This window comes from Haliotis asinina, chromosome 16 (assembly GCF_037392515.1).
Source record: "Haliotis asinina isolate JCU_RB_2024 chromosome 16, JCU_Hal_asi_v2, whole genome shotgun sequence".
In the NCBI taxonomy this organism is placed as follows: domain Eukaryota; kingdom Metazoa; phylum Mollusca; class Gastropoda; order Lepetellida; family Haliotidae; genus Haliotis; species Haliotis asinina.
The window spans coordinates 4,818,224-4,884,207 of NC_090295.1; the positions used below are offsets into that span (position 1 = coordinate 4,818,224).

The window sequence follows — 65,984 nt, forward strand, 5'->3', positions numbered from 1 at the left end:
GAGGTACGTTACATGTGTATGGCGATAACTGTGTCCCTGGACAATGTCCAACACCGCCTCGTTGTTGCTGTAACCAGACCCTCCATCACATCACACAACCCACTTCATGTATTTTGGTGTTTGTGTGCTTTCCAGTCTACATCGTCATAATCTGACAACCATTCACAACCCCACACATCACAACTGCTACAGTAAAACACTACCCGCAACATACCTGGAATATTGCACCGTGCGGCGTAAAAGTACGCTCACTCACTATAGCAAATCACGGTGGAAAAATACATTAGGTTTGTCTTGTCTCAGAATCTTCTTTTCTTTATATTTTGATTTCTTGAGGTTATTATTTATTACTGACGAAACAGTGACACAATATGATTTCGGCGTCGAGGACCATGGTGCACGGCAGTCCAAGGGACACCCTCGGTTGTTAATGGAGTGAGATAAGAGGACTCTGACTTAGAGAGGTTGTCGAGTGGGTAAAACTGTAACTTCTGCACGCCGAAGTCCTGGGTTCGATACTCCATGTGGGAAGTTTATGTAAACCCAGATGCCAGTCACATGCGAAGCAACATCCACGGGTTCCACCGAGAATCAATTGAAACAAAATGCCATACTTGTATCAGATGGTCACTCATTATGTCCACGAAAACCCGCTGTACATATAAAAATGGTTCAGCATATTTTCACAATTCGAATTAATGTTTCACATGGAAATTTGATAAAGGGAGTGCTTCGCTGTACGGGTGCAAGGGCGTTCCTATCGACTGCATCAGTGCATATGTACTCCGACTGTTTAGAGATACAGTTAGATGTAACGTCAGTAACGTTTTGCTCCAGAGAAAATCTGGTCCTAGTAGAGTGAGTATTGTTTTGTGCCGCTTTATGAAGATAAAACCATGGCAGGAAAGCTCACTCGCTGGCAATGTTTTTCGAATTTAGTAAAGGCAACGTTTTCCTTTCCCTGTAAATTATTTCCAGTGATGTCAAATATTGTAAACGTCTTTAGGCGTATGAATACGTTGATGAAAGAAAGCGACTTTTTTTTCAAACTGTGTTTATAAATGATAGGCAGTTACTGTGTTTCAGGAATTAGTCCCAGAAGGATATTACAGATATTATGTTACTAATCACGCCTTAAGAGATTGTCCGTCACGGTTGAGTGCTGTATCGCGGAAGACATGCTTGGTAGATACAGAGGCAGCTCTGTGAGGATAAAGAGAATGTTCCTATGTCCCAGAATACATTGTGGGTTATGTAGTGGCGGCTGATGATGTCATGCCTCATCTTATTATTATGACAGTGAATCCTTTTTCATAATTGACTTTCCACCGACGTACACTCTGACAAATGTGAATAAATAACTTTAAAATCACAAATATTGCTTTCTTCAAGAATTCGTTACTTACAAATCGAAAGTACGTACACTGCCGTGAAAAGGAAACTCGCATCCATGTTAATGGTAATAAAAACGAAACGAAACAAATTATGTGTATTTTGGATGGCAATGTATATGAGAATTATAGTAGTGTTTGGGACCTTCAGTCGGCGCGCGGACTTCGGGGACTGTTTTCGACTAGTAAAAGTCTGGAGAACGTTTGACGTATCGGGGTCATATTAAGACATAGAAGTCTGTTGGTAGTTATTCATGCTCTTATAAATTCTAGGACTTCTGTTCTCACACGACTAATATGTACGTGATCTCACTTTAAGCAAGTGGGTTTGTTTAAAATCGCCGCTGTTAATTCTGAAGAAAATGGGTACCCGGTGGGATAAGTCATGTGACCATTAACCGTCCAGCGTCCCACAGGCTATTGGGGGTATTATTGGGGTAATAATGTTTATTATGTTGTGTACACTTAGAGCAGTGGAGTACGTCGTGGAGTACAACGCTATAAAAATGGTCAATTATTATTACTGTCACTGTAAACATCAGTCACTTAGTATTGTTAAACCTAGTATTGTTGTGTTAAGTAAAGTACCTGGCTTGAGTCTAACGACACTGTGAGCTGCATTTTCAATGATTCAGTTAATGGATGTAGTAGACATTTATGTTTTGGCGAGACAGGCGAGCAGTCATTGTGCTGACACATTATGAAACAAAAGGGATTCGCACTACAGTCGTGGGTAGTTTCGACAAAGTTAGGCAATTCTTTTCGTGCGTAGCTTTTCGATTTGTCGTATCCAAAACATAACTAGTTTGAATGAGTGAATTAGTGAGTGACTGAGTAAGTGATTTTAGTTTAACGCCGCACTCAGCAATATTTTGAAAATCATGAAATTTAAAAGATTGTCCAATCCACCTAACAGTAAAGGTTTGCCTCGTCTTTGATGTACTAGTTCAGTCAGTTCTGCTGTTTTGTCGTTAGACTTAGCCATCAGGTAGGATTTCTTCATAAATCTGACAGCACTTTCCCCAAGGTTTTTTTCCCAACATCCAAAAGTTTGCTAAAGTGTTTAGCAGCTCTCGTATTGCCGTGTTCAGATGCATATTTTGCAACTTTTGCCCGAGTCTCAGGAGAATAGTGGTTATTACTTCTTTTTCGCTTGACTTCGCGTCGAGTTTTCGTGTTGTCAGGTGTAGAAGAATTGTCTTGTTCACTTTAATATGTGATTGGATTTACTTCAGTTAGAACTTTCAGATGCAAGTAAGCTTTGAAACTGTCAAACTAAACTATGTTTTGAGAATTAGGCAAAAATATCGTGACGCAAAAACGTCTGTTGGTCGCCACTCGCAAAATATCGTGACGCACAAAAATCGTGATTTACAGTATATGAAATTCATTAGTGCCGACGTACACTTGCTAGACAGATCCGGGAAACAAGCACAATGTTTTGAATAATGAATAAAGGATAGCATATGAAACGAATCTCGTGGCATACTTGCCGTTTGAAGAATCATGTCCCCCTATCTAGCGGAAAAAGTCCAGGTTTAAGCGGTGTTGTATAGTCTGGCAGAAAATGTTTCAGGGCGGTGTTTGGTAACTTTACTTGAAAACTATAAGTGCTATCCGTTTCCAGTTTGGTATGAGGCTTTATAATTCTTCAACCATGGAGGGTTTTAATTGTCATAATTTATCACTCGATAATAAGAAAGTTGTCTATGAGAGCTGTCATCATTTCAAGTCACAACACCACCTCACGTGTCAAGGGTGTTGAGCTACTTACCGGAACAGCGACCCGGTCATGCAAATAGGCAGGTCACAGGTCAAATCCTTACGTTATGCTCGGCAGACCATGTCACGTGACTTAAAGCACGTGCATTTTGCATTCGTTAACGGTGTCAATACCGGTGTAGAGCAGAAGGGGTCATCTCAAAGTCAAATATGTCACATAATTTATATGATGTTTTCAAATTGCCATTGCGATGTCTTTTCACGCACATGTAAATAACGGAGAATTTTGTCTAGTTTCCATGAAAATTGAGCTGATTGAGCTTGGAAGTAGTTAGGGGACAGGTTTATTTTCTAGACATTATTCACAGTCCATTAATCACATTTCTGTGAAACTATGCATGTACACATTACTGAAGTGGGTCTTTGGTTTGTATTTTGGGGGTTGATCACTTACTTGTTTTCCTCGAATTTTTCTAGATTTTTCAATCACAAAGCATATCTTTTTCGGACAGGTCAGAATCTGATTCAATTAAGATTGATGGGATGGTCTCTTCTCTAATAGCATCTAGTTTCCTGTACTCATTTTCAACTACCAATACATGTTTGACACAGGCTTCCCACCGACTGATATCAATTTCCCCTATTGCCGTGTGAACAATTTTTTCAACGTCAGATAACTTGAATGTCGTGTTGTAGCGTGATACCTTCCCCTTGATATCCCGCATATCAGTTCAATTGGATTCAAATCGCAATGATATGGCGGTAGTCGTAGAATCTCGTGACCGGCGTTCTTCAACATATTGTCGATGTCATAGGAAGGTGGTGGTTTGTGCTGTAACACAAGCTCATACAACACTGGTTTCGTTACTTTGTCAGGTCTTACGATGTTGTTTCTGACAAGCCATTCAATAATCTCTGCTGTACGACAATTGGATGTTGGACACCGATTGTCGGACTCACGTCAGTTGTGGTATGGAGCATTGTCCATTACAACCAAGGACATTTCTGGAAGGGCTGTGATCAGTTGTTCTTCTACATACTCTGTAAAGCCCCGTTCATTTCCGTATGGTAGTCTCTCCCGTCGGTGGACTTAGATTTAAATACCTAATCACACCCAGGCAGAAATCCTTTGTGTGAGCCAGCATGCAGAATTATAAGTGTCCGTCCTCTATCAGCTGGTCAGGATGCTGCTATTGGTAAGATCCTGTATGGGAGGCATTTGCCCATGTCTCGTCTAAATACACCGGTTCGTAACCATCATCGCATTTTTTTCTAATTGTTCTCAAGTAATTTATTCTTGATTTTACGATGTCATGCCGTTCACGCATGGCGAGTTTTTATCCCCTGAACACCTTTATATTTGTAACCAAATTCCAGCAACAATTTGCAAATAGCATAACGAGAGACATCAAGCTGGCGGTCTTGAGCAAGGATTTGTTTCAATCGCCGTACCGACACATGCTCATTTTGACGTGTTAGTTTTCTAATTGTGTCTCTGGCAAGCCTTTGATCAAAACTATCCAGTTTTAATTTCCTACCAACTCTTGAGATGGTCCCTGGAATGTCCGTAGACGAGGCATGGATAATTCCTCTCAACACGCCCTTTGAGAGATCCAAGGCATATTGGGTCCGTTTGAAATACTTTTCAGGAGCTACAAATGGACGACCCCTTTCACTTTCTCATTTGAAATAAATATAGATTTTTCTAATAATATCTTTTGCGCCAGCCGACAAACTGGATGTGGACATTTCCCTATGTGTAGATGTGTGTGCAGTTCGTGCAATGCACGTGCTCGAATTCACGTGACATGATCTGCCGAGCATAACGTAAGGATTTGACCTGTGACCTGCCTATTTGCATGACCGGGTCGCTGTAAGTAGCTCAACACCCTTGACACGTGAGGTGGTGTTGTGACTTGAAATAATGACAGGTACTATAGACAACTTACTTATTATCGAGTGATAAATTATGACAATTTAAAATCCTCAATTGTAGAAGAATTATAAAGTCTCATACCAATTACAGTTTTCAAGTAAAGTTACCAAACACCGTTCTGAAACATTTTTTGCCAGACTATAGTTGGTGCTGTGGTTGGTGCAGTGGACCATTTTACACACGATTTACATTGGACTCCTTACATTTGATCAGTTGCCGTGCCTTCCTTAAGTCTAACGTTTCGACGCGGTAGAAAGGTTGAATGTGTTTAGCAAATATTCCAGCAATATTCCAGCAACATCACGGCGGGGGCCACCAAAATGGGCTTAACACATTGTACCCATATGGAGAATCGAACCATGAGCATCGGCGTGACGAGCACATTAACCGCTGGGCTACACAACCGCCATTCTCGCCCCAGAAGTTACTAGTCATATCTTCCTACGTAGGAAGATATGACAAGTAACCTCTATGGGAAGAGAATGCCCCACTGCCCCGTCTTTAAGGGCACGGAGATAACTTTCTGCTTTATACAAGCTACATACGTAAACATATGCTGGACAAAATAAGTTAGAGATATTGGTATTTTAATGATTGATATTTCATCAGTGTGTCAATGAATAAATAGATCATTATTCATAATGTCAAAAATTTACATATATCCTTAACTATCTTTGTCCAGGATATATTTCCTGTTATGTACTGTTATATCGGCTTCATGGAAATGTATGTTTCCAACGAAGGATACAATGGTGTTTTTGAAGACGCTATATAACGTCTTGGCCTTATTTACTGGATACAAAAGGTTTATAAAAAGTGTGTAAGTTCCAACAATTTAAACTGCCTCGTTGTTCCTTAAGAGATTAGACTCTCCCTATGTTTCTCCGTGTTACACACCCCGCCATTTCTCAATTTCTTCCAAAGAAATTGAAAATGCTTGAACATCCATGTTTTCCCCGCCACTGAGAAATTCATGTCCTTATGTAAGAGAAATTCATGTCCTTATGTAAGAGAAATTAATGTTTATGTAAGAGAATTTCATGCCCTTGAGTAAATATCCCAGTGCAGATTCATCTTTCAACATCTTGTTATATTTAAAATATTTGATATAAATTTACAAATAAATACGGATAGCCCGATATGTTATTTGATGTTTCAGGCGTGTGAGGACGAGGGGGAGGAGAGGTCCTCTCCTGCTCCACACCCGGGACAGGCCATCGAGATACCCTCCGACATATTCAAGGACTTTGAGCAGCTGAAACACGTGACGAACCTGGACACCACCACCCTCATGAGGAACCTCCTCAACGACTATCACAGGTCAGTGGACACGAGATGGGCAGAGTGGCTTCCCTTAGGTACTCCAGGATGCTGTATATGATCATAGATCGAAACCGGCTTGCACGTTATGTTTATAGGTCTTTCATCTGTGTTCGTAGGTTTCACCAAAGACGTAAAGTCACTGGGAAATAACTGAAATACTGCTTAAAATGACTTCAAACACCATGAATACGTGCAAACACCTAGTTGCAGGTACAGGACGTGTAATGAACTTGGACAAAGTACTGTGTGTGCCTGTCCACCCAGCTGTGGAACTCGTCAGAATGAGAAAGCCACAATGAACTCGGTGCGCCTAGAGGCATCAAGAGTTGTATACTGAGACTGAAAATACGATGTGCCGTTGAGATTGATATCCCGTGAACAAAGGGAGAAACTAACAGCGCCTTGTGCATGTACTAGTTGCGTTGATGTGTTCGCTGTTCGCTATATACATATCATATGATGATATTTATAATCAAATGACTTCTTGACTTTACTTATATATAAAATGACAGCAGCCATATAGGTGGAATACTGCAGCTTAAAACTTAATTCACGCACTCACTAGCTGAAAGCTTGTACCAATGACTTGTACTCTAGTGACGTCATCTTACTATGACAACCCCAGTGACGTCATTGTACTGTGAAGTCAGTGAAGTCATCTTAGTGACAAACCCAAAACCCTTATCAGCTGACGTCATCTTATTATGACAAACCCCCAGTGATACCATCTTATTACAGCAAATCCAAGTGACGTCATATTACAATGACAAACCCTTGTGACGTCATCTTACTATGACAAAACCCACCCCCAGTGACGTTAACCTACATATATCTCCTCTTCTTCAGATTGCCAGCACGGTCGTCATGGCATAGACCTCACGTGGAGGAGAGGCAAAAAGAGAGTCCCGCGTCACCAGTTGTGGACGACAAGCAGGTTATGAAGGACTCCTCCGAGAGAAGTATGTTTGACTTGGAGGTGAATCACAGCTCTCCGCTCGTGGATAGTGGCTTTGTAGATCATGGCTGTGACAGCCCTCTTGGATCTGGCACAGATCAGCCCTTGGACCTGTCAGTTGTTGTGAAGTCGGAACGGTCAACCCCAGATGATGGCATAGGTCAAGACAAGAAGACCTTTGCTGGGCAGCTAGAGAGAAAGCTGATTGGAGGAGAGAGGGGTACAGCTTCTCCTACAGTGTCGTCTGCGTCTGCTTGTGTGATGATGACGTCACCGGTAATGACATCTGACGTCATCATGTCTCACGTTTCCGGTCAAGGGGGGCTAGTTATGACGTCTGCCATGCCGAACCAATGCCGGGTCGTGATGTCATCGGCCGTCCCTGGCACAGGAACATTTTCCCTGAGCGGTGACAAGAATGAGTGTAACATTATGATGCCGATGCAGATGTCAATGCAGTTGCCGACAGTCACCAACGTTGAGGGTGGCCAAGGGGTTATGACGAGCAACATCAATGTTGAAACAAGCAGTAGTCAGCAGATAGTAGCAATCCCCATTCTCCAGACAGTACCGGTCCAGGTCCATGCAGCTCCAAAGTCTCAGCCTCAGCAACCTGCGCCTCCGCAGCCTCAGCAACAGCTCCAGCAGTTTCAGCTGCAGCAACAGCCCCAGCAACCTCAACCACAACCACACGTCCCTGCCAGGAGAGGTAGAAAACCAGGATCAGTCAATAAAGGAAATAAGACATCCAAACCAGCGAGATCAAATGAAATGAAAGTTGTCGCTGAGAACACCATGTTTCCTGGAGTGTATACAAGTATTCTGAAGCTTCCTTGGAGCCGTCGATCTCGAACCAAGGCTCATCTTCCATCGCCTCCAGTTCCCCCTCCAACACAACCCTCTATGACTCTTCTGCCAGTTACTTCAGCACTGGAATTAGCAACGTCATCAGCACCAGCAACCTCAGCAACCCATTCACCATCTACAACACAGTCTGTGATGATGGTGTACCCTAATGCTACGATATCTGCTTTAGGTAAGCCAGTCCGGAAAAGGGGCCGACCTCCCAAGCTTCCTGTCCTTTCCCACCTTCTTGCCGAGAAGAAGCCCAAGAAGGACCACCTCTATACACCAGTAGCAACAACCCTCCCTAGCCAATCTGCCTCCATATCCGCCGATGGGTCAATGCTGTCAATACTCAGCACTCACAGCATTGGAGCGGACACTTCAAATGAAGATGATAAAGTAAAAAAAAATCAAACTTTATCTGAAACCCAGGATTCAAAGTCCTTTCAGCTCGATACGCCAGACCAGTATTCCACCCCAGCATCTCAACACACTGAAACCCCAGACCAAGGAACTTCGACAACCAAAGGGTCAAACGGTGCAATGTTTCAGGAGATGCTCCTGTCTTCTAAGTCACTGATCAACATCAAACCAAGAAAGCGACAATCCAGCAACCTTATAAAATCAGGTGAGAACTTCATATGTACATCTTTCAGAATAAGACCCCGAGGATCAAGATACAAAGCCCATACGACTTCACTAAAGACTGCTCCTGAACAAGCTAACCCTGAACCTGACCCATCTCCACCGATCAGCACTTCGGACATGAACCGCACATCGCCAGAACCTCTGGAAAGGGTGACTGTGTCTCCCACCTCGACAGTGGATGACTCCCCTCTGTCAAAGAATATGTTTCACGAACTGTACCACTGTAAAGTGTGCAATGAGATAGTCCCAGCAGATGAGAAACAGACTCACAAACAACAGCATGTTCCGGTGAAGTTCTTCTGTTTGACCTGTGGCTTGGAATACTACAGTTTCCTTCAGGGCAAGGCTGGGGAGGACCCGGATGCTCCTCAGAGCTTTCAGTGTGAGCGATGCAGTGAAAACTACAACAGCAGTTGTCACCTTAAAAAGGAGTCATTACAATGTGATCTGTGTAACGAACATTTGAAATCTTTCTCCGATCTCAGCGAACATAGGAGAGAAGTACACGGCGATGGGAAGAGAGTGATAGATCAGTATCGCTGTGACGAATGCAGTAAGGTGTTTTTTACTGAAAAGAGTCTTGATGCTCATAAAGAAACCCATGAAGAGAAAGAGAGAGGGTATTATGAGGACGAAATGAATCCGGAAGAACTGGAACTAGCGAAAGAGTTTTCTAGTAAGAAGGAATACACGTGTGTGTATGATGGATGCAAGAAGAAGTTCATGAAGAAATTTCACCTCCAAGAACACATTCGTGTGAAACATTTCAACATCCGGGCATACCGGTGCTCGTGGCCCGGATGTTACAAGGAGTTTGCAGCTGAGCGGCATCTTAAAGTACATTTGCTGATTCACAAGGATGAAAAACCGCTGAAGTGTGACTTCTGTGACTATAGGTGTCGTCAGCGAAACGCCATGAACTGGCACATGCGCAAACACCCGGAAGCTCCTTACAGATACCGGAAGTTTGGAATGCTTTCCGGGTGTGATGACTGAGGGCTATGGACTTGTGTGACTTTGACTCCAAGGTGTTCATATAAAACAGTGTGGATTCTACAGGAACATTTTTCATAACATACCTGTGATCAAATTATATGACCAAAACTATGTTGTGCTTCAAAACATACGTAAAGTGTGAAGTGTCATTAGATTTGAAATAACTTCGGGTGTTACCTTTTTCTCTGGATGACCCTGACAATTCTCACTTCGGTGAGTGAGTGAGTTTAGGTTTTCACCGCACTCAGCAATACTCCAGCCATATGGCGGCGGTCTGTAAATAATCGAGTCTGGACCAGGCAAACCAGTCATCAACATCATGAACATCGATTTGTTCCGTATGTGAAATGGCACACGTCTAACATTAATTACCAGATTCCATTTTTGTTTCATTTCAAAGAATTGCCTGGAATTGATTTCATTACATTTGATTTTAGAAAAGGGATTTTTTTCAAGAAGACAGTATTAACGCAGTCAGAGTTACACTCCACGTCTTTTTTTGGATCATATTCCTCGGGGAATCAAGAACAAGCATGTAAATTAGTGATCTCGTCAGCTCAAACAGGCCGCTGGAAATAGTTTCCTACTTTCTCATACTCCCTTAATATAGTCATTGGTTATACATATAGATCTCATATGCATATCGGCGCGTGCTTGTTTGTATGTGTGTGTGCGTGCGTACGTGTGTTGTGTGTGTGTGTGTGTGTGTGTGTGTGTGTGTGTGTGTGTGTGTGTGTGTGTGTGTGTGTGTGTGTGTATTAAACATTGGCAACAGTTTTCCCCAAAATAGATCCAATGAACTTAAACTAATCCCTTGTTTCAATTAAAGTTACATGCAATCCTAAAGCATCCGTCCATGACATCCCTCGACAAATGATTACCCAAGCTGCCGTCCATGACATCCCTCGACTAATGATTACCCAAGCTGCCGTCCATGACATCCCTCGACTAATGATTACCCAAGCTGCCGTCCATGATATGTCCCGACAAATGATTACCCAAGCTGCTGTCCATGACATCCCTCGACCAAAATGATTGCCCAAACTGCCATCCATAATATGTCCAGACAAATGGTAAGCCTATCTTCCGTCCATGACATCCCCGACAAATGTTTAGCCAATCTACCGTCCATGACATCCCCCTCTCTCTCCCCACCCAGCTACATTGTAAGCCCAACTTCCGTCCATGACGCACCTTAAAAAATGACGTGATAACCCTAGTTTCCGTCCATGACACCCCTACAAATGGCATGATACGCCTATCTTCCGCTCTTGACGTCATCCAGTAATTAACATGGTACGCCTATCTTCTATCTTCCGTGTTTATGACGTCCCCCAACAAATGGCATGGTAAGCCGATCTTCCGCTCTTGACGTTCTCCAGTAATTAATATGGTACGCCTATCTTCTGTCTTCCGTGTTTATGACGTCCCCCAACAAATGGCATGGTAAGCCTATCTTCTATCTTCGGTGTTTATGACGTCCCCCAACAAATGGCATGGTAAGCCGATCTTCTATCTTCGGTGTTTATGACGTCCCCCAACAACTGGCATGATACGCCTATCTTCTATCTTCGGTGTTTATGACGTCCCCCAACAAATGGCATGATACGCCGATCTTCTATCTTCGGTGTTTATGACGTCCCCCAACAAATGGCATGATACGCCTATCTTCTATCTTCGGTGTTTATGACGTCCCCCAACAAATGGCATGATACGCCTATCTTCTATCTTCGGTGTTTATGACGTCCCCCAACAAATGGCATGGTAAGCCGATCTTCTACCTTCGGTGTTTATGACGTCCCCCAACAAATGGCATGATACGCCTATCTTCTATCTTCGGTGTTTATGACGTCCCCCAACAAATGGCATGGTAAGCCGATCTTCTATCTCCGGTGTTTATGACGTCCCCCAACAAATGGCATGATACGCCTATCTTCCGCTCATGACGTCATCCAGTAATTAACATGGTAAGCCGATCTTCCGTCCATAACATCCCCACTCACACCATGTGACATGGTAAGCTATGTTCTATCTTCCGTGTATGACGTTTCCCCACCCCCACCCCCACCCCACTACCCCGACACATGGTAATCATCTGTCCGTATCAAAATTCCAGATTACATTAAGATTGACACATACATATGCAGTTAAATCACAATGTCACAATGTAGCAATACTACGGCAATGTTGATTCATTACATCGATTGTGTACTTCAACATATATTTTGAGGGCATCTTTGCAATCCGCTTTTTGGGGTAATATTCTGAAGAAAATAGACAAATTATGAACAATTTATCTATCATTTTGTATATTTCAAAGTTATTCTTTACATTTCATTGCCGTTGGCTGTTTCAAGTGCCCCGGTATTGAGAACGATGTGTATATTTTTACGTTTGTATATGGCGAATATTGGGGTTTCACTGTTTTCAAACTATATTCTTACACGGTCGGCGAAAAGTGCAATGTATGTTATTATATCGACGGTTGTGTTGTGGTGCTTATTTTTACCTGTTGTCTCGAATATATCGACTGTTTGGTATTTATGAAGAAATCCTTCAGGACATATTCAATATCTTTATTCTCACATCCCTTCGATTCGTTTAGATTTTAAGAGTTAGCCTTAGCGTTTGTTCTGACTGCATGTGTCCACCACCGCGTGTGCATCCCAATTACTTGTTTAGTTGTGCAGAGTTACGCCCCTTGCCCGCAACAGGATCATGAGTTCCTGTTTGAAGTCTTGGTTGACAACACTGTGCTGAAAATCATAGTTTCATCGGATAGGTTAATGGTCTGTGATACACCGGTTTTCATGACTCAGTAATCTGACAATCGTGCGGAACTGAAATATTTCACAAAAAGCATCAAACTGAGTCTGTGTCAGCCAAACCAAAGGTCGATATCATGACCGTTAGACAGGACATTGTGTCTCAATTTCATGTCCTTGAATACCCAAGAACCATTTGCTACAATTTTTGTTTTGGGTTTGTTTGGGGTTGTTTTTTCCGAAGCCGATATTAATAACGCCCCTCCAAATTCGGCCTCAGTCAAATAACGCCCCAGGAAGAGAAAATATGTTAGGTATGGCCTAGTAGATTGATATAGTAACGTCACTTCCGGAATGAAGTTGTAATAGCGGATGGGTCCAGAGTATGGACTGAAAATTTTAAACCCGGGATGATATGGTGGCCTTCGAGGATCAGTATTATGATTTAAGCCAGGGTCATACTGTGTGTGAGAAAATCAGTCTGAATGAAAATTCGTCCCAACAAACACATGTAGACCTGTGAGGTTCAGTGTTTGTGATTAAACAGCTCTGATCATTGTTTGGTTGCTATCTCAAAATGGACTTAATATCGTGAAATTTAGGCTTGTAACAAACACCTACCTGCGATGGTTCTTGTGTTCTGAAAAGCATTTGGGCGTCTTAAAACCTGGGAATCCTGGAATCCACTGTATGTTTATTCGTAACAACTCGCCTCTTTCTGTGGCCTACATGTCACAATGATATGAGTAGTTACGAATGTATGACATAGTGCAGTATTTAGTCACGTGCACGACTGCTCCTGTAAAACTTGGAAATCTGTCTGTTAATTGGTGAGCGGACTTTCAGTTATGTTTTGAAAGCATAAATATGTAGCCATTTGCAACACCATTGTGTAGGTGTGTCGTGTGTCATTACGTACACAAAGAGCTCATCCCATCCGTCCAATATGTCTCGTCTCTCTCTCTCTCTCTCTCTCTCTCTCTCTCTCTCTCTCTCTATATATATATATATATATATATATATATATATATATATATATATATATATATATATATGCATGAAATTTGTCGGAAAGAATACAGTGTGGTAAAATACCGTATAACTAGTAACTAGTAATCGAAATTTAGAGGTGTTTATTTGTGTTATCTTTAAACATTGTTTAACGATAAGAAAGATTTCCACTTTACATGTCTCACGATATCAAAGTGTCCTTTTTCAAATCAGGAAACACATTCTCTTTCCGTACCATTGTGTTAATATTTGTCTTTCAGTTACGATTAATTTAGTTTTAAATCCTCATTTTTATATTCATCCATGACTTGCTACTCGTGCTTTTGACTTGATTGCGGTCTTCAGTCAAACAGTTGTTGCCATGGTGATGCAACCCGGCTGTTAGGGGTGTAATAAACTGTATTAACATCAGACAAAGAAATAAAGAAATTTATATTTTGTCACAGTTCAGTTGTTTGCATTCATTCCTGTGACTGTGAAATCAACGATATTGTGGACACAAGCGTGTATAATGTCTCCGACTTGAGCAGGATGCCACTGGATGTGTCAGTGTGGTTTTACGCCACTTTTAGCAATATTGCAGCAATATCGCAGCGGGGGGACACCAAATTGGCATTCACACACTGTATCCATGTGGGGAATCGAACCCAGTTCTTCGACGATCGAACGCTTTAACCGCAAGCCCAACCCATCGCCCCGCGACAGGATGAATAATTCACGATTAATACCGCAGTGAATAATGTTTCTGTTTAGACAAACAACTAGTCTCTGAAATGAATACATTTTACAGAAAAGGGTTACAGTTGAAGAAATACATGTATTTCTTCATGAAGCCGTGAAAATTTAGACTTACCACATTTTCTAGACTTGCGTGGGCTTTTCATTGATATATTTGTTTCATGGTCAGTATAAAAGACTATAATTAAATTTTTATTGTGTTCATTAAAATTCTGGCCATCTGATTGGTTAACTGGGAACATTTCTTTTGAGTTCATTTCCCAATGAATCTGAAAAAAATAAGCCACGCCCACCGAACCGGACTACTTTCGGACCTGAGGAATGTCGGGGAATACCTTTACACAGCGAGGGAATTCCCTTGCACTCAGGTACCTCAATGAACTTTGGGTAAACATTGAAGTGATACATTGTGATTAACATAAACAAACAACTCAAAATTATCCGTGAACGTCAATAACGTTGCAACGCCTCGACAAGAGCATGCGCACGTTGGAACATCAGTTCATGGCATCGCAATCCCAGTCACATCACAGCCTCTTTCTACTTGCGCAAATACTACAATCTCAGTTCCACTAACTTCATATCATCGGGCTTCATTTCCAATTCTCACTTTTCAAACTGTCTCTCTCAGTTCGCAGGTAGTAATTCAAACGTTTGAACTTGAAACTTTGCCGATACCGGGACGCGTCACGTTGAGTTGTTCCACCCTGATTCGCCGACCGATGTTAGCTTGGTTGACTGACGGCTGTTTGGGGGTGCTGTATGCTGATTGGTTAATGGTTTGGAAGGCGTTTTATTTTATGTAAATGAGTCACCTGAGTCATGTCACGCCATTACCGAATTCTTACACCGAAAATGCTAATCGGTGGTAACAAAGATATCTGTTTCGATGAATGTGATTATGTTTAAAGAAAATATTGTTGAAATGATATAGTATTTGTTGCTACGCGGATTCATACAGTTTGCACATTGGTTTTTAGTTTCATACTTCAGTGCAACGAAAGAAATACACAGTCAATCCTTAAATGTTCCGGTTATTTTCAGTTGGTGCGTTGCCTATTGCGACCAGCACGGGTTGCTGAAGACCGGTTCCAACCTGACCTTCATGGGTCTGTTATATTCAAGCAGGTCAAGCAGATCTGAGAGAAGGTCCGATGTTGTGTAAATCTTGTACTCCGTTCCCTACAGTTTAAGTGGCATTTCAGAAGTTGGTATGAAGACTTTTATGGACATGCAGCTTCTAACACCGTTATCAGCCAAAAATAGTTAGAATCTACACCGAAACGTCGCACCCACGGCAGAGAAAGAAGCTGCATGTCCATAAAAGTCTTCATCCTCTCTTCAGTTACTTACGTTAATTTTACTAATGTGAAACTAATCAAACACGTGCATGTGTAAATGTACTTTGCGTTCACACGACAAACGTTTATTTTAACAACCTAGGCTCATTTTGGATTTAGCGTTTTGTTACTTCAAATTACAAAGAGCTCCCTTGTTAGTAGTCTAACGAGTGCGTGCGTGCGTGCGTGCGTGCGTGCGTGCGTGCGAGCGATGGCGAACTGCAACTGTTACTCATCCTTGGATCCGCCTATAGAAATGCGAAAACGTAAACATCAGAACAAACATGACTTCATATTACGGACCAGAACCTCTAGTATACACTTCCATTTCTGAATCTGTAAAAGTTGTTGCAGAGACTTTCTAAATTACATCATACACTCCCGAGATAAAGACGAATCTACTGCTGCCTGTTGGATGGGGCCATACCTGATACTGGGGCCCAAGCCATAGAGTGTTACCTCCCCTCTACAATATTGCGTCCATTCCATTCACCGACAGTCCCATTCCTCAAACTGCAACTTGCACTCGGAGACTAACAACAAAAGTCTCTGGAATGAGCATATTTTACATCTTTTTTTGCCTAAAACTGTGATTGTTTTATTTACAGACCCGTGCAAGCTACACTGTGCCACTTGACGTCACTTCCATCGACTAACATGTTGTTTCAGTGTAGCATAAACAATGTGAGTGGGTGTCATATCTGACAGGTATATCTGAAATCATCTCTGCACAGCGGACATAATTTCGGTTCACTTTTCCGACCACTATTTAACTAATGACATCATATTTATCAGTTTCCGAATGGTTCCACAATGCACAACCCCACAGGCGCCCATGTTACAGGCGTTCTCAGCACTGTACATAATATGTTGCTTAACCCTTGTTTCCTTTGTTGAAACCAAGGCTGTAGATAAATTAGACATGTCATCAACAGACCCGTGCCAGTCATACTGCTGGTGTTTAGGAAAATCTTGCTTTTATTCCATACACATTTGATTCATACAGAGAAAAAGATGTTTACAATTTACAAATATCAGCGAGTTACAGCACATGGTCAACTGAACACTACATGTACAATACATTTCCCAAAGCATCACATTAGCAAATGTACAGCCCCTTTTACAATACAGGCTTACAGTTTCACATACATCCAGCATCTTAGCAACTCATATTGCCACACATCTTGACTTTTGTAACTCACACCTTAGCTCTTGGTCAATGAGATAATAAATAAAAATGATTTTGTCAAAGTTACCAACCAAACTATCACTGTCACCTTCAGCTACTAGCACCTCAGTCTCAAAGTCAATATCGTTCATTATTTAATTACAATTATTTCTTTTGGTATCTTATTAAACAGAGTTTGAAGACAATCATCTTATCCATACTAACATGCATTCAGGTTTTGGAATTTCACATTGCACACCACAAGAAAAGGAAATATATTATCTTTAATACAACAAAAGCATTTACTGTTTCGATTTTCAATAACTTTGTAATAACAAGTTTATCTCACAACTTAGAACCAAAATAATAAGAACGAAAAGAATATTTACCATGACCTTTCACCTTGCTTAACATATGTAATAACAGAAGAAATTCTTTTTCGACTCCATAATGAGAATGTTCTTAATCTTCATATTTCATAAACTACAAAAATGATTATCACACAATCCTCACTTCAGGTTATACCAAAAAGCACCTGTCATTCCCTTTACAACATTTGATAATACTGTGCCCACAGTATCAGCCAGAGCAACATCAGCCAGGCCAGCTCCTTGGGTGATGGTGCAGAGAGCGACTTTATCCATGTAGGGATTTCAACAACAGTTTTGTAAACATCAGATGTGTGTGTGTGTGTGATAGATGTGTGCCTGATGAGTTATCTCTTACCACCCCTGTACCAAAAGGTACAAGGTAGTCACTTTCTGCAAAACCTATCTTGGCTGTTTAACATTATATATCCAATAGTGGGATTGATCAGGAACAGTGTATGGAATGTAACTAACCTATTTATCAACCTATTCAATTATGAACATGCCTACAAGGTAAGCCAGATCTTTCAACTGGTTGAAATTTTATAAACATCTGTGTAACTTGCCCACTAGGCATATTCCTTATAGATACCATCCAGTCTACGTAAGCTTCAAAACACAAACCCATTCTCCACACTGTATCCTCAGTTTAGATACCCTTATGTGACAACTCTGTGTGAAATTCTTGACAGTGTGCCAGGCAAGTTTTCTAATAAGCCAATGAATGTTGATAGTTTAGAATTCTTGGGTAACTAATGAAATGCATGTGATGTTTGTTTATATTGTGTGCAAGCACAAACAAATAAAATCTGTGATTTCCAAATTTAAGAAGCTGGTATTAGTTTGAGGCAGTGTAGACTCAAAGTGTAACTGACTAAAAAAGCTGACATTTTTTGGCTCAAGAACCAACACAAGATACAACCTTCTTGAGGCATCTTCAGGCAGAGTGGAATCATATACAATGAAATGTCTGATTGCCATGTTTCTCAGCACCTCTGCCATGTGCTGAATCACGTCCCTTTAATGCAGTCACTAAATCCTCCTCCTGTTTGTCTTCCTCTCGATGATGTCTATGGAAGACTCCAAGCACACAGGGTATTCCTCAAAATGCATTACTTCAAACGAACATAGCTGTACGACAAAGCACTATTCCATTCACACCAACTCCCAGTACACTGTCATCAGTCACTTCGCCATACCTACTGGCCATACCTAGGAAGTTCTATCCCTAGAACTTGGCCATTGTATATACAAGAGTTCTGTCATCTTTATGTCCTGTTTTCACCCTGCTAGTCCTTCAGTCAAAGATCAGTTCCTTGTACAAAAACATCATTATGAACCTGACAAGTGAAATAATGTGTTACCCTCTTACCCATAAATGGGCAGATCAGGATAATCTGGGGAAGGGTCATGTGATTTGGGGATGAGGGAATTATTAGCCTCAGCCTTTTTAACAAAAAACATCTAGTGATTATGTCTTAAATGATAACGAACAATATGTCCAAAAGTTTCTCAAAAATATCCATCCCTACCAGAGATCAACCCCTGAGAGTTGCCCCTTGTCAATCAATCACGTTATTCATTATCAGGTACACTCTGCCAACTGAATTCACACTTCAGCTTATACAGCAAACTAGAAAACCAGACCTCTGCCATGAACCTAGGAGAAGTCTCTGCTATCATACAAGTCATAAAATCATACAAGCTTGAAACAATAGTTTGACTGATTTTGAACTCAATGACCACAAGCCAAAATGGAATCTCTTTGACACATTCTTTAAAAAGTTGTTGAATCTTCTGTCCCGAGTGAATAACACTGTGGAGTAAAATTCAAGTCAATATTGGTCTCACTGACAGCGCTCAGTTTAATCTTGACACCTTCTTCCGTGTTTTACGTTTGAAAGTTGCAGTTACAGCTGCAGTTGATGTCGACCCAGATGTTGAAGCTTCCCTATCCTGCATTGCTCTTGTCACTCTGCGTTGTGGGGCAGGGCTCACAAAGTTTATCGGGCTGTCACTGGGTGAGCTGTGGGGAGGCTCTGCTATCTTCTTTTTCTTGCTTCTGAAATACATTATATTCTTGTTATATACCAGATACCTGTTGACCACCTGGAGGGCATTTCTGGGTTCGAATCTGCTGCCTGAACCTATGATGGTTGAAAGAGGTAACCATACTGGTTGTTTCTTGGTGTGTGTCATTGTGCACTGATCACTGTCCGCAGCATCTGACACTAGATAGTTTGATCAAATGATGTACAGTTCTTTAATACGTAGCAGGGACACTATGACTGTGGAGTTAAACAATAAGCCAAAACCTGTCAGCCATGTGTGTGAGATGCTACATGACAACTGCCAGTGAGAGACTGTTTGTACAAAAGGAACATAACCCTTGAACTGACTTACAGATTTAAATGTGATTTAACCTTAACAATAAATATGACAGTCAACAGAGCTTCATAATGATATGGGACATTCGTACACCTTTCCAACAGCCATTTCAAGAACTGTTTTTTTAATTTTCTGTGAATATGGGTCTGCCTTTGCAGTGTCTGGGTGCGTTTGTCAGTTTGTATTACTCCAGATCAATGCCAGTGTAATAGTCCTCATCTCCTGACATACAAACAGTTTCTGATCTGTCCTGTTAAATGTAATGGAAAACGACCAGCAGGCAGGAAAACAGTACTGTCTTGCAACATTCTTGCTACCCATGAAGATCTGGGTTCGAATTGATCTTCAGTTACCCAATTTGTCGTCAGGCTCTCAGACATTATTGACATATGTCATCGTTCCAAAATGCTTAGATCGATGCTCATGCTGTTGATCACTAGATTGTCTGGTTCAGGTTCAATTATTTACTGACTATTGCCATATTGCTGGAATATTGCTGATTTTGGTGCAAAACAAAACTCACAGACTCAATCTTTCTGATGCAAGCAAATACTGATCCAACAAGTCACTCTTTGGACAGACACTTTATCCATGAGATGAAGAGAAAGGTGAGGTGTTAACTGTGTGCAGTTTGTGTCGTGTGAAAGTCACGAGGTATGAATTCCTGATGGGATGGCCAAGATCCATCAGGACTAAACAACCTCCATGTACTTACGTCTCCTTTTTAACAGCTTTCCTAGTCTTGGGTTTCCGGGAAGGTCCTGCACCTCCATCTGCTTCTGTGGGGGGTGGGAGGAGGGAGGTAACTGGTGTTGGTGGATCCTCCTTGACCACAGGTGCTGACCTCTTCCTCTGTATTGGCGGGGAGAAGATGAAATTCTTGACGGGTGTTCCCGGTTCTCTGAGTCTCTCTGAAGCAAAACACAGATGCTGCTGTATAGTGGAAAATGTCAACACAAGACAAGAAGTTCAGCTGATAGGTTTGCATGAACAGAAATACTGAATGTCAGTAGATTCTTTTGATCTGGTGCGTGGTTGGGAGGGTGAGTGAGTGAGTGGCTGAGGGAGGGACCCCATTCCATAAGCAGTTTTTAATTCACTGCAAGTCAGCTTGACGTTGGAAGATGTGATGCAGGCCTGTGAAATTTGCCACCGTGTTGAATTCTACAAGCATAGGTATGATGGTGACAATCCAAGAAACAAAAACAAGGTAAAAAAATCATTCCAATCCAGCATCACAGGTTCAGGATGGACTGAAGGGACACAACTCTGGAGAGTACCATTTATCAGTCTGATTCCATATCACTCCTGTCAAGTGCATTGTGTTCACTGACACATGGCAGTAACTCAGTGTACCTTTCATTTCACCCCCAAGTGAGACTGCTAAAAAACACAAAGGTACCCACCTTGTAGTTCTGGCTCCAGAGACATGGGCTCTGAGAACAGGAAGCTGGAAGTCGAGGTGTCGGCAGCAGCAGACACAGCTTCTGTGATTGGTGAATCAGTTGTAGTTAAACATTAATTTGTGCCGCTACTAAAGCTCTTGACTTATGATGAAATCAACGGTTCAAACCACTGACACAATTTTATGAAAAGGTACCTTGTCTTGCGTGGCACCTCAAGAGCCAATCCTTCAGTTACATATTTCATCCATTTCTATCTCAACAATGAATTTTAACTGTACCTGACTTGTCAGCAACCGGTTCTTGGGTTTCCATGGTAACATCTTTGGCTCTTATCCTGGTAGAGTGACGAGCAGAGGCCACAGACTTCCTGGCTGGAGATTTACGCCGGGACTTTGTCTGAAAACACACAGAGACTAGTCAGAAAACAGCTACTGTAGCGCTGTCAGTTTCCTAAAGAAGCTGGGAAACAGGTGGCGCCACTCAAGAAGCACACAGAGTCCCAGGATATGAACTTCATCAGTTTCATGTATTCTTATGGATAACAACAGTGACACATTATAACATGATGAAAGAGGACTTTCAGCAACTTCAGCAACTTCAGCAACAGGGGCTTTATTCATCATGGCAATGTGTTGCAAGACACAGTCACTTCACCTCAATATTTGGGGTGTTACAATACGGTACATCAGACAGCACTAAAAGCATGATACAGAGTGTCTCTCATCACTTTACTGGCGCTGACTGAAACTTTCTATGGAGGTCCAGTTTGGGTTGGTTGTGCTCACATGAAAAGTTTATGGTGACGTCTTCCAATCATACACGATCACTTTTAACCATTTGTTTCAGGATTGTCATAGGAGGAGACTGGACATTTTCAATCTCTCAAATTTCAAAAAAGATACAGAAATAAACATGAATTGATACTAAAGTAGGGAGAAGATGACAAGTGGTGTTCCTGAGTCCAATCCCTTTGTCTTTTGGAAAATAAATGTTTAAAACAAACAAGTAGGTGCAACATATGTCATATTTGGGATTTCACTTTCTCAGTAACGTACAAATTCTAGTACTTTTTTTTTCGGTTGAGTCCTATCTGGGATTCGAACCCATACCCTCATAGTCAGGCACCTAATCACCAGCACACAAAGTCAGTCGCCTAGCCCGCTCAGTCGCGGTGGCTGAGCAGGCTTGGCAGCTGAGGTGTGCTGGAGATTAGGTGCCTGACTCTGAGGGTGCGGGTTCGAATCCCGGATGGGTCTCAACCAAAAAAACCCCAAAAAGTACTAGAATTTGTACTTTACTGAGAAAGTGAAATCCCAAATATGACATACGTTGCATTTGACCACTTTCTAAAATGGCATCGTGTAATCAAAACAAGTAGGTGTAGCATACAAAGCATCATTTGTACAAATCTGCTCTGCCTTAGTACATCTGAGGAATGTGACATCCGTGCAAGATAATCACCTCCTCCGCCTTGTCTGGAGAGTCTTTGCCGGACTCCGGGGGTGTAAGAGGGGCACTGACTCGGGAAGCTCGGGGAGGAGTCTTGAACACAGTACTTTCTTCCTGCAGGCAAAACAGCATGTCATAACACAGAGAGGCAAAGTCACACATTAACATAAATGTTTGTCTACGTGAGTTAATGAGTTTAGCTTTTAGCAATATTCCATCGATAATAAGAGCTTGGGACACCAGTAATGGGCTTCACACATTGTACTCATGTGGGAAGTCAAACCTCTTCAGTCCTTTGGCGTGATGAGCGAACACGATAATCAGGGTAGGTATGTCAAACGAAACAATTCAATCAAAGGACAACATGACACATCAGGTCAAGTTCAATGAGTGAAAACGTTTACCACACCATTAGATGTCTGCTATGTTTTCAAATCTTGTCAAACAAAGCCCACTGGGTAATGAAGAAGTATTTTATCAGAGTCAGTGACACTAGCCAAAACTGCCTCTTTGAACAGTGAGTAAGCTTAGCTTTACTCTGCACTCAGCAATATTCCAGTGTAAGGCAGCCCTTGGAACAGTGCCAAGAATGCTGACATTAGTCAGCACAAGATATCCTACGTCAACTCACCTTCTGTTTTGGAGCGGCTGTTCTCCTTGTCGACCTCCTCTTGGATGACTCTGAATCGAAGTGAAGTACCTCCGCCTCTGCCTCCCCCTCGCTGTCGGTCAGCTGCTTGGACAGCGTCTTCATCATCAGTCGAGGTGAGCGTCGGATTGGAGACACTGGTCCAACTTCAGAGTCTGACACTAGAGAATGAAGATTCATTTCCCTTTCTGAGTCACCATTAAATGACAAATTCACTCAAAATACGTAAAGTACTGCTGATATTTTGAAATAGAAAATAAAATCACATGAAACAGGATGTCTCAGCAGCCATGTTATTTAAGAAATAAATCCACATTAAACAGTTAAACTAAACTTTTCTTACAGACTTGTATTTCTAAAGCATTGACTTTATTTTCAAGGCATATTCCTTCTTAATGCGTACTGCCAAGCATAAATGCCATTTCAACTTTTCTTTAAATTCCTTAAAAATCAAAACACATCATTTTCAAATATCTTATTTTGTTGTCTGTTTATTTTCAAAAGTCATCATCCAACTACACTCACAGTCAGTGTTGATGAACAGTGGTTGCATGGCTTCCTCCTGTGTTTCCTCGACTTCCTTCAGCTGTGTCATCTGTTTCCTCATCCGACCTCCTGAAGCCTTCACAGTCTTCTCCACAGACCCACCTCGAGACCGTGTTGATCTGCTTGAGGACTCAACCAGTGCTAATTCCTCTGTTTTCTCAACAGATACTCCCCGAGACCGTGTTGACCTGCTTGAGGACTCAACCACTGCTAACTCCTCGGTCTTCTCAACAGATCCTCCCCGAGACCTTGTTGATCTGCCCAAGGACTCAACCACCGCCAATTCCTTGGTCTTCTCCACAGATTCTCGAGACCATGTGGATCTGCCTGAGGGCTCTACTCCTACTAATGAGTCAGTTTTGTCCACTGACCCACCTCGAGATCGTGTTGACCGGCTTGGAGACTTCAGCACTGCTACTTCCTCAGTCTCCTCTGGAGTATTCTGTGATTCCTGTACTACCTCTTCAACATTTGTCATCTTTCCTTTTCTGCCCGGTGATTTGGGGAGGGTAGGCTTTTTACCAGATGACCTTCGCCCTGGTGATGGAGCTGGTGGCTCCAAGGTTCTCTCAGGTGATTCCTTCTCCTCTTGAAGTCCCCTTCCTCCTCTAGCCGGAGACCTCCGAGCTGCTGATCTGGATGATCTGCGACTCGGAGATGCTGATCCTTCTCTTGGTGGAGATGAAGCTTCTACCTTGTCTTTAACAGACTTTCTTCTTGGACTTTGTCTTGCAGGAGATGTGGAGCTTGCTCTTTCTGGAGAAGCATCAAGGAGATCCTCTTTCTTAGATTTTCTTCTCCCAGGGGAGGCCTTTGCAGCAGCCTTGGAGGCCCTCCTGCTGGGAGATGCTGATGTAGCTCGAGCATCGACTTCATCATCCATGGACCTAACTGGAGATATCTCATTTTCTTTCTGTGACTTTCTTCCAGTGGGAGAATGTTTGGCTGCTTGTCTAGATGCCCTTCGACTAGGGGAGGCAGACTTGAGTCTCACTGGAGAACCCTCTTCAAGTGCAATCTCTGCTTTCTTTGACTTTCTTGATGGTGAGAGCTGAAGCGTATCTCTGGATGTTCTGGAGGTAGAAACCTCTGTGACAGTCACAGCACTCACTCCATCGGTAATCTTCTTGGTTGCACTGCGTGTTGATTTGCCAGGGGATTCAGCAAACAGCTCATCAAATACTTTGACGGGAGACTCCATCTTCAGCCATGACTGTTCCCGTCTCCTTGGAGAATCCTTTCTGGGAGATCTGGATCTTGCTTCCTGTGTTTGCTCTGATGAAACTCCTGGTGATGATGGTTGTGAAGACTCCCTTGAGACTAGAGCTGGGGACTGTTGTGATCGTTCTTGGGATTCTCCTAATGACCTAGTTGGTGATGCCCTTAATGATCTTGCAGGGGACTCTCTTAAAGTTCTTGCAGGAGATTCCCTTAATGATCTAGCAGGTGATGATCTGGTTGACCTAGCAGGGGATTCCCTTAATGACCTTGCTGGGGATTCCCTCAAAGACCTGGCAGGTGATTCCCTTAATGACCTTGCTGGGGATTCCCTCAAAGACCTGGCAGGTGATTCCCTTAATGACCTTGCTGGAGATTCCCTCAAAGACCTAGCTGGGGATTCCCTCAATGACCTAGCTGGGGATTCTCTCAATGACCTAGCCGGGGATTCCCTCAATGACCTAGCCGGGGAGGACCTAGTGGACCGTGCAGGGGATGCCCTGATTTCTATTTCTCCAGATGTATCTGGACAAAAGTCTTCCCCATCATCCACTTGAGTCGACGTGACATCTGCCTCTCCAGCGTGCTCCTCCTCCATCCGTATCTCCCCCTCCACCAGATCCAGCTCATCCTCATCCACACCTACATCCTCAGTACTGTCTGCCCGCGTTTCCCGCACAACACATGGCTCAGCTGCAACAGGCCTTGTTTCAATGACAACCTGAGGCCCAGCCTCCATGTTATCATCTTCAGTAAGGTCTACAACATCGTCCTCATTGGCATGTTCCTCCTCATTCTGCTGCTCCTGCACCACATCCACGTCTTGATGCAAGCCCGGCTCTGCCTGGAAACAGGGTTCAGATCCTTGCTGGTCCTTGCCTGACGCGGGCACTGAGGGCGACAAATCAGGAGGTGTAGGGGCGTCATCATCAATCTCCATCTCGTCTGAAAACAAGTGAGTGAATAACAGTTTGGGTTGACCGAGGGGGGATTTAGTGGTTAGATGGTTCCATCTTATGCTTCAAGATGATTGGACATTCAGAAAAAGTAATGTCATCACTAACACGAAACCTAGCAGAACACAGGCTTGTACAAGATGGATAGGGGCACCTGTTTTCTTACTAATTCTTCATAACAAAGATGTCATTTATGGCCCATAATGTTTGGCTCAGAAAAATACAACATACACAAACAAGTTAGATACACAGGGCACAGAGGCCAGAACAATAAGTACCTGAATCGGCTGGGTTAAAGTTGAAGGTGATGTCATCATCCAAGTCATCATCAGGAGGGTCGACAATGTCATCAGCGCCCCGTTGTCGGTCAGTTCGTATTGGTGGGCGTATCAAACTGTCCATGCGTGCAGCCATCTTGGGAGACAGGCTGTGACAAGGATGAGGCAGATAAGTATACAGTGTCATGTACAATTGTGTCCATAAATTTACTTAGTTATAGGCTCACTCCCTAAAATGTCAAGCTCAAGGTCAAGTGTCTGAAATTGGTCACAACTGGTACGGGAAACATCAAACATTTCTGTTCAGTTCGTTAATGAATCAGAAATATTTAACTTTTAATAATAGAACCAGTGGATCTTTTGAAGTGAGATGACTCTGAAGATTTACAAGGAGTGCTTAGTGGTTTGGGCATTCACCGGTCACACTGGAGACAATTCAAAAGATGGGTACGAGGCATGAAGCCCATTTCTGGTGGTCCCCACCAAGACTTTGCTTGAATATTGCTAAAAGTGGAGTGAATCAAAACTAAATCATTCACTCACTAAAGATTTGGGGATAGCTGAAGGATCAAACTCTGCACAGAAGACACCCTTCACTTACCTTGTTCCAGCCACTGGAATTATCATTCATAAACAAGCAACCTCACCTTTCTGGCGTGGGACTCCTGTTCTTGACAGACCTAGGACTGGGTGGAGATGGTGGAGACAGTTTCTTCTTGACTGGTGTTTGATCATCGTCAATAGTAACTGGTTCCACAAAGCGTAGGTGTTTGGGTGTTGATGACACTGATGCTGATGTTGATTGCCGTCCAGACGTACTGGGCTGGTCAGCAAATGACAACTGTTTGGGTGTGGTGGGTACAGAAGTTGGCTGTTTGAGTTTTGCTGCAACTCCTGCAGACAGCTTCACGGCAAACCCCAGTCGCTTGGGTCGATGTAGTGCCGTCGGAGTCTTGTCAGAAACATCTGCATGGAAACAGGCAAATACTCTTGGAATGTTTGTGCAAAAGTGGAATCAAGCTAAAAAATAGTGTGAGTGAAAATAGTTATGTTTAAAGCAACAATCACGTTGCAACGTAGTCTAGACTCAGGGAATCCTGCGCAAATCCCAACCCAAAATTCTGTACAGTGTAATCACAAATCCGGACACATTAACACAATTCTGTGACAAACTGTGTCACAAAAGACACAACTCATCCTACCTAATGTACTGGACGCAGGACTGGGGGACTTTGTGATAAGTCGTCGCACTTTGAGTATGGACTGCGGTGTGCGGAGTGTGGAAGGCATGGAAATCCGTGATGGCGACTTCCTGCGGACCTTCGGAGTTTGCAGCAGCGACATTGTTCCTGCAACTGAATACCGCGACTTCTTCTTACTGAAAAAGAAGAAAAAAATATCTCACTCGTCAGGCCAATCTGTTTAGAAGAGGCAGAAACACATGATGAAAATTTGAATTGAATAATCCATACATTTAGGATTCTGCTGCAGGGCTTTTCTTAAATATTGTAACTCTGTAATGCCATTACAGAATTGTTTTCACACTTCACCTGTAATGTTCCAGGACTGCTGTTCGGGGAATTTACTCAGCAATATTGTGATTATATGATGTTAACCTGACGATGACAAACTGTGACTGAAAGCATCAGCAACAATCTAAACCACTGGTACAGTTTCAATATGATGACACACCATCAGCCAAATCACTAAGCCCAGCCAAGTTTTATGAAACAGTGGTTGCTATGACCTTTTTACAGCTGTGATAGTATCTACTATTGTGTGGAACTGGACCCTGAGTGTCTGTCTGAGTGTCCTACCTCTGGAGTGTCTCCTTCAGTGACTTGTTGACAGACAGGGGAGAGTTCAGGACTGCAGGGTCCCTGGTAACCTGATACACCGACAAGTTCTGTTTGTCCGATGCAGATCCACACATTCGGGTAGGGTACACCACATCCTGGACCTCACTGCCAACAACATATACAACAACTCATAGCAGCATACAACAACCCAAAACAGTGTTCAACAACAGATACAACACATACAACTCAAAACAACAGATACAACACATACAACTCAGAACAATGTTCAACACATACAAGAATTCAAAACAACATTCAACAACATACGACAATTCAAAGCAACATTCAGCAACAAACAATTCCAAACATTCAACAACATACAACAATTCAAAACAATGTTCATCAACAAACACGACATCTCAAAACAACAAACAACAGTCACCAACACATCAAACAACATATGTAACATGCACAGCACAAACACCAGCACATAAAAAAAAGCAGGACACACACAACATCCATTCTTACATCAAACATTTTTCTACCTAAAACAGCACCAAAGCAGATAAGGAATCTTTATCAAAAACATTTTTGTTTCATGGTGATGTCAAAGTTTGTCCTCGACCAATTAGTCTGACACCTCATAATACTTGTGTACATTTTAACAGGTAACATCACAAAGGCAATATTTACAAGACTTCTAAAAGTCTCTGTATCAGCTAACCTCACAACTGTCTAGGAAACGTTTTCTCATGTGCCAAACATGTAGAGGGAATATGCTTTCCTAAAACTGACAAATCAGGTATGATTTCTTCAGAAATATTCAAACGTAAGTGGTGAGTTTTTCCTGCCAAGTAAACTTTTAGCCAACACATACCAACTGGACATTCTTTGACCTCAGCTCTTTCCACAATACTGTATTAAGCAAAGAAAACAGAATCTTCATTAAATGACAGCTGAAATTCAATATCATATCTTGTTCACTGGCCTAACTTCCAAGGTGTAATTTTGGTACTACAATACCTTAATCTAAGCTTTTTCCGTGGAGTGATAGGTGTACACAGAAAGGGTCCCAGGTCACTCTCCTTCTCCTCCTCTTCCCTGGAAGAAACATATAGCTGTCAACATCCCTGCAGTGTGTGTGACGCCAGGTGCTAACCTTGTATGTGTAAGATAGATAAATGAATGCCATGCTGAACATGAATTCACAATACCATTACAAAAGTTCGCAGAATTTGAAACTTAATCAACACCATGACTGCCTATCACAAGCATTCTCGTAGTATCAATTCTATCTGAATTTGCAACTACGCATAATCTCGTAACTATATCAGTGATATTTTATAACAAGTTTCGCATGAGGGCACAATAGGCACAAGCAACAAATGCCTCCTGGTGTTCTGGTGATGTTTGTTTCCGCCAGGATACGAATGCTTCATGAGCCTGTACTGCCAACATGGGAATCTTGTCTTAAAATACCACAGATGTAGTTACATAAAAACTCGGTGCGGCAAATTCAAGCAGACATTGATACTATGAGTATATTTGTTAAGACAATATCATACGAAGTGAAAGAATCACAGCTGACCTAGATTTTGTCATTTGTACATTGTATCATCGTAAGCAGTCAACTGAAGATGTCTGGACCAGTGGATGATAGCACGGTGAACATGTTTGCAAGACTGGTACAACAAATAGTGGCTCAGTTGTCAAGGTGTGGCTGTCAGGGATTTGAATCTGGTTTGCCCTGGTTTGCCTGCACTGTATCCAAGCATCAAAATAGGAAACAATTCAGACACGTTTTACTCACCTGTCAACATGCTTTAATGTAACTGACAACTACCATCTTTCAATATATTTTGGTATGACACAGCCAGGTTCCTCCTGCTCTCGAGGAACACCCTATCTATGACACCAAGTGAACAACATGGCAATCTCTGTCACCTTTGTGGGGATTCCTGATATTGCTTCACTTCCTGTACTTTCTCCATCATCGCCAGAATGAGGCTGGAGTGGGAAACAACCTTTGACCTCTCAGACTGGGTGACAACTGTAGACAACGGCTTCGGACGTCTCACTAAGGAGGAACAATACTTCCACTGAACACCATTTCATGTAAGAATTCCATCACAGGTTCAATAAAACAGAACCCATCCACGTATAAAGACAAAAAAACAAACAATAAATAAAAAGCAAGCAATTCCTTAATGTACCACACGTGATAAACTATATTTTCAAAATTACTGAAGTAGAAAAGAATCTAGCTATTTACCATCTATTCTCTTTCCAGCAGTTTTTCTAGGCATGCTTGGGTGGTCGCCAACAAGCTTTTTCTGTGGGGCAGGCAGTGTGCGGAAAAATCCATCAACAATGGAGTTCCGTGCTCCAGCCCTCTCCCTGGCCTTGGCGCTGGTCTCAGTCTGGGTGGAGGAAAGTCAATAATATTCCTTAGTGTGTAGATGACGGGGCAGTGTCTTGCTTTATATCACAAGATTAGTAGGGTGATTAAGGAGAGAGTGACAAGTGACAAGGGACACTATGGCAGGAAAATGGAAGGGTGGCAAACCCAGCTGGGTGACTGATTTTACATTTGCTTCAAGGGATTCAAGTTTCCACATACCGTTCGGAAGGAAGGGATGACAAGCAAATAGCACATGGAAAAAATTAAGATTCTGTCATGCACAGGACTATAATAACTAATTGGACACAAACATACAACAAACATTGGTCATTGAACACTGTAACTGAGGTTAGTTTCACAACTCTTATAGCAATATTCCAGCAACATCACGACCGGAGACACTCGAAATGGGCTTCACACATTGTTCCCATGTGGGGAATCAAATAAGGGCCTTTGGTCTGATGAGAGAATGCCTTTACCATTGGGCTTCTCCCTCCTGGAACATTTTGAAAATATGGTTCTAGTCTAGTTTTCAATTACAAACTTTTAGCTTTGTGTTCACCCACGCACGCACACACGCACAAACACACACACACACGCACACACACACGCACACGCACACGCACGTCATTGTTTCTACCCATATGCAGGGAACCCCTCATGAGAACAAGATCCATATCAAGACAAAAATGTGTCACTCTAGTAAATAAATCAAAGGGACACTAGTATCTTAACCTTCCAGTGCGTACTGTATTTCAAAACCAAGTTGAATCAGGAATGACAATACGAGCACAACCTCACGATCATAAACATAAACAAACATCGAGGGCACATCAACCCATGTTCCCCTTGGGACCAGTGAACAACTTATATTATCTTACTTCACACATAAATGTTGTTTTCTGATTGGCTAAGCTCCTTCCTATTATTTTCAGTGTACTCCACTTACAAGTGAGGTAAATTTTAATGTATCCTGCTGCCAATGGCAACTCATACAGTACTTCTTGGTAGTGCTTCTTCGTCTCCAATAACAATGAATCACACATGATGCACGGAAATTACTGATGTTTTGCAAAAATGCAAATCGGTGGAAGGACAATAACTCGAAATTGTTTTTTCTTCTGTCGTCTGCAATATCTAGTGATGGCTACGAAAGGATTTGCTAAGCACTCCATTATATATATTTTAACAAAACATTCAAATGTAGTTCCTGTGTATATTAAGAAGGGGAATTAGCAGCGACTTCACTAAGACAATACATGCGAGAAAAACAGCAAGGTGCAAGATTCGAATTGTTCGATTTCGAATTGTTCGATTCACAAAGGTTGGATGAAGTGAACCATCCGACAGCCATGCTTCAATCAGTTACAACTTAACATTGAGGTGTTCGGTAAGATAAATACATTTCTTCACTGATCCCTTGGGGCCCATGGGTTGATGTGCCCTCACTGTTTGCTTATGTTCCCCTCTCCCTTCAGGTACATCATACCCCACTGAACAACTTAAAATGTTAACCAGCTCACCATCACTCGGTGTTTGATCTTCTCATTCAGTCGGATGGCTTCGATGTACCGAGCCCGCTGTAGATAGTGCATGACAAGCAGCTCTGCTGAGTGGGGCTCCGAGCTCTCCAGGAGGTAGTTCTGTAGGTGGTGTTCCTCTACATCACTCAGCGGCAGCTGCAGCAGCTGGTCTATTGTATGTGCTGCAGCAAACAGGGGTATCGGTTCAGATAACTACTAACAATGTCCACCTAGATATTCTTGTCACTTCAAGAATTATTGCAGAATCTACACTTAGTGAGTTTTTTTATTTTGCAAGAGTGAGGTGAGTCAGCTAAAATATGCAGTATCAGCAGTATTTTAGCCACATTGTTACCATAAATAAATAAGTCAGTGAGGAAGATTTACATCACATTGCCAATATTAGTAAGAAACACTTTCAGACTACAAAACTCCCAAAATAACAATACCTACCACACCAAAACACGTCACAATACCACGACTGTGTAACAGTAAACAAGCATACACGTTGAGAAGCAATATAGAAACAGGCAGGGTTAGGGTTAGGGTTGACAGGCTGAAAACAATATTTCAGCAATGTTTATCTGCTCACTACTCACTTTGATGGCAGCCGAGAAACAGGTGACTCAGCAGGTCGGCCATATTGTTTTTATCCCTGCATGCCCGCTGGTATTCAAACGCTTCTGTGATCAGCCTGCAATAAATCAGCAAAAGTTTTAAGTACAATGTAAACTCTGTTTACAAAATTACTCCAATTTCTTCATTTTCATCCTTATCAAATTTACTCAATACCGGTAAGATGAACTTTTTAAACTGTTGCTAAAGTCTGCATGCACCAATATTTGCACCATATGCCAGCAACCTGTAAATAAATTCTGACAATCCAGGGATGGACATCATGAGCACCTCTCTACACAATTGGGGTACGATAAATTGGCCACCTGATCCAGTTGTTTCTTGCAACTACAAGATAGCCAAAGACCATTTTAAAGCCAGTAAAACTGCTGCACAAATTGCAAGAAAGGTCCAACCCAGACGGGATGATAGCCACCCAGTCACATCAGAGTGTGACCATCCAATCTGCTTGACCACCAAGCAGACCAGCGGAGGTAGCTGGGTGCTGATTGCAACCTTGTAATTCAATGGTAACAACACAAAAAGATCAAAGTTCAATCCACTTTTACCTTAAAGTCGATAATGCTATGATGTCCATTTTACATGCATACCCTGTACAGGAAAGAAAGTGTCAACTTCTGCTATGTCATCTGTGCGTCCATGACTTACCCATTAGCCAGTAACACTGTGAGCTTCAGCTTCACCTCCTCCTGTGACATCACCGTGACGCTGCGGAGGCTGATGTAACGCAGGGCCAACTTGCTCTCCCCTTGAAACAGCAGCGACTTGATGACCCTGCATTGCTGCCACTGACCAAGTTGTAGGTTGGACATTGGGTGGAGCAAGTGGAGGAACGCCTCCTGAAACAGAGAGCAGATACTGAACGCTTGCTGAAACAAAGGAGACACATAGAACAGTCGGTAAACAGACGAGATATTGAGTGCTTGGTTAAAGAGAAAGGAGGTACAGAACACTCTCTTAAACACAGTTGAGATATAGAATGCTTGCTGAAACAAAGTTGAGATGTGGTACACTTAATGACACACACAATGGAGAAACAGAGTGATTCATAAAAAACATAGAGCACTCCCTAAAGCAGAACACATTGATGGCTTGACAGTGGCAGATACAGGACACATTCTTCTTACTTACCTCAAAGTCCTTGTGATCCAACAACCAGAAGGCCTGGATCTGCTTCACTACAGACAGAGGAAGAGAGAAAGACTTGGCAAATTTGGCAATCTTGTCAGCAAACTGAAATAGAAGTATAGGACACTTGCAAAAATAATTGAGAAGAAAAACAAACTCTGCATAAACAGATCTGATAAACATGTATCAAAGCGTCTGATGTTTACAACTGCAGAAGTCCTTTCATATTTCTAGATAAAACAACTACGTAATGTACTAAAATCTGTCAATTCCTTATCATGAGTGGCTCAGGTTGGTAAATCCTACAGTGGGGTGAGATGGGACACTGTCTGCATAATGTGGGTGTAAGAGCCTTGAAGGGGGCTGGTTGTAGAACAGGATGGTGGAGGCTTGATGTGCAAGGTTTTGGCTGGTTGCGTAAAGTGGGGACTGGCTGTGTAAGGTGGGTGTGGGGTTGGTTGTGTAAAATAGGGCTGGCTGTGTAAGGGGGTGGGTGGGGGCTGGTCGTATAAGGTGGGTGTGTGGGCTGGTTGTGCAAAATGGGGCTGGCTGTGCAAGGTAGGGGGGGCAGCTGGTTGCGTAAGGGGGTTAGTTGTTGTGTAAGGTGAGTGTGGGGGCTGGTTGTGTAAGGGGGTGTTGGGGCTGGTTGTGTAAGGTCGGGCTGGTTGTGTAAGGTGGGGCTGGTTGTGTAAGGTGAGGGAGCAGGCTGCATGTGTATGGCTGGGGAGGGAGTTGTGCAAGGTACCCGGGTGCATGAGGGTCCTCCATTCTGAAAACATCTTTAGATTTAGCCCGGAAATATGTCATTTATGGGCATGTTTCACCAGATAATATTTAACTCAAACAAACATACTTAAATGGCTATTTAGTAAAATTTTTCCAAACATAAACATATTTGTATTTCTATAAAAAATAGAGTTTTTCATAGACAAATCATGGAGTGGAATTTCTGTGCATTTGAACATCAAAGTAACTCCTGCAAAGTGGAAGTAGTGAGCATCTCTGATATGGGCTAGCTCTGTAAGGAGTGAGTGAGTTTAGTTTTATGCCGCACTCAGCAATATTCCAGCAATATGGCGGCGGTCTGTAAATAATGGAGTCTGGACAAGACAATCCAGTGATCAGCAACATGAGCATCGATCTGTGCAATTGGGAACCGATGACATGTGTCACCCCATCCCGTTGGTCGCCTCTCACGACAAGCATAGTCGCCTTTCATGGCAAGTATGGGTTGCTAAAGGCCTATTCTACCCCCTGGACCTTCACAGGTCAGCTGTGTAAGGTGGTGGTGGGTGATGTTTGTGTAAGGTGGAGACAGTACAGTGGATGTGGTCAGAGAATGCTCACCTGTTCATGTCGATGCTCCTCCACGAGTGATGCCAGGTCCAGCAGGAGGTATAACACAATGGAATGTTTCACTCCGATACTCACATCCTCCAACAGGTAGATGTTCAACAGCGCCTACACACACAACATTCAATCTGAGCACAGCAAACTAAATTTACTTTCATAAAATTACAGCTTCAATGTTTTCCAAATTTGACACAATACAGTCACAAAAAACCTCATCTCAAAACTCAAATCAAATATCAACTCTGAGTCTTGATATGACACACCCAGGGATGACCCAAAGATCTACAACTCTCTATCCCTACTTCAAACTAGCAGACAACAATATGGCCTTGACTTACATGAAGACTGGGGGGTGGGTAGAGGCCACTCCCTCCTTCTCGCTCCCAGAGGTCATGGACAGTATCCCCACAACAGTCTACCAAGCCGTCAATCAGCAGAAGCTCACTTGGGCTGATCTCACTGAAACATAGCATTGCACCAAACAATCATAAATACTGATTGTTTCCAGAATGTTCACTCAAGTAGACAAAACAGTTGAAAATTGTCAATCCCCATCTGTGCCATGGTATCCTATGACCTGTCAATTATTACAGTCAATAATGTTATTACAGCTTTTGTATCTTTGGCCTTCAACACCACAGTGGTATCCATAGGTAACACCAATCAAGAGTTGCATCGGTATCCATGGTTACAGTTTCTGTATCTAAAATCCGTTACTACAACTGCATCTGCATCCATGGTGGCACTCACTTGAGAAGCTTCTGTATCTCAGACCGATCAACACTTGCATCGGTATCCATGGTAACATTCAACTGTGCAGCGTTTAAAACCCCCAACAACTGTATCAGTTTCTATGGTAACACATACCTGTGCAACTTCTGTATCTCGGCCCGGCGTGAACTGAAGGCCTGGGTCAAGTTTCCAGCTGGGAAGCGGTACAGACCCTCAACATCATCACCAATTTCTGTCAACAATATTGAAATATGTTTCAAAAGATAACTGTTAAAAGGACTCCAGTCCTTGATAAATGTAATTTTCTGAAAAAAAATGATATTTATATCTATCCTGATTCATGGTTATTATGCTCTATCTCCTCCTTCTATCCGAAGACAGTGGAACACTTGAAATCCCTTAAAGTTCCGTTCTAATTGAAGCAGACATACAAGACACTCACCCCTCAGCAGCCTCCCTTTCCCGCCAATAAGGTCACATGACCAGCCATGCTTGTCACACTTTCCAAAATCTCAGAAGCCCGACACGAGAACTGCTGTGAATTCAGCATGCCTGAGAGGGTGGTTGGGAGGGCTTGATGCATTGAGTCAGGATAAGTATAAAAGATATTTTTTTTCAGAAGATATTTTTCATTATCCTGATTCATGCTTATTATGCTTACAGAATCCAATGGAAATGGTGGTGGCACAAGCCACACTGGATTCTGCTGAACTACCATATAAGTACATCCAGTACTTTCCCCACCCACTTTGGGAAAAATAACGGCAGTAGTTCAGTCCTGTTCTAATATTCATCTGTGAGATGGAGGGATCACATCCGGTGAAACTTGGTCTTTTTGTGAAGCATTCGTTGACCAGAACGTGATGATATATAGATCAGCTAGCATCCCGCTAGTGTCTAATGCAACTGTATGTCAAGATTTCCATCAAGACCAGTCGTGACCTTCTTCATGTACAAGTATCTTTATTAAGAGTACAGGGTCATAAACACTCATGATACCCTGTTCAAGATGTGCACATGGACTCTAAACCATTATACCCCACAGAGTGTATCAATAAATCACATGATAAAGGGGTGAGTGAAACTCAGCATCTTTGTGGAACCGTTAGTTGTTGTGTGACAAGTAGCCCTAATTGGAGGATGCTAGAGACGTCCTCCGTGGCAACGTCCTGTAGGTAGTGGTTGGCAAACACCATATTTGATTTCCAAAAGTAGCCCTCCATTACAGTTGTTAGCAAGCAGTTTCGATGTAGAGCAAGTGTGAATGCTAAGGTCCTCACTTTGTGTGGAATGGAAGCTCACAGAGGGTTCAAGTCCTGCTGCTTTGTAGGCCTTCAATATAACATCTCTCATCCATACTGACATAGTGTTGCAGGATGCTTCCATAGTGTCTCAGTAGATAATGATTGAGCATCGTCCAGGTGAAGTCCTCATTAATGAAGGTTGGTGATGATGAGCTTGGTGAACAGAGGGCAAAAGATATTCCAAACAGTAGAACCGACCACTGGTAGTGTGGACCGCTGAATAGGAAGCACAAAGTTCTTACAAACTTCTCAGCAAACTGCGGAAGAACAAACATGTTTGCATGAAGGACACAACATATGCGAACCAACTGCGGACAGCTGCAACTCACATTGGGAGCATGATCTCATCAACCGAGACCAAAACCAAGTTGAAGAAAACGTGTCCAAAACTTATGTTTCAACAATAATTTTACATCATGATGATAATAAATCCAATCCAAAACCAAACACAACACAATTTAGTTTAAAAGGACCAAAATGCAGCAAAAACTCATTGCCCCATTGGGACCCCTGGTGCCTCCAAGTCCAACTGTCTGGGTCAGGTGATGAAGGAGAGAGTGACAAGCATGGCTGGTCATGTGACCATACTGGAAGGAACAGCAGGCTTCCGGTGGGTGAATGTATTCCCTTCAATTAGAAGGGAACTTCAATGGATTTCAAGTATTCCACTATCTTCACATAGTTTCACAGTTTCATTCTCTGATCAATGTCTGCAACCTGTAGAAGACCAGGGTTGAACCATGCAACATAGGTGAAAGAGACTGAGGGTTTTATATTGCTTTGAATACTATTTCAGATAGTTAGCATGAGTGTGAGAAGAAAGCCAAAAGTCGGCCTCAGACCTAAATCCAGTTTGGTAAAACCAATGAACATGGGTTGATACCGACAAGCACCTATAAAAAAACTGGTCACGAATGGGATCTGAAACCAAATTCAATGAGTTCTGTTTGTTGTTTTACAACCACCAATCAATTGTGCAAACCAAGTCTCTGATAATAACCACGGGAAGCATTTGGTCGACAGTTGATTTTGGTTTAAATACCATTTATTTTCAAAAAGTGAACTCGATTAAGTACAAGTTTTCAAATGTTAGGATAGCATGAAACTAATGACAAATATCTGTCTGTGTAGCAAATTCATGCTGCAATACTGCACCATCCCAGAGATTCTTGCCTCCCCCCTTGTATGTTCAGTACACTAATACTTTCATCACAGCTTCATTGGCTCCTAGAATACATCAACATTATTCCTACCGTCACACTCTGGCAGCAGACCGGCATCGATGAACCAAAGAACTATCTGCAGATGCTGAGACAGGAACTGGATGACATTCAACCTTGTCTCTAGCTCCACCACACCTGCAAGTACAGACACTGCAAGTACAGACACTGCAAGTACAAACACATCAGTGTACAGACACTGTAAGTACAGACACTGCAAGTACAGACACTGCAAGTACAGACACATCAGTGTACAGACACTGAAATGACAGACATGTCGGAGTACTTTATTGAAAGTAGTGACACGCAAGAGTACAGACTTGAAAGTACAGACACACCTGGGTACAGACATTGAATGTACTGAAACCTCAGAGTACAGATACTGAAAGTACAGACACGCCAGATCACAGTTACCATAAGTACAGACACATCAGAGTACAGACACCAGAAGTACAGATGCATCAGACTACAGAAATGGCAAGTACAAAAACACCAGAGTACTGATACATGAGACTACAGACATGGCAAGTACAGACATGTCACAGTAGAAACGTCAGGTGGTGCTATTGTTGACATACCCTGTTCTGTTGTCGGTGCCGACTGAGTCAGCAGAGTCAAGATGATGGTTCGCAGGTGATGCAAGGTGACCTTTGACTTGTTCAGTACCTGGAGCAGTCGGTGGTCAACATGGTTGCCAGACCAGTCGTACAGAGGAGCACCTGTAACATGATGTCAGTAGTATGCATCAATAATGTATTCTTACAAACATTGCTGTCAGTGTACAGGTGAACTTACACTTGGTGTCAGTGTACAGGTGAACTTACATTTGGTGTCAGTGTACAGGTGAACTTACACTTGCTGTCAGTGTACAGGTGAACTTACACTTGGTGTCAGTGTACAGGTGAACTTACATTTGGTGTCAGTGTACAGGAGTACTTACACAGTATCAATGTTGTCTGTGTACAGGTGTACTTACAGGGTCGGTGTACAGGTGTACTTTTATACAGTGTCAGTATTGTCAATGTACACATGTACTTACACACAGTATCAATGTTGTCAGTATAAAGGTGTTCTTACACGGTGTCAGTGTAAAGGTGTACTTACACAGTGTCAGTGTAAAGGTGAACTTACATTTGGTGTCAGTGTACAGGAGTACTTACACAGTATCAATGTTGTCTGTGTACAGGTGTACTTACAGGGTCGGTGTACAGGTGTACTTTTATACAGTGTCAGTATTGTCAATGTACACATGTACTTACACACAGTATCAATGTTGTCAGTATAAAGGTGTACTTACACGGTGTCAGTGTAAAGGTGTACTTACACAGTGTCAGTGTAAAGGTGTACTTAAACAGTGTGAATATTGTCAGTGCACAGGTGTTCTTACACACAGTAGCAATGTTGTCAAGTGTACAGGTGTACTTACACAGAGTCAGTGTAAAGGTGTACTTAGCAACAGTGTGAAGGTGTACTTACACATGGTCTCAATGTTGTCAGTTACTTACAGTGTCAATGTCACCGTAAAGGTGTGCCTACACTTGGTGTCAGAGTTTAGATGTACTGACATATGGTGTCAATGTACAGGTATACTTACACGTGGTGTCAGTTGTCAGTGTACAGGAGTACTTAGGCTTGGTGTCGGTGTACATGTGTGCTTAGACTTGATGTCAGTGTACAGATGTACTGACACTGTGTCAGTGTTGTCCACATACAGATGTACTTACACACAGAGTCAATATTGTGTTTGGTGGCAGCAACTTTGTCCCACGCCCAGTCCAGCAGGAACTTCAGAGTACAACCTTGCTGCACAAACTCTGAAAACACAAATCATGTTCACAAAAAACACTTCCAACTAAATTAACATGCAAGACACACACGACTCCACACATCCAAGAGAAGAGACGCAGCAGCTTACTGAAACAAGACACTGTTAGGAACTGATGGTATGTTTACAGATGTCCTTGATATTACCACCGGGGTAAAAGCCAGCTGTTGTACTCACCTCCAGCTGCCCACGCTGTGATACAACAGTTAATAAACTTGATCATTGAGTGGTCTAGTGCCATGTTGAGTAAGGCCTGACGCTGCTGAGCCTGTGTGTAGAAACACCCAGTATGAGAAAGGCACATATATTTGTGAAATATCTGGCTATTTTCATAAATGGTATGTGCCACACAGTCACATAGTGTACTTAATGCAGGTGTAGTGTGAGTTGTAACGTCTTGAGGCAGATGAATGCTGTACTTAATGCAGGTGTAGTGTGAGTTGTAACGTCTTGAGGCAGATGAATGCTGTGCTTACTGCAGGTGTAGTGTGAGTTGTAACGTCTTGAGGCAGATGAATGCTGTACTTAATGCAGGTGTAGTGTGAGTTGTAACGTCTTGAGGCAGATGAATGCTGTACTTAACGCAGGTGTAGTGTGAGTTGTAACGTCTTGAGGCAGATGAATGCTGTACTTAACGCAGGTGTAGTGTGAGTTGTAACGTCTTGAGGCAGATGAATGCTGTACTTAATGCAGGTGTAGTGTGAGTTGTAACGTCTTGAGGCAGATGAATGCTGTACTTAACGCAGGTGTAGTGTGAGTTGTAACGTCTTGAGGCAGATGAATGCTGTGCTTACTGCAGGTGTAGTGTGAGTTGTAACGTCTTGAGGCAGATGAATGCTGTACTTAACGCAGGTGTAGTGTGAGTTGTAACGTCTTGAGGCAGATGAATGCTGTGCTTACTGCAGGTGTAGTGTGAGTTGTAACGTCTTGAGGCAGATGAATGCTGTACTTAACGCAGGTGTAGTGTGAGTTGTAACGTCTTGAGGCAGATGAATGCTGTGCTTACTGCAGGTGTAGTGTGAGATGTGAGGTCACAATACAGATTGACGATGTTTTTACTGCAGGTGTGGTGTGAGCTGTGACGTTGCAAGGCTGTTGTCCAGTGCACAGGCTGGTGTTGTACTTACTGCAGGTGTGGTGTGTGATGCAAGGTGTCAACACAAGATTGATGTTTACTTACTGCAGGTATATGAGCTTTGAGGTTGTGACACAGACAGATGTTGTACTTACTGCAGGTACGGTGTGAGCTGTGAGGTTGTGACACAGACAGATGTTGTACTTAGTGCCGGTACAGTGTGTGCTGTGAGGTTGTGACACAGATAGATGTTGTACTTACTGCAGGTGTGGTGTGAGCTGTGAGGTCACGAGGCAGTAGACCAGTGCACAGACAGATGTTGTAGACGTCCTGTGGCTGCAGGAGACATGAGGGGCCTTTGGCTTCCATGTCGTACAACACCTGGTGGAAACACAACACCACATTTCACTCCTTGCTTCACTGAATGTCCTCTCTAAATAAAGCCTTGAGAGCAGAAAATCACGTCAAAAACAACCACCTTATCTCAACATGCAAGTCATCCACAGTAGATAACATAGAGATATTGTGTACTATCTGTGACAGGAAATTCTACTCTTTGCACGTTGCATGTCACACTCACGGCATTTTCAAACTATGCACTGTAAACAGTTTTTATTTCAGCTCACCTGCCTCTGTCGTCCGAGGAACTGGGCAGATATCGTGCCAGTTTCAAATACACACACAGCATCTGTAACAGCCAGGAATTTGTACAATAAAAGTATGACCTTTACCAAACCCATACTGGAACAAGAAATATAGAAAAAGACTCCACTGGACACAGATGACTCCGCTGCAATAGGAGGAGTTCCTTACACAGAGTGTGCTCTGGCGATTAATTTCTACTCAAGAACTTCAATAAACATCTACGCAGCTATCAGATGCACACCTTTCAAGTCACAATGAAACACATACTGTAAACCAGAAATATTCTGTGCCTTGAAAACTTTGCGTCAACATACACCCAGCCTGTTCTGCAACGTATTATTTTTGAGAGAGTAGAAGGCCTTGCAAACACAACACTGTTAACTTAAACTACATCGCTTCTTGTTAATCCCTTTGATCTTAACAGTATCAACTCAGTGTCAGTCGGCATGTAACTATAAGCAACAGAATACCTTCAAGACTTAAAAACTATTACCTGTTGTAAGCCGTCAATGGCAAATATTTTAAGCTCACAAAATATGCACAGTGTGCTTTCTCTTGCTTTGTATTTAAAACATGTATTTAAAATCCATGAAAGCTGTTCAAAAGAATAGTAACACATGACTGTTTATTTGACAATCAACCACAATTGTACTATAGGCAATGTGGCCAGTATCACTGAAAAAACTGTCTGTCTGTCTGTCTGTCTGTCTGTCTGTCTGTCTGTCTGTCTGTCTGTCTGTCGGTCGGTCTGTCTGTCTGTCACTAAAACAAAATGTGGAGGTTTGTAACTATACAGAAGCTATTTATGACCATCTTGGACAGTGTGAAGAAAAACAAAGACTCAATCATTCGTGAATGGAGGGCATCCGTTCTTCTCGATGCGATAATCCAACAGTAAGTGTAATTGTCAAAGTTAAAGTATTTGTTATGTGACACTGATTAAACTGTCCGGGAGTGCAAATAATCTACATCCAATTTGTAATTATTGTGTGTAGAATTTGTCTGTGTATTTCTTGAATAAAGTAGATGTCATCAGAAATATTTGTTTTGTGGTGTGTGTATTGATAAATATTGAAGGAATATCTAAAATATTTGTTGAAGTAAATTGAGGTGTGTGTATTGATAAATATTGAAGGAATATCTAAAATATTTGTTGAAGTAAATTTACCTTTCTTAATATTACTAGCCAGCGATTTTTTTTGCATCAGGAAGAAAAACGCAAAATACTCAAAATATAAACGGACGCAGAATATTTCAAAATCATGAGAGAGAAATTCCACAAAATTTATGTAAGTTCAAAGAGCAAAGTACATGTGGAATCTAAATGAATTCGTCGATAACGTACACCCTCCTGACGGAACAAACAGGCAGAACAGAAAAAAATCAACTATGTTCAAACCTCTGTAAAAGTGACAAAATTAAGAAATTGCATAAAAAATTAAATGCACACTTTTAGAGTCCCTACAAAAGAAGTTCATTCAAATCTTACACTATCATCACAGAGAAATTTATTAAAATATACCTCAGTTCAAATGTCTCTAAACTTACAAAAAAAAAAAACCCTAAAAAATACCAAAAAAAATTTGACATGCACACCATTAGAATGGTTGAAGGAACAAGTTTTATGGATGATCAACTTCTTTATTTTCACAATGGCAACGTTCCGGTATGGATTCTTTTACCGTCTTCAAGCATATGGGAGGACAAGGTGTAACAGTTTATATACATGAGCTATAGCTGAGAAGATTAACAATAACAACAACATAATTGAGATGAGTTAACAAAAACATGAAAGGATTTAACTAGAGTTGTTGATATAACCAGTGATTAGTATGAAGCCAGGGGTGAGGGTGGGGTGGGGCGGGGTGGGGGATTACAGCGTTGAGGGGACCAATAATGGAGGATTAGTGAGAGATTAATATTTGTTGATTAAAGTGTCAAATTGGTTAGGTAGAAATATACCTTATTCCCTGTTTATGGAAGGGTTGTGTCTGTGGATGTGAATAGCTTCTTCCAATTTTCTCTGGTTGTAATCATGTTTGTTGCTGAAGAGTGTTTTGATAGTGTTCCAATTGATTTTGTGGTCAGGAAATTTGGTGATGTGTTCCAAAATGGCTGATTTTTTGTCTGCTTTGTTTGTTGATGTCTTGTGTTCTTTGATGCGAATGTTTAGTGGTCTGGATGTTTCCCCAATGTAGTTGCTGCCACAGTTGCAGCTCCCATATGCTTGAAAACGGTATAAGAATCCATACCGAAATGGCGCCATTGTGAAAATAAAGAAATTGATCATCCAAAAAACTTGTTCCGTCACCTTTAGCTCAGCAACTTCTAAAATGCCTCTAAAACAGTTTACACCATTAGAATCCCAAGAAAGCCCTAGCAAATGTGTTCACTGAAATCCACAGAGCACGTTTTGTGCAGATGTGGATAGTGTACATTCCTGTTTCGGACGGACGGACACGGAGGGTAATCCTATATGCCCCATGCCATATAAGAAGGGGACATAAAAGCAAAAACATACTGGAATCTTAAGAGTTGGAAAAGCTTCAAAAGACAAACAAAAAAGTATTTCCCTATGTCACTGACTTCCTCAATTCAGAAGACAAAATCATGACAAAGGAACTGTTTCTTTCTTGAATCCCAAGCATTGAAAGATCTGCTTGGAATTACAACAGACCAGAATGGTACTGGAAACCTTCCCTTCTTGGACTCCTCGCCAGAATGTTTAACAAGAAGCCAAGGATGCATGTACACACAATACTGGTGCCAAACATTGACCACACACATATTTCTGACTGTGACTCACCGAAGGCCAGGGCGGTGGGGTAGAAGTGTTGTTCTGGGGTGAGTGGGGAATTGTTGATGTACCTTTTGAGGGAGTCCGGCTTCACCTCAAGGTGCTGGTAACACATAACACACACGTCTTACATTTACAGACCACAGGTTGTTTGAGATTCTGCTCAGCTTAAAACAATGTACAGGATGGTGGGAAGCTTTCATGATTCCTTTCTCACTTTAAGTCAGACACAGTCTATAAAACCAGTGGATATAATTAATGGCTGGTGAGGGTTTAGAAGGACATTTTCTCTCATGGTTGAGATTGGTGATTGAGATCAGGAAGTAATGTTATCATCAACGTAATCACAAACTCACAAGTAAGGCATCAGGATTGGCAAGGTCACACAGTTCTCCCAGCTGATACACAGCAAAGAAGGAACACAGGTCCATAGTCGACTCTCGTATCCTGGAACACCCAAAAACACAAACATATAAGTGGACCATGCATAGAACATAATTCAGACAATGAACCCGAAAGAACAAAAGACAAGAAGCTACTATGTAGTGATGTACCTGATGGATGTGGGCATCTGGGCATGGTACCATCTGTTCATGTCGAAAATGCCCAGATGGTACAGTGACTTGTCCCCTGGACTGTTGTCCTGTACCTCCCACACAAACACACACAGACTGAGGTCTGGGCCATGGCTACCTGCAACACAGAGTCAATGAGGTCATATAGCTATGACTATGACTGATGAGGTGGTCAGACTCACTGACTGGGTTCACACGTCAGCGTATCTCAACTATCATGTTCATGATGTTGATTGCCTGACTGACAGGTACAGATTTGATTATTTACAGACCATCGCCATCTTGCTGAAATATTACTGAAAGTCATGTTAAACAGCAATCAAGTCAAACCAGGACATACAGACCATGTACATGTCTACTCAAAACAGTTGACAGATACTCAAGAGTGGTAATGTATGTTACCAACTACCGTATATTAGCGTGTATAAGCCAGATTTTGAGGACCAAAAAGTGTCTGTAGAAGGGGGTTGGCTTATCTATGAGGCACAATTTCACGAAAGTAATTTTTTCTGGTCGTCAGTGCCATGTCTGGACAATCTTACAGGTTAGCGGTAGACCTGCTATGAAGTCTACGACAATTACAGCCACGTTGTTATGTCTGATCAATAAAATACAAATCAAAGCATACAGTTTTCATTATTTCAAATTACTTTGCCCTTAGTCATTATTAAGTTCTGTACCTACCTATTTACACACAATGTTAATGTTTTAAAAATCAAAATCCTGTCTGGTTGCCATTTGACGTGCCAATCAGATCAGCTGTTTCCTGTCACTTCACATACAGTGATTGCTTCCTGTTGTTTCGAAGATGCCACGCAAGCGATAGGGGGCCCGATCGCTATTGTTTTGTTGTTTGCACAAGCACTTGCAAGAAGTGAGCGAATATTGGAGTAGGGGCAATCACTTGTAACATGTCATTATATCCCCCAGCTGAGAGTCAGTTTCCCTTTACCCTTTTACATTTTCATTTTCGCCTAATCGGAAAATTAGTACTACAGATTTCTCAAATAATATCTATGGCCGTCTTTTCCCCAATGTCAATGGCTTTCCGCTCGGTAACGGTAACTTGGGCAAATACCTCCATTTTCGAAATTACGTAAAGGTAACATGTGAGGTGGCGATTCATTTGATGGTGGGTATCGTTCGAAAGTTCTGAACATCAACCTTGCCAAGAGTATTTTCCGATTTGCAAGAAGCAATCTTATTGGATAAAAACTAGTTTCTAATGACGCTTATATGCCACAATCTGCTAAAAGGATTGTGAATGGTCAAAATCAAACACGTGACCTATGGCAGCGAATCAGATAACAGCAATGGATCATTAATGTCCTTTGTAAACTTATAGACTCAGATGAAAGTTTTGAGTAAAATCATGCTATTCTGAATGTGTTAGGCAACATGCCACCATCCATACATGCATTATGGACATTAGTGCATGTATCGTGATAGGTTATGACCATTGACAAAAAAGCTTTATGCACATTTTTTATCATTAAACATCGTGTCCGAGCGTGAAGTTCGAGGCGACGAAAGCCGAGATGTCACTTGAGGTACGGCACACAATCGCTCAAAAAAAATGGACGTAGTAAGTTATAATGTTCATCTGACAACTTTTACTAGTACTGTTGTTGATTCTATTCTTCAGCTTATTCACATTCATTAATTATCTCCCCAAAACATTGTTACTTTGCTCTTTGACAACTTGATGATATGGACCCATTGATGATGCAAGTATACGATAATTTTTTCCAATAAAATAGGAAAAAATAGTTTATAATTCTAATTCTGTTGGGTTTAACATATGTTTGTGGTTAGAACAGAAAACAAACACAGATTTTTAGAATAATGGTCAGTATTATCTTTATCAGATATTATTCTCCCTTTGCATACTTACGTTTCACATCCAAGGCTGTAACTGCGAGATGTCTTGTGGTGTGGATTGACCACAACCATACTTATGTTTGACATCCAAGACTGATGCAGGGGGTCAGCTTATGCACAAACACACTGTTTTGACACAGATTTGGGGGGTCAAGTTAGGGGGTCGGCTTATACGTGGTAATATACCGTACTCAACAGAGGTCATGTTGCCAGTCACTTAACTGAGGACATGTTGCTGGCTACATAACAGAGGACATGCTGCCGGTTACTTAACTGAGGACATGTTGCTAGCTACTTAACAGAGGACATGCTGCAAGTTACTTAACAGAGGTCAACAACACGCACAAATGTGACTTACTTTCCTCAAAAGACTCATTCTCATGCAGGAGTGACGGTGGAGTGTAGAGTGGGTTGGTGAGAGTGTAGCACGACACTATCTGACTCATCCACGTGGACTTGGTACTGCTGCTGTACGGGTCGGCGGCGAGATTGTGCTCGATCCGCAAACACACAGAGTGCAGCTCCTGAACACAGAAATAGCACAGCTGCAGCCATTTGTTCGGAATGGGAAGTCTTAGATGATTAACTTCTTTATTGTACAATAGTGGCATTTCGTTATGGATTACAACTTACAACTTCTACAATACCTCTCAAACAGTTCAGCGATTGTCGAATTACATATACCTCTACCCTTCACAACAAAAGTCAAATTTAGTCATTTGTCAATGGAAATTTTCAAACAATGTTAACATAAAAGTAAAATCTTATCAAGAATTTCTCATTTCAGTAACCTTTAATAATGTCAACAAATGATTGAGCTCAATACTTGGTATCAGCTATGCTTAACTGCTGCACGAAGTCTCAGGTGAAGGGAAACCATATTGGTTACTACTCAAAAAAGTGTCAGAACACCCATTTTTTTCATGTAACTGTAGTTAATCTGCCTAGGCCCATGAACTAGAACCATTCAGATGTGTATCATCTGGTACACAACAAAACACCAGATGGCAAATAGACATTATTTTCATCGAATAACATGTACTGGTTTTCATGTAATCTGTTGGAGGTTGCTATGTTATCTCACCTCAAAGAACACGCCATAGTTGGCATAAAATGTCTTCTTTCCGTAACTCAGCTGATACAGAGAGATTGTGCTGATGCTCTCTTGTCTGAAACAACAGTGAGGATAAACAGAACATATACATTCAAACTACAAGTCAGTGTGATCAAACAGAGTGAACATTGTCCGTCATATGCTGTCAGTTGTATTCTGGCAAAGGTGACTCAGTAATGATCAGAATAGATCAGGAATGATGGTCAACATCCCACGATGACACTCGTAACCAGGTCAGCCCATCCATGAAGCCACCTTGACCTGCCTATCAACTATAGTTATTTCCCCACCAATAGTCATCCCAAGTAGAAGGCCACAATCACAGGTCAGGGTATAGCAAAGGGACACAACTCTGCAAATCTGCAGTAGTGCCCTGGACAACATGGACATCCATGGGTTAGTAAAACCAGCACAAGTACACCAGTATACCCACCCAACATTGACGACAGAGTTGTCCCTGCCCACCCAGATGTAGCAGAAGTTCTTGGGGTCGTTCTCTGGTTCCTGGTACAGAATATGAGACACAGCTGTTGGTTCTGCTTCAAGACGACTCGAGTACCTGAACAGAAATAGTGACAAGATTCTCTCAAATTCAACAAAAATCAAAATCCTCTTCGGATGGAAGTACTAGTATCTAAAACACTTACAAGACAGCTAATCAGCATTTAGCTCTCTAAACTGGTTGGACATGACACCAAAGTCTTCAGAAAAGAGTATCTAATTTCTGAAAAACAGAAAAACACAAAGACTATTCCCAACTTACTCCATAACAGGGGCATACAGTTTCCACAGCTGAAAGCCTCCAAAGCTGAACCCAACAGCCAGATTGCCGTCTTGGGGGATGTACTTCAGGCATGTGATGCTGATAGAATCTGAAGAAACAAAAGACAATTTGACCTTGCCACTAACAGTGAGGGTTTCCATGGTTGAAAATGGATGATAAATTCCCCCTGCCACCACAAATGTGAAAGAGCAGACAGTTACTTAAAGTTACTACTGAGGTTTCTGATTCTTTGAAAAGAGTCTTCCTTGAGGTACTTGTAAGCATTAAAATGTCTTTTTTAAATCCTACAACAGATGTAACCATATTTTTCGATAAAATATTTACACAAACAAAAACTTATTTTTTGTCTTGTGAGACCAAACCTTCAGGGCCCTGGCAGCTCCCAACAGCCAAGAGCAGGTAACTCAAAGCGTGAACCTCGCACCTCACTTCTCATGCTGAATCAACCCAGTCAGAATGAGGGGAGGTGGGCAGTCCTACCCCAAGGACTCCTCTCTTCAAAGAATCAGAAACCTCTGCTGGTTTGTCCAATTCTTTTTCAAAAGAGATCCTTCTTTGGGTACTAATAAGCATAAGACAGAATCCAAAAGACATGGAGTCGGTAGTGGTATTCTATCTGGCAACAACTAAACCTATGGTGGACTGAAATCTACAATAGATAGAGTAGAAAAAACACACTGAGTCACCTGACCATTGATGTCAATCGGGCCGAGGCATGGCTAGGGCGGGTATAGCAAGCACAAGTTCATACGTGAAATCAAATGACATAAAACTCCAAACCCCAACCATTACAATGGAAAGGAATGTATGGTGACATGCCAAAACAACTACCAACCCTAATATAGCCCCAACCAGCGTAGTGTGGTGAAAGGCAAGGGGAAGGAAAGCATGAAAAAAGCCCATAACCCAGGAGAGAGCTAATATGTACTGCAAACTAATGCTCGAATACACCCCACGTGTTAGGGAGAAGGTTTTGGTGTGACCTCGATGAAAAACCTGAGAAATTTTCTCTGAAAACTTTCTAAGGAAATCGAACTGGTACAAACGTCATTGTATAAGTGGAAAGCTGGATAAAACAGCCCAATAAAATGCTCTCAATGTGAGGAGGGCATGTGTAAATCAACATCACCCGATGTGCTCATAAACACAAACTGCCAAATCCTGAAGCCTCAGGAACAGGGAAAAAGTGTCAACGTGCAAAAATCCCCTGAATAGCAAAAAACGTAGCCGAAGATATCTTGGCTCGCTATTACGCTATGTTGGTCACAGCACTTGCAGCATACCGAATTGAGGCATACCCGACAGTGACCAGAGGGTCCATGCCCAATTCTGACTTAAGACAGATTTATGCATATGAATGGTGATAGCATTCAAAATCGGACCCGCCCTCTCTTGACTGAAGAGAACAGATGGAACGAATTTACACCTAAACCCAACAGAACCTTAAAGAGTGGTAAGGCTATACAATGCAGTGATACAAACCATATCAACTATGAACACAGAACTGATACCGGTTATCACTTGGTCAGAGCTGCAGGACACTCTCCACTGGAGAGAACCAAAAGACCAAACTGAACACGATCCTTAGAGTTAGAATGTGTGATAAGTCAGTAATGGCAAATGAAGGCTTTCTGCTGGTTACAACGTGTGACATAAAAACTATTGGTCAGGTGACACAAGATACTTAAATTTCTTGCAAATTAATTGGAATGAGCACAATTCTAAGAATAAACAATTTCCATGAGAATAAGGCCATTTCTTAACCCCTACATGAAAGTGTTACAAAACACTTCCTTGTGAAATTTTATCCACTATATTCATTTTCCTAAAACCAGTGGAAAATCCTAATTTTTGCATAATAAGTGAAATGGTGTAATTAATAAGTCAAAATCATAATAATTACACCAAAAGAGTCAGCACATCCGCGGAACCGATGCCAGGCACCTCGAAAGTGACCCCGATCCCTTGGCACTGGAGAGTAGCCTCACAAATCAGGGTTCTCACAGTACTGCCGCCAAAAGTGCACTGAGCACAGTCAAACATAGCTTATATTGCTATAGAAATGCCCACACAGGAGTGGCAAGGCAATGCAAGGTTCCCTTGGTGAAGATGGATATTCCACAAAGTGCCGAGGTGATTGGTAACACACTAACTCCTTCACACTCAACAGCCACATAGCTAGGACGTTGATCACTAACTCTGTCACATTCAACAGCCACATAGCCAGGTCGTTGATACACATCAGGCTGAGACCTGAGGTACCAGTGATGGGGATCAGTGCCGTACTAAAGCTCAAGCCTTGGGCTCTGTTTCACAAAACTCTCCTAAGCCTAAGATCTCATAACATTTCTCATAACATTTGCATGTCCTATGTAACAGTATAGAAGGTACAATTGTTACGAGAAAAGTCCGAGCACAGGGGCCCGTTCCACAAAACTCTCATAAGCCTAAGATCTCATAGCTTTTCTCGTAAAAATTGTACCTGCTATTCTGCAACGCAGGACGTGCAAATGCTACGAGAAAAGTTACCAGATCTTAGGCTTACGAGAGTTTTGTGAAACGGGGCTATATCCCCTAAAATGTGCGCCGGTGCAATCTCGACCCCAAGACAAGGTACTTATCTCCTGTCAGAGAATGGAACCCACGTCTGAGAAAAGAGTGTGCACTAACTCCGCTGCTGCTGTAAGTAATAGATCAATCGTTAGTGCTGCAACATTGATTGTGGGAGATGTGTAGAAACCTTTTATCAAATATAATCCCCAATGAAGCAGATTACTGAAAACATAAAATCTGCATGTCTGAAAGAATGCGCAGAAGGTGCAAAAAACCAGAAAAAAAACACCACCTCAGTACTCTGAGCCAGTGTGTAAACATATGAAATGTGTATATGTGTAACATAACACAAACTAACATAACAGGAAAATATTGATGCAAGGCCGTGTTATGAACATCCTTGATCAATGTGAGCATTCTCGGCTAACACTGGAGGCACAGTTTATGACCATCCTGTGGCGGTAGTGTGGCACTGCACCATGCACAGGGCTTAAACTGCAACACACTGAACCACACCAGAGCTACTAGCAGGGACTGTGAAGCAGCAAACACGTAACACACAGAGGAAACTAACAATAATTAAAACACACAGGCGATATTTAAATGCTACAAGCTACAGTCATTTAGCAAAGGAGGAATGAGAATATCAGTATATGAAGTCCATGTAACACCCTTTTGTAAAGAAAGGGCCCATGCATCATCGTATTGGTAAGAGAGTAAACTCAAAACAAACACCATGCATTCAGCAGAACGACAGCATGAAAAGTGATGTACAAGGTTTATGCTTAGAGTTAGCTGCTCTTGGCAGTGGGGGGGCCTCTGCGGGGCTCTGTAGGGCTATTGTTTTTGTTTTGTAAAGATTTTATTGAAAAATATGGTTACAACCATAATTGGAATTGTAAAATAAACATTTTAAAGGACATAAGTACCCCAAGGAGGTAAAAGAATAGCAACAGGCACTACTTCAAGATCTGATGGATATATCTGTCAAGTCTTGTAGAAAGATATTGAAAGGTTTTTGAGTTGTGTTCCATAAATGAATCCCACTCTTCCCTTTTTGAAACTAAGTCCAAAATATATCCATGGAAACAAAGAAAAACAAAAAAGGCAAAAATCTGTAAATTGCAAAAGGCACCATTTTAGAGTTCTGTTTGACACATCTACCAATTTTTGTTGAAAAATAACAAACGGATTACGAACGGAGAAACAAGGTATCGAATATACCCTTTGTCATGTGTCAATTGATATATTCCGATACTCCTGAGTCATGCTACAATTGTAGTCTTAGGCTGATATTAGCGTACCTGTTCTGTAGTCTTTCACAATGGAGTCATCAGGGCGACGGAAACAGAACTCTCCTTTGCAATGAGAATTTTCTGAAACAGTAATAAAATTGTCTTCATCATATAGCAGTGATACCAGTATAGAACACAGACATGAGTGAATGAAACATTAGCAAACCAAAATTAGATATACATAGAATAATACTTCTCTTAACCAACTTCAAGGTTAATTCAGAATTCAGATGAAATGTTTTCGACCTTGTTTTTGTGTGGATAACTTTTATGGACAAAAGTATGGTAAGAAGAAATAAAACAATACAGCTCAGATTTTCTTTTCCCACAAAAAGTTGTCGTTTTAAGTTAAACAAGACTTGGTGTACCATCAAGCACCAGACACAGATGCTGGGATCTGGACAGAGCCTCCTTCCGTGTGTCCTTGACATTGCGACACCGAGGTGTGATGAAGAAGAGGCTGCTTGGACTGACCTCATCTGATGTCTCCTCCTCATCATCCAGGTTCATATCTGAAACATATTTGTTGGTTTAATGATGAAAATTAAAAGCATAATGCTCTTCAATAGTGAGACAAAATTTTAGATCACCTCAGCAAGATTACAGCTATATACAGTCAGTTTGAGTCAGCCACAGACAAATAACAACTTCTGCGTTTTCAATGATGAAAAACAACTTTCTTCAACAGCTTTTTTGGTGGAGTCTGGACAAATTTCAAATATCAGAAAGCTGTTGGGTATTAGTAAATTATAAACATGTGTACTATTTATATTTATGTGGCAATTTGTACAATGATAAAATTTACGATTCATCAGTTCCTTTCTGATTCAAACAGACTGTAGTGATGAAAACATGGTAATCCTTTTAAGATATCTTTCGACAAAGGACAGTAAAATAGGTGGGGTGGGCATATCACAATTTTAAAATAAACCAACCAGAACATAATTAAAATAGCTCTTCAACAGAACATTAACATTTCAATTTTCAATTAAACACACAATTTACAGTTTAATTCAAGTTTAAATTTGGCTATGTTTAAACATTAACAGCCAGTGGCTATCGAAGTAAAGTTTACCTATGAGGTACACATATCCCCCTTGTGTCCCAACTGCCACAATGCCATAGAAACATCTCATCTGCTCGCTGATAGCCCACTCTGGGACTCCATCTCCACCATAGGACAGCACAGTCTCAACACTCGTCACCTGTGGAAATCAAGAACCATATTGTCTAGATCTCTGCACTACCTGAATCCAAGCCATAGATCACATGGTCTCAAATTAACATTTCATTTTCACACGACAGGTAGACATGACACACATTTCAGTCCAATTGACCAATCTGAATAAAGGTTACAAACCAGCTTCAGCCAGTTTCACTGATTATGAATATGAAATTCAACCAAAAAACTGGACTCAGCATTATAAGTTTCTGACATGCCCAAGGGGCGTAACTCTGAGTGTAGAGATGATGATGACGTTAAGGAGGTTGACCCATCTTGATCTAGGGGAAGAGGGTGAGGGTGGAGATTCAGCAATTTTGTACACATGTATGAGGGTAGCGTCAACAATTTTGTACATAACAAGAAGACAAAGTCATCAATATCCATTTAAGCATCTAAATACTATTCATGAACATGTCTACTAAATATCATGACAATGTGTCAGTGTTTCTCCTTCCACTGGCAGAGTGGAAGGAGAACGTTGTGATGGTTTACAGTTCTGCTCCAGAAAAGAACACTACTATCAAATTCAGTCAAGATCGAACTTGTTGCCATGGAAACAGAAAAATATTCTACTTAGAAACCCAAACCTACCAAGAGACCCCACTATACCACCAAACCTATCCATATGCCAAGTTTGGTGAAGAAAGTTATGCTCTGGTGGAGCACAACCAACAATTTCAGTCAGTCAAACTTGCTATCATGGAAACCACAAAAAAATAAAATTCACACAAGTCTTTGAAGGGCATTTAGAAGTAAAATACATAAGAATGAAGATTTTTATGGATATAAACTTCTCTATTATGAGAAAACGTTTCGGAAAAGCATTAACGCCAAAATGTTGTGTACTCATAATAAAGAATTTGATATCTATAAAAATCTTCAAAATTCACACAGTGATGTAACCCCAAAATGGCACATCTAGGAATCATGGTGAACACAGCAAATATGTGTACCAAGCTAGATCAACCTAACGTTTGGGAGATCTGCTCAGGACAAGATAACATCATCAAAGCCATAATCCAAGTCATGTAGCCATAAATTATGAACGGTCCCGAAGAACCATTTTGGGCAAAGTTTAAGAGACAGAAATTAAAGTCAGAGAAACTAATTTTTTTCTCATAGCTGAAGCTTTGCAGTTACCCCACACATCCAGCAGCTCTCACCTGATAAGGCAGTTCCACAGCCTTGACCACTTGTGACGTGGAGACGTCCAGCAGACACACCATTCCCTGGCCAGAGAAAGTGTGCAGACCCACCACCAGTTTGAGCCTCCCTTCATAGCTGAGTTCCTTGACACTCGTAATGAATGTACCTGCATCTTTCAACACAGCCCCAAACTGCCAAGATGCCAGTCTATCTCTTGTGTTGGTTGAGATGACTTCCAGGGAGGGTCCATGGTATAGCCATGTTGCTTTTCCATCTGATGAAGCCAAATCATCATGAATTACTCAATGTGTGATGGTTTCAGTAGTAGCAGTGTTTCCCTTTGCTATACCCGGTTGTATCAACACGTAATTATGTAATCATCAATTAAACACTAATCATTGATTAAATTCTTAATGTTTGATGAGTTAATGAAGTGTTTAAATACAGTTGTATAAACCCTTACTTCAACACCCATTAACTAAGTATGCCTCTAATGAAGGTCCCGTCATTAAGCCATGATTAACTTAGGGGAATCCCCTAAATATTACCCATGATGCATTGCAAACTATAGTATAATTAACGATTAAAGCTTTATTATAGTTTAATACAACTAGGTCCTGGTATTTACCTGAAAATTGCAGGCATAATTTGTTGGGGACTGGAAAATTGAAAGCTAACTAGTATCCGGTAAATAATCATGTATCAAAAATGACATTCAATCTGGCACATTGTGGTTCGTCAATGTAATTAGTCGTTCACAAAGTTCAGTTCAATTATTGTTACCTCGAATTATAGCTTATAATGCAATGAACTGGAGAAAGTTGATGTTTTCCCGATTGTCTAACCACATGTCAAAAGGTTTATGTCGTTATTTTGAATTTGTTCGTATACTTAAGGCATGATAATAGGACATGGCCAGCAAATTTCATTCATGACCAGGACCCTGTTGTATTAACTAGTAATTATGTAATCATCAGTTGAACACTAATCATTGATTAAATTCTTAATGTTCGATTAGTTAATGATGTGTTTAAATACAGTTGCAGAAACCCCTATTTGAACATCCATTAACTGAATATGCCTCCAATGAAGGTCTTGTCATTAAACCATCATTAACCCAAGGGAATCCCCTAATTATTTTCCATGATACATTGCAGGTAAACACTAATCTGTCGTCTGCATGATGGCTGTCGTCAGAAATCGTAGCAAAAATTTTGAAAGTTTTGAAATACAACTTCCAACAGGCCTAGCTGAAGATCACATCAGTGTGTTAAACAGAAAACTAACTAACTTCATTCCTCATGACAAAATGAAGCACATATCGGACAAAATAATGGCCGAGATCAATAGCCTAGGGGTATGGAACAGAACGTCCGAAGAAATCAAGACAAAATGTGACAAAATGTTTCAAAACGCTAAAAAAAGGGTTTTCGAATAGGTAGTTGATGGAATGTTATGTTGTCTGCCATGTTGACATGGCTAATGATGAGTTAATCACACCCCCAAACCTTTATTAGATTAATGATGGATTAATGAAGGGATTCCTTTATTAAGGCTTTCATGCAACTGAAGATAAGCAATGATTAACTAATCATAGCATAATTAACCACTACAGCTCAATTAAAGTTTGATACAACCGGGTTCAGTAAAACTTGAAGTAGCCAGACACAGTGTCTGATAAATAATTAAAGATCATGTAAACTCTAGTAGGGTACAAACACATAAATCATTTATTGACATCGCTATAAATGAAACCCTGCCTTGCCTTAAATCGACCTTTTTGCCAACAGTGCATAATTCTGTCCTGTGAATGAAACTTGAACCAATCTGTGAAGTATACTTATGTGGGCTGCTGTAGAATTCATGGATATTTCCAGGGGTAGATTATCTTGTTTATAGGTTCGTCTAAACTTGCAATTGTGACAACTGCTTTGAAAAATGAAAGCTTTATGTTTTCACAATCTACTGCCATTTAGTTTTGTCACCTGCTTTGCTTATTTTCCAAGATACAACTTATTTTCATAGATGATTCAGTCAAATTTGCTCGCTGCCGTAATGGTTATTTATTGTTCTGTTGGAAGAGGTGTCATACAAAATCTTTCTGGTCATGATTCAAAAACAAATTTAACTATGAGTAGGAAGCAGTTCTGAACATTTTATCTTGATGAAACCAAACCATGATCTAATTGATTCTCAAACTGAGTTTAGACTGCGATGCCACGATTTTAATAAGTGTTGGCCCCCTGTAGCGAACATTCACCTGTCTCTGAATAAATGCTATTTTGGATTGTTTTCACAGAGTTACAAAATCTAAACTATTTTCTACTGGTAGTAAAATATGTATTTGATTGATAGACAACAGGGTTCTGCATGACATTACAAATAACATAACAACCTCACTTTTGGATGCGAAGTGGGTGTCGGTGTAATTACAGTCATACTACTATAGTACTATGAAATCATTATGTTACAAGTTGCATCACGCAAAATCCTTTTGTTATCAATCATTTACTACAACTAGAAAGCAGTTTTGATTTTTTAACTCAATGAAAACAAATGTAAACAGCATCTTCTATCTTGGAAGCGAGGTAGGTGTTTAACCACCCGATTTAGCATGAACTGAGGAATCACGTAGAAATATGTATATGGTGACAGCATCACCCTACACCTAGGAGCATTTGAAGGATACCTAACGATTCAGCATGTCTTTAATGACATTGAGTCATCAGCAAATTGACAAGCTTGTTACACATTTCATATACAACTAACTGAACATGACATCACAACAGTGCTCTGGCTACAGAGTTATGCAACCTGTCTGGTTTTGTTGATGGGCAAGAGTAAAGCAGATGACTTTTTGGCAACTTTAAATCGCTTGGTATTAATTAACCACGCATTTATAAAGAATGACTGTGGTGTTTTGCTTAAGACTAACCACAAGTCTTTCATATGTAATGGTTACAAGAGTACAAGAGTGAGTCTATTCATTCTTAAAGTCAGCAGGAAACACTGAGTGTATTATTTGTTGCTGCTAATGACTTCTATCATGTTTATAGTAAATTGTGTTGCCAGGGATTCACATGGCATCATCTCTTGCCAGATTTAAAAGATTCTCAAAGGAAGTCTGAGGGGTCCGAGAAACAAACATGGTTGCTCAGATTAATCTGATTCGATTTCTGATAATGTGACTCATGGCATACTAAGTGTTATACAGAAGGAATTCTACACCAGATTTTCAAAGTTCAAACTGAGTAAAATGCTCAGCTACATACCCAGTTTACTGAGTGTAAATATTTACCATGCCTCACTGCTCATTATGACATATTGACTGTGTCGTGCAAAATCCTTTTGGTTATCAATCATTTACTACAACTAGTAAGTAGTTTTCATCTTTAACTCACTCAGTGAATGAGTGAATTTAGTTTTGTGCCACACACACTGTGACTCAGCACTATTCCAGCTGTATGGTGGTCATCTGTAAATAATCAAATATGAACCAGACAATCCAGTGATCAACAGTCTGAGCATCGATCTGTGCAAATGGGATGTGATGATGTGTCAGCCAAGTCAGCAAGGCCAGCATCGCCCTCCTATAAATAACAATCTCATTCCTACTAGCATAGATGCTGTCTACATGAGCCCATCACCACAACTGTATCTCAGAATCTTGCATAGCAGGATCAGTTCAATCATCTTATCTATGCCATTTCTTACATTAAATATTCAGTAACACTGAAGAGTGATGTAATGATATCACATGTAAGATGAGAAACATTATTTTCAACATACTTTTGCTAATGCTGGCATGGATGCCTGCAACTTCTACTTTCTCTAAAGCATTCTGAGTTCCTGGTTGGAATGACTGCAGTGTGGAGACATTGCTTGGAGTCAACAGATTTCTCATGTCAGTTGATAGAGGGCTGCCCCCTGAAAACACAAGGAGGAAACCTTTATCAATAATATCATTTTAGCTTGGTGTTGAAAAAAAATGAAAACATTATGATTCATGAATACACAATACCATTTTAGAAAATGAAAACATTATGATTCATGAATACACAATACCATTTTAGAAAGTGGTCAAATGTAACATGTTATAAAATCAGCTGCATTATCATTATTGGATATTTATACAGCGCACATATCCATGCAACTATTGCTTGCTCAAGGCGCTGGTATTCACTGGGTCTGATCACTGGATATCTGTCTCAGTGTCACATAGTATTACCAATCTCAACTCCCTGCTCAGTATACAACTCTTGCTGCCACTAGGCACTAGGTGGACTGGGTGGGACACATAGTCACAGTACTTGGCCCAAGTTTACTGCACGTTGCTGTACCCGCAACTAGGTGTATGCACATATTCATGTGGCCACCATCTGGTCATATACCAACAGATTTGTGGGTTCTTTTAAGTACACAGGGTTGTGTACTGCACACTAGGGGTTGTGACAACATGGAAAGAGTCTGCACACAAAGTTGACTCCAAAGGTTTTTAAACCCAGTCACAGGTGGGTTCGATCCCGATACCTCAACCTTGCTTGATCACTAGCCTGGCACTTTCGCCAGCTCACCCACCGCGCCCCCATCATGCACTACAAGATCAAGTAACATGTGCATTTACTACTTGTTTCACATTCTGATCAGTGACCCTGGATGATCCTCTACAGTACCCCTCAGCTGTTAACAGGCAAGTCCATTACAGGTTCCTGTTAAGATACCTCTTGGGTCACATTTTACCACATCACATCTTTTCGGAGGACAATGCACTTGAACTACAACAAGGCAGTATTCATCACACAGACGACAGACGTAATAATGGATACTAAGGCTTTTCTAACAACAAGAACATTGTTCGTTGACTTTATTGTGCGAACAACTTGAAACATTTCAGATTAATTTACCCTAAACATAAAAAAATGTTCACAACTCGACGTTACAGGCCGAGAGAGCGTTACCTATGACCCCGAAGAAAATCAACGAAAGGAGCAACCTTAATGTCATCCACACATCAACAGACACCCAGATAGTGCAGAAACAACCTAAGGTATTACGTAACCACCACACACAACAACTACATGCAACAGTAGCACTTCGATTCATGCTTTCATTCGCAAAATATTCAGAAGAATTGTGAAATAATTCAATCTAAGGAACTCACTTCGTTATCTTCAGACAAACGGCACTTAGCTTGTCATAGTGTTCACACAAACAATCGGTGAGATTGGGCATAGGTGGAGTATGCCTGGGTGGTGTACCTTCAATAATTTGTAGTCCAATACAATAAATAAGATCAGGATAATTGACGATCAACCATAACTGAACAGCAATGTTTTCAAAGTACCGCCATCTTTTCACACACGTGCAGTTTTCGACTTCTGCGCAGGCGTTTGCACAGGAAGTTGATAAATACTATTTCCTTTAACGCATTCGGCGACCTGTCCGTGATTAGCGGAATCAGCCGAGGATAGCTGAGGTAACTTCGGCCGGTGTATGAGTGACACGACACTTTCTCATCTGTAGATCAATATACTGATCTAAATGATAAAATGGTGTGATATGTACCAATAGTGAACTGCACTACTGTAACTACTTTTCTTTTTACAAACTGTTGCATCATCGGGTAATGGCCGAAATAGTTCTTTAAAATTCCAATGTCCTTTTAGAATAAACTTTAATACATGTATCCTTGCGTTTTGTTTTTCTCTGAAAGATGTTTGCAGAGTATTTTCGTGAAACTTTTGAATGCACATGAAAAAAGCATTGTTTTGTATGTACATACTAAAAATGCTTTTTAATAACGTTGGTGAAATAACAGTTGGCTGTTGGAAAGGAAGGTATACAAGTAACTAACCAACAGATGTACGTCCATTTGTATCTCTTACATTTGTCTTCGAGTTGATGGCTGTCTACAGATGTGTGTCAATTAATTTTGATTTGTTGGTGGAGTAACGGTATGCAATTGTCATACCCACGAGACAGTCATAGGCAGATCCAGAGAAGGGGTGTTGCGGTGCACCCCGACCCTTTCACGAAAGGCTGTATCCGCCCCAGAGTGTGTTACTGTCCTCACCTGCATGTTGTGTGTGGTATACCCCCAGTTTGCCAGCAGCCGACAGGGAATTAGAGATACACAGTCATTTCAATTATTATAGAACCCTCACCTTAAAGGGGTTTAAGCGTATATACTGAATACACACACTTCGTGTTTATTCAACAGAACACCCGTAAGAGCTACTTGCAATTTCGTGTATTTACAAGTGTATCATTACACAATGTACCACGTACATCAATATCAAATGAAACGCATTTACGCATTATTTTAAAATATAACGCATTTACCACACTCAGACATCGTTCTGATTTCACTTAGTGTGGAGTAATGCAGTTAATTAACAATACCTGTACGTAACTGATAACTACAATTCCCGGGTTTGAACCTAATTATAAAGAAACATGCAGTAAGAAAATGCTATTCATTCCAAAAGATTGTTCGTTTTTTTAGAGTTGATATTAATTTTGTTTTACAGAAAACACTTTACGGTAGTTAGTAAGATTAAGGCAAGTACAATAGTGTTTTAGTAGTGTTTCTCTTACGTGGGGATTTGACGAAAATGATATCAAGATTCAAGCAACATATTATCGATGTGATTTGGACTTTCTGGAATCCTTTCTTAGGGGTACTTATGTACATGCATGTGTTATTTGACAGATGATAAGACGGCTAATTCTGTTTTTTGTGATTTGTAATAAAGACGAGTTACAGAGATGATGTATTTAAATTCAAGATTGTTCTAAACATTGATGTATCTACCATAAAGTTTGGATTTGATTTTCTTAACTTTTGAACAGCCATTTTACAGGCATTTTAGAAGTAGGTGATTCAAGAATGAAACATAGAACTTTTTGGATTACAACGTCTTGTTTATTACCTTGAGCGACGTTTCGATGTAGATTCTAAATCATTAAGATAAAGTTTAGCTTGATAAAGATGTAAGAATCTAAATGTACTTAGTACATCGAAATGTCAATGTACTGCAAAGAGTTGTAATCCATAAAGTTATATCTTTCATTTTTGAACAGCCATTTTGATGACACGTTTGCCACGTTATTCATCAATTTATGAAACATATGTCATTAAAAGTTAAAATAACTTAACAGAAAACGATTTCTATATTATTTGACTTGAAATAGTTTGAGTAAGGACTGTATGAATAGCCTTGTTGTGGCGAATTTGTTGCGCTCTTCGCCAAATCGCAACGCCAAGGTAAGGTAGATAACTCTGTCAAGACTAACCTTCTTATCGGGTTATTCTCTTTCCATATGTGAATCCTAGTTTTATAGTAACAGCCCAGAATAGCTTCAGAGGCAACACACAAGCATGCTAGCGACCTCATTTCTGTAGGGAACCTGTTCGTGTGTAGTCATTGTGATCAACTTGTCGCTTGTTGTGAAAGAATGGAATACAATTTTCTACACAAACTTGATGGAATATTTTATTGACATTTGTCATTATGAGGATAGCCACAGCTGAGGATTATACTAAGACTCGGGAACATTATGGATAACCTGGAAGGTAAGGATGTCACTTTATTTTTATATCGATCGTTCGACAACCTACTTCACCTGTCGACGATCAGGTAATCTTTGATCCGAATTATCCAGGTGTTCTTTCGCAAAATGCAGTTTTGCAAAGTAGTTGGAAACGTGAAACGAAGAAGAAATCGTAGTTAACAGGTGGTCGCAGTTTAACACCTACAGCAGGTCCAGGACATCCCAGATCAGATTATCTTCAGTCAACTGAATGTGCCTGTGTTAATTGTCACTGAAAATACATATTGACTTGTAACAACCATCTTGCGAACTTGTCGACATGGTAGAAGGAAAGGAAATAATTTGCTTTTTAAAAAAGTAAAATATATCCAAGAATTTATTATAAGAATGATTTTATAAAGTTTTCGAAGTAATAGTAATTTTGATTACCTTAAATGTTTACTGAATGTGTACAGTTAGTCTATAGGAGGTCATACTTGTGTTGTACATAGTTGAACAGCTGATAATGGCGGACGCTTTATCCCATACAAACGTTTACTTAAAAGGTTCTGAAAGCTCTATCTGTAGACAGTAGGCCTACCACGCACATTGGTAGTTAATCGTAAATAAGTGTCACTATTAAATTTAGAATGGTATGTATCAAGAATGATGAATTTGGTTGTCATGTTGTCATTTCAGTGTAATGCACTTGTATGACAAGTTTTGTTTGTAGAACTGAAATAGAAAGTGTTAGTTGAGAAAAGGCTAGTGCGTCTTTAGTTCAGATGTGTAATCTAGAAAGCGTTAGTCAGTGAACCAAGTAATTAATATTTCCCGTGTGGCAATCCTACTTTATGAGTGTTCTGAAAAAAATAGAATGAAACTAATGTTGGTATTTTATTCTATAAAAGAATACATATACATAAAATATATTTTACAATACTATGTAAATATTTTATCTATTGATTTGATTGTTCAAAAAGTTCAAACTTAGAGGCTTTGGACTGAAGTGAGTCAATGACTTCATCCCTGTTTGAAACGTTCATTGTGACTATGTAAAGGACTGTGAAGGATATATATATTCAAACTATTATATTGATATCATGTTTCCAAAACAGATAATTTCATGTTTGAATAATACAGTTATCTATATGCATTATCATATTACTTTGATACAAATCCCTTGTATTTAATTATTTTCTATTATCCCAAAGTGTGACAGTTATTGGCACCTTTTCACATTATAAATACTTTCAAAATACACTTTCTTGAAATATTTGTGTTACCATTTAGAATAGTTTTCAGTTTGGTTAAACCCGTCTTTTGAAATTTCTATCTAATTTGTCTTTAAAGTGCATGTGTATTTAGACAAATTATCTTAGAAAAGATGTAGGTATTAAATTCCCCCCACCCAGCATCTTCAACACCCGTCTCAAATACAGGTCAGTCTTTAAGATGAAACTTTGTGAAGTAGGAAAAGAGATGGCTGGTAGTTGCAGTGTACTTAACTGAGGAATTTGGTATTGGGAACTATCATTATTTTGAGGGTAACTGGACATATCAGTCTGATAAAATAACATATTTTCTGACATGTTTGTCGGTCAGTCCTCTTATCAACAGGCTAATAAACTTTCTCTAACTGTGTGGGACGTGTACTTAAGACCTCCACACAAATTCTCCATTATGTTGAGCTGGGAAGGTATTGTCATAATTCAAGAGGGGAATTCGGTTGTCCAGTTGGTCAGACAAAATAATTGCCCAGGGTGATATATGCTTGGCATGCTCACAGAGTAGTTTTATTTCTTCACGGAGTTCATCCACAGCAATGGCCAGATAATCTTATCCTTTCGGCTGACCAACTTGTCCAGGTTGATATCGGCATTATTTGATCTTCTGTTGGACACCAGGATCAGTGGCGGTAACCAGAGATCTCCATTGTACCGGAGAAAATATGTTTGTGTTAACTATTCAGTGCTATCAATCCAGGAAGAGTGTTGATCATTGGCAATATGTGTACTCTATCCTCAAAGCATTATTACCCGTTTATTGGGATGTCATTTGCATAGAATTGGATCTATTGCTGACAGAGTTTTGGAATTTATAGAATAAATAAAGTCGATATTAAGTCAGAACTGACGATGGTTACAATCATTTTATTCCATCCTTAAAATTTGTGTAGATCTTTTAACAAACAGTCATTAAGTTGTAACGACATAGTAAACAAGCTTCAGCTAACCACAACAAGAAGAAAATAGGAACTTTGTTTGTGAATGAGCTTGTTCAGATATGTTTTTTTTGCCTTCCTGTTGTTTTCTTACTTCCTCATTTCCACATTTCCACGCTGTTGTTTGTCTTCCTGGTCAGCTGTCTCCAACAGAACACGTTCCGCAGGTAGGGATAAAACAGTCAGGAAGAAAGTCCTTCGCTGATTAGTGAGACATACCTGGAGAGTTGAACATGGTTGTTTCTTTTGTCTTTTGTCAGTTTAGTTCATCAATTGAAGGAGTAAACTTTTCTCTGATGAGGCTTTTTTGTCAAACATAGATATAATACTGGTTTTCATTTTTTTATTTAGGAAAATTCTTCCTAATTTATAAGGACAAATTCGATATGATGAATTGTTATTAAACATAAAATTCACTTAAATTGAAGTATAAGTTCACATGTCCTTTGTTAAAACAAAATGGATGATATCTTTAAAAAGTTAGATTGAACTTCATTGAAAGAAAGTACTCTTTAGACTCTTTACTTTTGAAATTCCTTGTCATTTATAAGTAGGGTGGTATATCTTTACAAAAACATGAAAGTTGCTTGATTTAAAATATAAAGTCAAATGTCCAATAAAACCTTGATGAATAACTTGATGAATGTTTATTTAAATTTATTTTATGAAAAGAATTTATTTGCTGAAAGAAAATGTGCTTTATATCTTGTAAGTTGTCTTCTTAAGTTTTGGTGTTACTTACTTACACAGGTGAGTGAGAGTGTAATCCGATATGTATATCCTTTCTAAAACTACAATCACATGTCGGCAAGTATGTGAAGTTTTCAGGAAGCGTAGTAGAACTGAAGGCGTTATAAAAACAAGGCTGCTCTAAGTAGGTCAGAGGTGAAGAAATAGAGGAGTTGAAACAGCCATTGCACATGTATCACACTTATCACAGCCCATTCCTCAGGCAGATTAAATCACTTCGGGCCAAGCAGCCAGCAGCCTGGGACAATTTAGAAAGTCCTGCTCCAGGTTAGACTAACAGCTAGTCTCTGAAATGAACTTATATTACCGAAAAAAAAGTTCATAGTAAAAAAAAATAATGTAAGGAAATGGAGCCCTGAGACTTTCTTC

The 65,984-nt window shown here is 40.9% G+C and overlaps 2 protein-coding genes across 3 annotated transcripts in view; one reads left to right on the forward strand and one right to left on the reverse strand.

Annotated features, from left to right (window-relative positions):
- LOC137268960 (uncharacterized) overlaps positions 1 to 11,924 on the forward strand; it is a 14,012-nt gene extending 2,088 nt beyond the window's left edge. The window contains exons 2-3 of the mRNA XM_067803585.1: positions 6,209 to 6,369; positions 7,219 to 11,924. Of these exons, the coding sequence (XP_067659686.1) occupies positions 6,209 to 6,369; positions 7,219 to 9,817 (2,760 nt within the window). The 3' untranslated portion in view covers positions 9,818 to 11,924. The remainder of the gene's footprint in view (positions 1 to 6,208; positions 6,370 to 7,218) is intronic.
- Positions 11,925 to 16,601: 4,677 nt separating this feature from the next.
- On the reverse strand, positions 16,602 to 60,481 carry LOC137268078 (protein ELYS-like). 2 transcript variants are annotated; one of them, XM_067802585.1, is made up of 40 exons: positions 60,270 to 60,481; positions 58,898 to 59,035; positions 55,126 to 55,382; positions 53,813 to 53,942; positions 53,106 to 53,249; positions 52,747 to 52,818; positions 48,869 to 48,977; positions 48,539 to 48,664; positions 48,076 to 48,160; positions 47,350 to 47,515; positions 45,090 to 45,228; positions 44,892 to 44,982; positions 44,545 to 44,638; positions 41,720 to 41,781; positions 41,355 to 41,474; positions 40,196 to 40,286; positions 39,918 to 40,007; positions 38,772 to 38,912; positions 38,227 to 38,331; positions 35,805 to 35,901; positions 35,276 to 35,396; positions 34,932 to 35,045; positions 33,588 to 33,689; positions 33,105 to 33,295; positions 32,420 to 32,514; positions 31,821 to 32,002; positions 30,169 to 30,316; positions 29,841 to 29,973; positions 28,920 to 28,997; positions 27,915 to 28,061; positions 27,300 to 27,475; positions 26,745 to 27,063; positions 26,098 to 26,246; positions 23,625 to 25,808; positions 23,082 to 23,260; positions 22,463 to 22,564; positions 21,280 to 21,397; positions 21,002 to 21,082; positions 20,311 to 20,506; positions 16,602 to 19,269 (listed from the first exon to the last, which is right to left on the reverse strand). In XM_067802585.1, the coding sequence occupies exons 2-40, from the start codon at positions 59,010 to 59,012 to the stop codon at positions 19,068 to 19,070; spliced, it is 7,251 nt and encodes a 2,416-aa protein (XP_067658686.1). In that variant the 5' UTR covers positions 59,013 to 59,035; positions 60,270 to 60,481; the 3' UTR covers positions 16,602 to 19,067. The 2 variants fall into 2 exon arrangements, with proteins under 2 accessions (XP_067658686.1, XP_067658687.1); XM_067802586.1 differs by having other exon boundaries at positions 16,624 to 19,269; positions 60,367 to 60,372.
- Positions 60,482 to 65,984: the final 5,503 nt, after the last annotated feature.

Excerpts from the sequence above, each read along its gene's own strand:
- LOC137268078 (XM_067802585.1), bottom strand. The coding sequence starts at position 59,012 with ATGAGAAATCTGTTGACTCCAAGCAATGTCTCCACACTGCAGTCATTC. Across the intron at positions 52,819-53,105 it reads TCTGTGTCTGGTGCTTGATG|AAAATTCTCATTGCAAAGGA; the intron begins GTACACCAAGTC and ends TTACTGTTTCAG. Across the intron at positions 25,809-26,097 it reads CTTTAACCCAGCCGATTCAG|ACGAGATGGAGATTGATGAT; the intron begins GTACTTATTGTT and ends ACTTGTTTTCAG.